The 72,089-nt window shown below is 47.5% G+C and overlaps 1 protein-coding gene and 1 long non-coding RNA gene across 2 annotated transcripts in view; both read left to right on the top strand.

The window, feature by feature from the left end:
* LOC144165067 (uncharacterized) overlaps window positions 1-14,763 on the top strand; it is a 19,414-nt gene extending 4,651 nt beyond the window's left edge. Inside the window, exons 3-6 of the long non-coding RNA XR_013321332.1 lie at window positions 231-317; window positions 3,143-3,241; window positions 10,160-10,353; window positions 14,697-14,763. This is a non-coding gene — a long non-coding RNA (uncharacterized LOC144165067). The remainder of the gene's footprint in view (window positions 1-230; window positions 318-3,142; window positions 3,242-10,159; window positions 10,354-14,696) is intronic.
* A 20,735-nt stretch (window positions 14,764-35,498) lies between these two features.
* LOC144164878 (uncharacterized) lies at window positions 35,499-62,119 on the top strand. Its single transcript, XM_077695120.1, has 4 exons — window positions 35,499-35,849; window positions 36,090-36,312; window positions 60,304-60,935; window positions 61,682-62,119. Exons 1-4 carry the CDS (start codon window positions 35,499-35,501, stop codon window positions 62,117-62,119), a joined length of 1,644 nt encoding a protein of 547 aa, XP_077551246.1.
* Window positions 62,120-72,089: the final 9,970 nt, after the last annotated feature.

Raw genomic sequence — 72,089 nt, 5'->3', positions numbered from 1 at the left:
ACAGAGAGTGAAAATACATGGTGTGCATACACTTGAAGTTACAGAAAATTCCGTGATTCGTTACATCGAGGGTTTCGTTACATTAAAGTTTGTTTGAAGTTCGTTACATCGAGGTTTAACTTTATTAGATAATGCAGTTTCCTTTTTCCCTTAAAATTGAAGAATGGGCTGTTAGTAAAAACAGAATTCCTCTCTTTAAGGTACTCAGATATTTCTTTCAAAACTTATAGGACCATGGCAAGGTCCGGATCAGCAGCAGCAGCAGCTGCCACTCGTTCCTACAGTGCGCCAAGACTGGTGTGCTCCCAATGATTTAGGTGAGTATTAACTATATTACTTTCTTTTGGTTGCTACTGTGCTCGCAAAACTGCAGTCCAATTTATGAAGTGAAAAAATATTGCCGAAAAAAAAGGGCCTGGCTCTTGTTCTACGGTGTAGATTGCAAAGCCTACACAATGATAAGAGGTTTTTTAGATCAGGAAATGTTGAGAAAATGCCAGGCAGCCTTTACGAGGTGCATCACGTGTACTATTCGTGCCAGTGCCAAAGACACGTACACGCATATTCATAAGTGCATACCGCAGCCTGGCAGATCACACCGAATGCACCAAACTACAATGTGAAGCTGGAAGTGCGAATTTATTCCTCCATGTAACTGTTGCAGTGCACAAAGCAAATTTCAAATTTGTTATTATTAACTGCATGCAGTTTGGTGCATCCAGGAACATCATTGAGGCTAAATGCACCTGCAAAGCTGGCATAGACAGCCCATTCAAGCAGGCTATGGCCCTAACATTCATCATTGATAAAGAGAAATCAGCATTGTGCACACTCGTACTATTATATTTACAGGTGTGCAAATACTTGAATATTCGAATACAAATCGAATACCTAGTACCTCCGTGAAATATTTGATGGGTGAATCAAATATCCACTATTCGATTTTTCGAGTCGTGCGAAAGCAGGAGATGTTGGCACATGCTGACACACTGCTGCTACACCATCTGCTCAGCAAGTTTAATTCAAATTGTGCTTTTGGTGAGCGCACCTTGCAGAGGCCGTAAATTTCATCCTGCAGCATGGAGTAATTTGTGATTGCATCAAGATATTTCCTTCATGCTGTCGCCATCAACTCTGGCCACAATTTTGAATTCTGCGAGCGGATGTTCACATGTTAGGATAGCTTCTGGTAAAGAAATCACTGCCGCTTTTGTTGTGTTTTTGGCATCTCCATTATTTAAAATCAGAAGAGGTTCTGGCTTCTTTTATTGCAGTTGGTGTATGCTTATTCATTTTTTTTTGCTTGTTTCTTTAGAACACAGAGTATAGCGCAGGCTCGTGCAGGGTGACTTTAGTTTGAGCTTTCCTTCTGCAACCTGATGTTCACGCTTCATGTTCCCCATGTCGTTCCAAAGAAGGACCCTATTGTGGTCCGTGATTGTGGTTGTGCTATGCTTTCGTGCCATTATTGTTAATGGCTGCAAAGTGCTTGCTTCGGAGTTACGAGGCACTGTCTAGTTGTTGCCTACGATTGCAGTACAGCAAATATGGTGCAAGCCGTTCTTCAAATGTGTATCATGCCCGCTCCAGATTCCTGGACTACCTACCACCTCATAGTGGTTCAGCAACTAGACTTGCGAATGATTGGAAAAGTGCAATCTTCGGGTTGATAAACAACGTCAGGACTCCCAAACATGCGAAGTACTAGCTTGTTCTTGCACAAAAACCTATGAAATATCGAGGCCTGTAAAAAAATTGATTTTCAATATTTGGCTCAATATTTGTTTCCTAATTCGATCCGATATTCGGCTCACAGGTTACTATTCAGTATTCCCTAATTATAATGACTAGATGGCTTAACAAGGGTGTACAATTCACGTTGCGGTACAATTGCCAAAGAATTTTTTTTGCATGAAGGCGTTTTTTCCCACAGGTCGTCGTTCATTTTTTCGCTGCTCGTACATTTTAGTGCGGAAGCACTTTGGTGGCTGCTACTGCGTTTTGTAGCGGCAATGGTGGCACCGTCGTAACCGAGTGAGCTAAGGCAGAAAGAAAATGGCTGAGAAAAGTGTGGCAAAAGGGTGAGGAGAGGGCAGTATGCTGAGCTCGCACGAGACGCTTGTTGGAGCGTGTGGCAAAGGTGTTAGGGGGAAAGTTAAGGGGAAAATGGCACGCGCTACTATGATATCTCTCTCACTGCCTCCCCTGCCAGACACTACTCCGTTTATGACTCAATTGAACCACGTGGCATTTGGGCTGGAGGTTCAAACACGATTTGCAACAACACTGTCACCGGGTGCAGCAACACTTTGAGATAATGGCTGAGCAGCACACGCCGCCGTGCGTTCTGATCACGTAATCACTTCATGAGGCGCAGCAGGTAGGCACCATGACCAAGAAGACTGACCAAGAAGACTGCAGTTTGTGCTGTGCACAAATTTCACATGTATAGTAATTGTCAGTGCATTTTTAATGCACTTGGCAGTCTATCATATCGGTGCCACTTTTGTTTTTCAAAGTGGGTTAAGTGTGGTTGTAGCTTAGGCTGTTTGATTCCTCCCATTGTCGATAAAACGGGAGAGACAGACGTGCATGTGCAGCGTCTGCTCCCAGGCTCTTGTGTTGTCACTACTGGAAAGCAGAATGCAGAAGGCTTTCGGTTGCAGGAAAAAAGAAAAGAATTGCAAACTGCCCAAGTGTTTTTACAACCACACATTACTCAAACGCTTTTGTCCCTCTCGTCGAACCAATCATATGGAGGTGTCGTGCCATGGATGCTGGTGTGGAAACTGTTGTGACGGAAACCAATATAAATGAATCTGCTTAGAAGAGCTTGGCAAGTTTCCATAGCTGTTAGTGCCGCCAAAAACAACACATTAGAATAGACTTCGTTTACCTGGTTATATTTAATCAGAACAAAGTGCACATTCTAATCCACTGCAACATTTCAGTCCAAGGGGTGGTGCTGCGCATCTAGCTGCCCGGTCCCTATAGCTTAGGCTTCTGAATACACAAAAATTAGAACTGTTGGCAACTGGATTGTGAGTGCTCCATTTGTTTTTTGCAATATTTGTATAACAGCTGTTTATACTGTGAGTGGCATAAATATGTCATAACCATTGTATTCACAATGCAATCGCAGCTGGCCCAAGCAATGTAAAGCAACAGGTAATGGAAGCCTGCCGGGAGATCATGATGCAACAAACAGAAGCGTGCCAGGTCATGCTGGACCAACAAGCAGGTAAGCAAACTCAATAAACATTAACCCTTTGTAGGGCAGGATGTGTTTAAAAAAAAACTAGAAAAAGGTTGTCTTATTTTACTAACCAAGCCAACAGAAGTAGTTTGCAAGAAATTTCAAGGCTGAACAATGAGTACTTTATTAAAAAAAACTGGGACGCATTCGTCCCACTGAAGCTAAATTGAAATTCAAAAAGTGGGACGCATTTGTCCCAATGCTCCTTGGGGGCTCCTGGGTTACATTCGGCCGGCATGAAAAGCTCCAAACACGTTGAACAAAGGGGCACATTGCACACAGAACACAGAAGGTTGCTGCGGGCTTCTTTCTTTCCTCCTTTTTTTTCCTTCTTTCCCCTTTTTGCAATCTTCTGAGGGTAATGTCCAGCTCCCAGAAATCGGACTTCATCAGCAACCCCTACCATTTTCTGGCCATGTTTGGCACCTTTTTTGTTGACTCGATAAGGGCGATTGCTGGACCCTTTGAATGTTTGGCCGTTTATCAGCTGGCGACCGAGGACGAGCCAGAACCAAAGGTAGCTCATTTCACTGACTGCTTTCATTTGAAGAAAAGCATTTACTATTGCTGCGTCCAGCAGAAAGTAAAAAATTCGGTACCATGACTTCTTAGATCGTCGATCCACCGGGTATGCGTTCCGTCTTTGGTCAAACTTGTCGACTCCACCCATCCAGGTATTGTAGTCGGAGACTGCTTTTGGGCACTGGACGGATATGGATGAGCCATTGGAAAGCTTTCGAACAATGTCCTCAGTGTCGCTGGGGTGATGAAATTTGGACAGCACGTGTACGTTTTTCGTGTCCCGCCACTGATAAGCTGTGATGCTCCCTTTCGCCCGCCAGATATACTCTCGCTTCTGTAGCTTGTTATCCCGTTTGATTTCGTCAGGTAAGTCCTTGCGGTTTGGGCGAACCGTTCCTGCGGCCAAAATGTTCTTTTCTTTCAAGGCCTCCATTAGGCGTGTGGACGTGAAAAAGTTATCGAAATATAGCTGCGTGCCAGCCTCTACTCCGTCAATGAGGGAGAGCACAACATGCTCGCCGAGACCTACGTTCGCAGGTCGGTCTGCACCTTTGCCTTCGTACACCTGAAATTCAATCAGGTAACCTGTCTGGGAGTCGGCTCTGCACCACACCTTGTATCCCCGCTTGATAGGTTTCATGGGAAGGTACTGCTTCAGTGAGGACCGGCCTTTGAATCGTATCATACTCTCATCAATGGCTTGGTGCGCTGATGGAGTGTATTGTCTCTTGAAACTTTCATTCAGTGCAAGGATGAGAGGACGCACTCTTGCTAATCTGTCATACCCGTCTTCACCTTTCTTTTTTTCCGTGGTGAGGTCGGTGAGGTGCAAACAGTTCATAATGGCTTGAAAACGACGGAACGACATGACCTTTGATATTTCAGGACAATTGAAAAAGTGTCACTGCTCCAGTACAGGTACATTTGATGCCTGGGGTTTGTGCTCATCAGCAGAAGTATGCCGCAGTATGCACGGAGTTCGTCAATTGTAAGCTCTTTCCAAAGTTGTCGGCCTTTCTGTTTGGCAAAGCGGTTTGTCTCAGTCACCAGTGTCTGCATGATACCTTCGTCAAAATAAAGAGCAAAAGCTTCACACGGCGTCGTCGAGAGGTTTGCACTGCATTGTGGGTCCCAAATTTTCGGAACATGAATGACAGCATCCGGTTCACTGCTATTCCATGCCCCAACCTCCTCCTCTTCGACTTCTGCTTCGTCGCAAATTCTAGGCACTTTCTTCTGCTTCATTCTCTTTCTTGCATAGGTAGCCTTTCGCTTTTGTGGTTTGCTCGTTGATGCCGCCGCTTCGGCTTCACTGGTTTTCTCATCTGAATCGGGCGGAGCGAGCTCGGGTACGAAGTCTTCATCCGTATCTCTGTCGGAATCACTCGACGTAGGGTCGTCAGGAAGGCTAAAATATAATTCCAGCGCTTCCTCTCGCGTCAGCAATCGTTTACCTGCGTTTTTACGAGCAAACAGAAAACAAAAGAGTCGGTGAAATGTTTCACTACACATCGAATGCAGGCAGTGGTGGCCCAAGGCTTAGCCCCTCGTCATGCAGTTTTTGCCCTGGCACCATTCGAAAACGCTTTTAGAAGTAAGTATTGCTTCTATTGTTGAGAACACCCGATTATTACAAGCTGGAACTACTTCTTTCAAAGCACAGAAAAGGGTACACTCACTTGTCATCTTGAATTATTTCTTTCCGGAGACTCACAATGCGGAAATTTGTGCCGCCGGTGAAACGGGAAACACAATTTTCAAAATAATGTACACCTAACGCCACCTATTGTACAGCTTCTGAACCAGATTCAACGGAAGTGTAAAAACCTCAATGTAGATGGCAGCACAGAAAAAATGGGCTTGATGCGTCCCATTGCCTCTCACGAGCAATTTTGTAAGGAACAAAAAATGGTACAGATATTTCCCGTTTCCCTACAAGGGGTTAACATGATTGGTGTAGAAGGGTTACAAAAGTTTAAAGGCCATCCTTGCAAGGTTCTGATGGGTTGGTGGAAGGACATAGCTGTGGGCACAACTTCCTGAGCAGAAGTAGAAGAACCATCTGTGCAGGCTCTTTCACCGCCGACATTGTGTATATACGCCTCGAGCTTCGCGATCGCTGCTCCGCCCGCCGCCGCTTCTCTGCGGCGCATACGGGATGACGGGTTGTGCAGCTGGTAGTGGCTCATGCAGTGTTTTGGTTCTCTTTCGCTTCTTTTTGCTTTTCTGCGCCCTAAACAACTTCTTACGGCCACGTCTCTAAGAAAACAGTACGTTCAGGGCACTTCAAAAACCACCGCGTCCTGATAGAGTGCTCGAACACCAACAAGAGCTATGCAGGGACGCGGTACTGCGCGCTTCTTGGCCGCTCTTTCGGGCGTCGGCGATGGCAGCAGCATATATCCACTGTCACCTACGAATACGTCAGGCACAAGTGAATTCTATTGTCGCCTCATTTGGACCTGATACTGGCACAATGAGAGGTTGGTTTCGTTTTGCAGCGCGGTCAACGAATGCGGCTTTGTTTCGAATATATACGTCGTAGAAAATATGATTCAGGGATGTTATTACCTAATACCTGACAATGACTTGAGCCTTTTGAAGGAATAGAGGTCACACGAACATGTTAAGTATACTCGAAGTCTGCGGGTCGTTAAATATGTGCCCACGCCTGCCTGATAGAAAGACCAAAAAGAGGTAATGAAACCACGGAAAAATGAGTGGTCTGCCATGTCCGGAAGCAATATAATAGCTCTTACGGGAATGAAAGAAACCCAGTGCAGCTTCGGAAATGCTAGAGACGTTCGTCTTAACTTGAGCAAGGTAGGACTCACTAGACAAACGAGATGCGAAATGCAATAATATTTTACAAGAGGGGGGGGGGCAGACGGGGCGCTTAACTATCGTTTTGTACAAATGCGGAGCGAAATCAAGGAATGGCTGCTTTAGTAATCACACACACAAGCTGCGCATTCACTTTTACTTTGTTTTTCGACTTCAACGAACAGCTGATCACTCGGCGGTGAGTGGGCGGGAGACTCCCGCGACTGCTTTCGAAACAGGCCGCTAGGGGGATTTCAGTGGCGCCCCTACAGGCAGCGCTCGAGGCGTATAGTGTAAATACATTGCTCGCATCTTCTATGGTTCATTTCTTGTGTCCTGCACCAACGTAACAATATGCTTTCATAGTTCTGGCAGGGAAGGTGGAGCAATCTCTCTTGTAGTTGCAATTTATCAAGTAGATCATTTTCTTTCACTCACGTCAGCTCCGTACCATATTGCACATGATAAGAAAGTGACAAGTTTGACTTGCATATCATGCAGGGGGAAGGTACCGTAAAAACCCGCGTATAATACGAGGTGCAATTCGGGGACAGCAAAATCAGAAAAAAAGTTTTCATCCGCATATAATGCGAGGTAAAGAGCACAGAAAAGATTTATTTGCACTGCAGTTACCGTTCAGTCATTGTCAGTTTTTGCTGGCACTGTCTCCCGACGTCCGTTCAGTCATCGTCAGGTTCGCTGCCGCTGTCTACTGAAGTCGCCTTGCAAAAATGTCTTCCCACAGAAAGTGGTCCTCAGTGCCAACAAGGGCGTTCGAGATGCCGCATTTCTTAAAAGAGCGACTGACGAGCTCCTCTGGGATGCTGGCCCACGCATCCGCGATCCACCCACAAAGCACCACTGGAGAAACCCGCGTCAGCCATCTGGTAGCTGTCACTTACGGGTCTCCTGACCTCATCCACTCTTGGTAGCAGGACCTGATGCAGTCTTTGAAAGGCTTGTTGATGCAAACGTCTAGTGGTTGCAGCTGTTGGGATGTCATTCCTCCTGGCATGACAATGAGTTCGGGGTGGGGTTCGCGCAACAACTTCACGGAATCGGCCAGGTGGCAGCGGAAGGCGTCCAACACGAGCACTGACGGGAATCCCCAACAATGCTCCAGGCCGCCGACACCACACAGACTTTATCCAGTCAAGCTGCAGTTGCTTCCTCCACCACAAATGCTGCCTTCGGTGACGCCGAACTGCCGTCCTGCGGCGCAATTCCAGATGATCTCGGCACATGAAATAACTTTTCTTTTAATTGCAGCCGAATATTTTTTTCGTGCAACCGACATCGTGATAGACTTGCAGTGAACGTGCCAAGATCCTTCGCGTAGTCAAACCAATCAAAATGGCACCGGCTGAGAGAAGCAGCAGCTAAGGTTACTAACAGCAGCCAGCTAACGCCACCGCAAGAAGGGGGAACTTTCCAGCTGAAACTAAAAGTGAAAATATTCGGCTGAAAACAGGCACAAATTTTACATAGTAAAATTTGGAAAAAAAAGCGTATTATGTGCGGGTTTTTACGGTATGTTGTTTAGCATGTGTGATATTTTATAAAATGTCATCTTAACTGGTTGCTAGTTGGGGCGTGCGAATATTCATGACTTGAATGTCAAAGTAAATAATGCGACATTCGATTTGGTTTTTAATTAGAAAACTTTGAAGTTTTTTAGTGTTTCAATAATAATTTAAAAAGGGGGCAGTTGTTTCATTGAACATAGATAAATGAAATTATGTCTTGTTTAAAACAAGAAAGGCGGGGCAAAAATGCATGACCTTTATGGTGCCGGCTTCCTCTGTTAGCAGAGACATGCTTTCCCGCAATGCGCCAGTGACGTGATGTTAAAGTGCCACTCGCCACTCACAACTGAAAGCATACTGAAAAAAAAATGCAATGGCATCCCTCAATAGCAAAATTAACAGGAAGGATTTACGAATACAGTACGGAATTCTTTGCAAAACAGAATTGAAAATTCACATGAAAAATTTGCTTATAAGTAATTACTTGATTCTAATATGTCGTTATTATTGCACACCTGACCTTCATGAGAAAAAAAGTAAAAATGAAGCATGAAATTTTTTTGTAGACACCTGAACTTAACTTATTGTAGTGGGACATCTCTTGTCGCTACTAAATCACACCATACAGAGCTTTCTTATACTGCACCGCCAACACAGGCCCACAAATTTTGGGAGGAAGATGAGGAGGAGGGCATTCATGTGCATAAAGGGGTGTGATTATGTTCACTGCTTTATATGTGCCAAGGCAAATCATTTTGTTATTTTAGGAGCACTCAGGTAGCTAACCTGGAAATGCAGGTCTTTGCACACATGCTTGCAGTTTGTCACCCTTACAGAACGTGCAGTTATTGTGCAGTTATTGAAAATAATTGAAGTGTTAAAGTGTTGAATTGCTTGCTGTGGCTGCCATTTTTGTGCACTGCAGAAAGCTTTCTTTCCTGTGGGGGGGGGGGGGGTTGTGGCATGCAGTGCAAAACTCTGCAGGAGCTGCCTTTGTTCCACTGGTTATGACGACTCCTTTTGTTTGCATGTTTCAATCATTGTGTTGGCGCCATGGACTGTGCACTATGGTGGCTCTGCAGTTCCAGTATCAATAAGCACTCACTTAATTCCATGGTTTGGTCAATTAATAAATAGAGAAATATAGCTAGTACAGTAGACTCTCGATAAACGGATGCACTAGAAGGTGAATGTGCTCATAGGTTTTCAGAAAGCAAGAAAACTACAAGAGGTTTAGGCACAGTATTCACAAAGTTGATTTGGCAACAATGAGTCGCTGTGCACTACAAAATGCATCAATTTTTTTTGTTTGAGTCTTTGCAATTGCATCTTCACGGAGGCTAGAGGACTCGACTTTGCGAGTGCTTACGAGCCACCGATTTTGAAAGATGGCAAGGCGGTAATGAAGCGCGAATAGAACGATGGCATGAACGAGGCGGCAGGAGCTGAGACCTGTAACATCGGGAGTCTTGAATTGAGACCAAACGACTGGAACAGAAACTGCGATGTTGCTTTTGTTGCGCTAACACTGCTGACCACGAACGAGGTGAGGCTTACGAGGCCAACGAGGCTAAAAAAAACATGGAGGAAGAAAACAAAAAAACGAAAGGGAAGGAACTGTTAAAATCTGATTCTCATGACAATGGGTTTCACAGGAGCTTTATTTCTGGTTCCGTTTACACGGTGAGGCTAAAATTTTAGTTCCGATTACCGAGTTTTTTTTACGCTATCTGAATACAAAACCAACCAACTTACAGGCTCCTGTTCCGTTTAAGCGATTTCTGTTTATCGAGATTCTACTGTAGTTTCTATCCGATCCAACCAGTTTTGCGTTCTGCCACAAATCATCTCAGAGTAACTTATGCCAAAAGTTGAAACGAACGTGAAGAAAGATACACAAATGACAAGTAGCAGCAACTTCTTTTTTTCCTTTTTTGATATTTGTGGCAGCTGCTTTTTATTTTGATTGGAAATGCTCAGTGTCATTTTCAGTTCTGTCTTGAGAACTAGACTAATTTTTGTACTTATGCAGCTCTCTGGGAAAAGGTTCTCCGGAACCAGGCAGAAATATTAGCCAAGCTTGGTTCTCTCAGCCGACAACGTGTTGGAGGAATGGCAGGCACCCCTACCCTGCCAGAGGACTGCCCCCCCCTGCCGGTCCAGACAGCCGAGGAGTTGAAGGAACTTAACTCCTACCTCGGGAACCGAGAGAAGCTGGAGATGATGGTATTTTTGTGCATGCGCGCACTTTGTGCTTACCGTATTTGCCCGAATCTAACGCACCGTCGATTGTAATGTGCACCCGTTTTTTCGCGGTCCGAAGAAGAAAACAACGATTGTTGTCTTTGATTGTCCTCGATTGTAATGCGCACTAGACTTTACTTGACTTTCATTACTTAATACAAAAATTCAACTTTTTCTCACTTGGAACAAGCAAGGTTTATTCCAAAGGTGGCACGAAAGGAAATGTGCCAGTTTTTGCTGGCAAGACAGCCACCACGACGACGGTCCGGGGCAGCGCCGTTCTGTCGTTATGGGTCTGTGAGCCGCTCGCTACTGCTGCATGTACTCTGCCAGCGTGTCTTCTATTTCTCTTTCTGTTTGTACCAGTCCCACATACAAGTGTCCGGAACACTGAGCATGTGACACGGCATCCATCGCTTTCAACGCACAAGTTTACTTCATTCTTAAATGTAGCATTGGGGTGAACCCGCCGTGTCTTCGCAGTGGGAAATTCCACAGCAGAAAGAACAGAGGAATTCAAAAAGACTATTCAGACAACAAAGGCAAACATGCGCCAACTGCGAAGTGCTGGCTACGTGTTCAGTTGTCAAGCAGCCATCTTGAAACGCCGATGGTGATATGGCGCCAGAGTTTTGAGTCGTACTCCATTTTAATGCGCATGTGGTTTTGGGACCTATTTTTCCAAAAAAAGGGTGCGCGTTAGATTCGAGTAAATACAGTACATGTTTATTTTAAGGGGGGACACTGGTCTTGAGGACATTTTTGTTATTTTTTAACCTATGGGCTTGAGATTTACAAATTGAGTGTATTTCAACATCCTGAGCACAAATATGCAGTCAGTTTTCATCTATGGGGTGTAAGTTTAGAGTTGTGCAACATGTTATGTCACTCCGTTTTGGGCAATTTTTTCATTATGTACCTATGAAATACTCAAATAGCTTTTATCCCTTTGTGCTCTAGAAGGACCAGGGAGTGCAACTATACCCCTTCAGTAATTTTAGCATGGTTTCTGCGAACGGTGTAAAATTCGTAAATGTCAGGTCATCAATTTACAGTGTTTTTGTAAAATTAACTGCGTAAAATTTTGTGCCAGCAAAAATAAAATTCTGTACTTTTGTGGGTTTATTGCACTGTTCAGTTCATAAGCTTTCTAATGCAGCAAAAATGATGTAAATCGAACCAGTACATCCCAAGATATTGTACGGGACAGCTGACCATGTGGGAAAAAAATTGGTTCCCAGAAAACGGCATAAAATTTGCAAACAGGCAAAAATGGTCATTTAGGTGACTTCAAAGGGTGACAGCTTTGTGAATACTTATGATACAGCTATGATATTTTACAGGTACATTCTTTGGGACCTGTAGACTGCAAATAAAATTAATACAGGAAATTGATTTTTTGGCAAATTTTCGGTCCCCCCTTGCATGTCCCAGACGGAAGAAGAGAATTGTAATGCTAGATCAGTGGTTCCCAAATGGGGGTCCACATACCCCAGGGGGTCTGCAAAGCCCTTCCAGACATCCCTTTGTCCTTTCTGCCAAACCTTGTTGGCAACACAAAAGGCGCCTCACTGTTTGACTTCCGTTTTTAATTTTTACATTGGCTTTTTTCGCAACCAGCTAGCAATGCAGGAAAGGCACACACACAAAAGGCAGTGTATAGTGTTTTTGTATCAGCAAGAGGGAATGGTTTGGCAATACACCAGTCACCAGCATAAAAGTCAGACACAAAAAGCGGGCATTGATATTGAATAAGTATGTGGGCAACTTCAGCTGCAAGAGTATTGTTTGACATTATGACGTGATGAACACAAATCATTGCGTGGTCCCGCGTTGCTTTTGCAAGCCCAAAAGGGCTCCCCACCCCCTCTTCCCCGGCAACTCATGGTTAGGAACCAGTGTTGTAGATTAATGGGCATTCTTGATTTACCAGTCGAGGATGCTCCGCAGAGTCTGGAACTGGTAGTCCAGGAGGCCCATTGATGACCGTAACAGTTGGTTGCCAAATGTAAAAGAGTTGTCATAAACCACAGATGGTAGGTGGCTACTGAGGAAATCGCAAGGATTTTTCATTGCAAAATCATTGTCACATGTGAGTTTGTTGTAAACACTGTACTTTGAAAAAAGTCTTATTGAAGGGTACATGTGAAAACCACACAGCCAAACCCGGTTATCAAAAAAAAAACCAACAATTCGATACAGGGGTCATTTGATACAAGCATGCTAAGGGATTCGGCATGATAAAAGCAGATGTTGTTTATAAACACATTTTACTGATGAAACTGCCCTACCTTCACATGAAATAGTCTTGTATCTTCTGCTTGAACAAGCTTCACTGCCTGAGACAGTATGCACTTTTTCATACTGTTTGAAGAGTCATGCAGCTAAGGCTGCAACGTTTCACATTTGGAAAGAAGCACTGGACTGGTGCTAGTGCACAAATCACCTCAGACATTTTGAGCAAGGGATCATAGTGGCTTTCCTCATAACCCACTTTTACTTGCGCTTGGTATGGTACAATGTTGGCAAAGTAAGACCTTACAATCTCTCCCATGGTCACAACAGTATCATCCACGAACTCGCTGGATGATCCGGCAATGGTGTCTGGAATTTTCCATAGCTCGCTCCACAGTTTGGCAACACAGGCGATGGCTTTGTCGCACCCAGGATTTTCAAAGTCATCACTGGCACGCACAAGCAGCAGATTCGAAGCGATTTCAGGAGGTCTCTTCAGTAACATCTGCCCAGAACCTACTTCGAGAAGGTTCAAAGCTCCCTGCTGATCGTGCCAAGAGGAATCAACCCTTGTGCACTGTGGGGATTTGTGAATTCTCACCATATTTGACTTGATTTATGATTGCCAGCTTCACAACGAAATGCAAGTTCAGCAGCTTTGCGCTAGCTAGAGCTGTCAAATGAGTGTTTCTAGTGCTAACCACCACAACTACACTTCGAAAAAAAAAACCCCATAAAGAACGAACAACTCAAACAAAAAGAATGGAAAAAAAACATGGTGGACAGGCCAAGATTATTTCTTTAATGGGGGGGGGCAACAGCTCAGACGGGACTGGGGCGTCACAATAGGGAAGGAGAGCGAGAAGGAAGGGAAAGAGTGGCCCACTGTCCATGAGTGGCTGGGCTAAAGAACTGGTAGGGGTGTGCCGGTGGAATTTCTCCTCCACCTTGAGGGAAAACCAACTTGGGGGGGCACACCTGCGCCATTTGCCGTTCAATATATCGGCTGTCACTGGTATTTTTGTTTGATACAGGCGTAATTTTCGCTATATATTTTAACTGCGAATATGCCGTGACCAGAAATAGTTCAATATACAGGGTAATTTGATGGAAACGGATCGGTTTGTAGTTGGCTAGTTCGTTAGGTGGATTACTCTGCCTATAAACCCACTATGAGCTAACTTTTGTTACAGCTAAGGTGCAAAGTTCTCTGCATGGGCAGTTATTTTCATCAGAAGCTCACCCTTTTAGGATGCCTTCGGAAAGTTGTGTGAGCAAAGTTAGAAGCCCCCAACAGGATGCATAAGTGCCATGTATCCTGTTAAAAGTATGAAGTAATTTTGGGAGTTCCTTTAAACTTCTGTAGCCAGGTTTAAATCAACTGTATTGCAGTGAGCTGGCCCAGTGGCTAAAGCATTGTTCTGCTGATCCCAAGAATGTCGGTTCGATTTTCGGCCGCGGTTATTTGGTGTGAGGAACAGATGGCTCAGTGTGGGTGCTACACACGAGCCTATACTGATTCAGTTTCTTTGCAAGTATGGCATGCCGTCCCATTCAATAAAGGTGGAGATAAGGTAAAAATATAAGAGCTTTCTGGAAAGTCAGGGCTCACAATACATGCCTTTCTGGGAAGGAACCAGTTTGTGTGTGGGCCGCACTCAGAATGGTGGCTTTCATGTTTTTTAACTGCTGAACATGTGGGTGCCATATCCTGCTTTCAAGAAGTGCGTTTTATCACAGTCAAGTTGTGGGCAAAATTATCGAGGCTAAATTAATTTCTGATCCACATTTAGCTGACCAGCACTAAACTATCTGTAGTTCTGAGAGGCAAAGAACTTGATTACGTGATCTTATATCTGGTTGCCGACCTGTTTTTTTTTTATGTAACCTTTTTTTGCAACTGTGATAGTTTTATTTCATTTCAGTGGTTTTTATCCAAGTTCTGTTCAATTATTTACGTTTGGATGTATTCTTAACAAGGACAAACCTATGGCATGTTACCGTATTTGAATTTCAGCCTGTGTAGTCAGAGTTAGACTGGAACCTGCGACCACTGCCCCCCCCCCCATTGCTTTTTTTTTTTTTACCAGGCCGACTACTTTCGCCAAAATGGTGGTCCAGATTAAAAAGTGGCTGGAAGGACTATCATGAGCATGCTTGTCAGCAATTCTCTGGCGAAGGTGTGCAGCTGGACCGGGTCGAAGGGCTCGAAGGAGGCATTTGCTGATCATCATAACATCTTGGCGCTTGTTCTTGGTAGGTGGCCTTAATTGGTTTGGTGAATTAAATATGAAGATTTGGCTTTCATGACCCGCCGGAGTGGCTCAGTTGTGCTGCTGAGCAGGAGGACGCGGGTTCGATTCCCGGCCGCGGCGGTTGCTTTTCTGATGGAGGCAAAAAGCTGAAACGCCCGTGTGTATGAGATTTCGCCGCACGTTAAAGATCCCCAGGTGGTCAAAATTAATCCGGAGCCCTCCACTACGGCGCGCCTCATCGCCTGCGTTGCGTCGGCGCGTTAAATTCTACAATCAGTCAATCAATCAATCAATTTGGTTTTCATACTTTCTACTTTTCCAGATATGTCAGTTTGTTTTTTGTTTGGGCATAAGTTCTGTAGTGAGCAATTAGGGAGGTTTTGCTTTTAATTTCTTCATTTTTTGTTATTTTGCTGTCCCGCTCGTGCAATTCACGTAGTATAAAAGATTTTTCTACTAACCTGTTTGGTTTTCACATCGCTCAGTATTATTTTATTATTGTCATAACTAATAGTTTCTTTACATTCTTGTGAAATTTGGGGTTTCTTTGGTGATCATAATGCTACAGACATAGACCTTTAGACGTGTGTATCTCTAAACGCAGGTATATACTGAAAATTGAAAGTTCAAATTTGAACAACTAGAAAATTGAAAGTCGAACAAGTTCAAGTTTCTAGCACTTGAAACATTTAATACCTTATTTACCATTATAGCTAGAACGCAAGACTTGGGGATGCAATAAAAGTCAGATAATTGTGACACAGTTACATGCACTCTTGTGTGTATCTGTGGATTTTCAGTTTTACAGCATCTCTGGCCTCGTAACCGAGTGAACAAAAGAGACACCAAAGACAGAAGAAAAACGGAAGAGGAAAGTGTAGCAAAACTGTGAGGGAGAGGGCAGTATGCTGAGGTGGCACAAGACGTTCCCCGGGGTGATGCACTACGAGATAACCGAGGGAATGGATCACCGAGTATGAGCCAGCGCGAAAGCAGAGAATGAAAGTATTGCAAAAATGTGTAGGGGAGGGCAGTATGCCAAGGCTGCACCACAGATACCCAGCACATGCTGCGTGCTACAAGTACATCGGTTCTTTGGCGTCCTCCTCGTTGATTGGCTCATCCAAACCACGTGCCGTTTGCATGGGAGGTTCAAACACGATTTACAACAACATGCTTGGCGGAAGTGACACGCTGCAAGATAATGGGAGGGCAGCACATGCCATCGTGCGTTCGCTGATCACGCAATCACTTCCCGAGACGCAGCAGCTATGTGCCATTACCGAGAAGACTGCAGCTTGTGCTGTGCACAAATTTCGCATTAGGGGGTGTAGGAACGGTCAGCCTTTTCTCGTTTTTGCTTGCAGTACTCCATCATTTTAGTGCTCCCTAAAATTCCAAAACATTCATGTTTTGGAATTTTAAGGAGCACTAAAATGATGCAGTTTAAGGTTAGGCGGGCTAAATAGGTGGCTCTAAGATTTTCAGGAGGACTGCCTTAAATGAATCATAGTTAAAAAGTGGCACAGTACATGTGAAAAGTACACACTGCCTAATTATTTCCCCTCCACCCCTTTTTATGCAGCTGCACTGCGCCCGAAGTTTCCCGACCTTGACAAGACCACTGTTGCTGCTGTTGTGAAGAGATGGATCTATTCAGCATCGGACCGTGAAGGCGGCCGCAACCAGCGAAGGGCCGACAAAGCCAACAGCATTGAATAAAGAAATTTTGCTCTCAACAGAGACTGATCAATAAGCAGGGCTGTGGGTTCAATGGCCCCGCGGCTGGGGGCCGCACGGTGGCCGCACAGTGGCTGCCGGTCACAGGCCACGTTCCAATAACCATAATCCTGCCGCAATCCGGCGGCCATTAGCAGGCCGTGCTTGGGTGGCCGTAATTCGGCCTTTTTTCGGTGGCCGTAAGCTAGCCGTTCTCCGGTGAACGTATTCCAGCCGCATTCTGGTTGCCGTCGTACGTCCGGAGCCCTACGGCCGAAATGAGGCCGTATGAACGGAAGCCGGTCTAACGGCTAACGGAGACTGGCCGTTGGATAGCTACAGGAATACGGCCGTGTACGGCCAAAAGGCCCACATTTGAACACGGGCCGTGAACGTATGCCGGAAAATGGCCGTATAGAAATTCATTGGCTAAAGTACTTCGGCCTACGTTCGGCCGGGCAGTCCTGTGCTGCCTGGGAAGGGCGGCCGTATTAATCTTCACAAAAACCACAGATCAGATTGACATTACCCCTCTTTCCCTCGTTAATTCCACTGCGCCGGACGATGCGGTTCCAGCAGAACGGTCACTGCAGCCACCGCTGTTTTCCAGTGGTCTTTCAAGTTCCACCTACTATGTGTGAAAGCCCAATTATTTATGATATGCGACTACGCAATTTCATCAACTAATATTGCAACCGGTCACGCACTGATGGCAAATGCAAGGTGCTGAACTGCAATGTGTCTATCAGCTGAGCTGTGGTGTAACGTTCATTACTTTAGCGGCGTTCTTATATGGCCAACGTTTTTGTCACGCTCAGGTTGTTTTATTACTAAAGAGGAAAGGGCCGATCTGCAAGCTACCACGCGCTACGCAGCGCGAAGTTTCAAGTTTCACGGCGCAACCGCGACAAGTTCTGCCTCGCTGATGTTTGCCTAGTCCTGCTGTGTTCCTAATTGGGGGCCTAGAAAGGCGCCAGGAAGGCGCCGCTTCTTTCTTTCTCTCCATTAGTGCAAGAGATACTATCGCGGTGCTAGGAAAGGAGCCCAGGCCAACAGGCAATAGGGTGGGTCTCATTGGTCGCTGGCGTGGGTTAACCGAGGCCATCAATACTTTTTTAGACAACAGTAGCCTTGAACAGGGGACCAAGTTGGCACATATTTTAGCGCTTTCGAGGCACATCGTGTTGCTAAACATTCGTCAGCATGTGTTTTTTTTTCTCCTATTGCCGTTGTTTGCATTCGATTTCAATATCGTGTAGAAAGTTCCTTTTAGTGAGAATAAGTTTTGGTCTCTCTTGTAAGGTTAAATTAAGTCAAGATGCACTCTGTAGGGAATGCGTGTAGTAGGACCCGATTTTTCCGATGAGCCACATCGGCTAGATCCAACCAATAGCCTCAGTTATGCTCAACTGAAGGTTTCATCATGTGAAGTGGTATAGCTGACGCAATGTTGCATCATGCCATGTTTCGTCATCTTCGGTAGCTCTTCGCAACAACTGCTAGTCAAGTAGTCCTTATGAGTGACTGATTGGTGAGCACTATTTTTGCGACTTCAAAATTACTCCACTGACAATCTGTAGAATCTTACCACTGCCTTTCAATGGCATTACTGACGCCGCAAAACTAATAATGATCATTGTACGATTAAGTGGGTGTTGTGTTTTATTTCTTGTTCTTCTTTTGCGCGGGAGGAGTAGACGGAAGAAATTTCCGGAGGAGGAGTGGGAGCAAAAAAAGTAATGAGCGGTCACCATGGTATAAAAGGCCTAAAATTCGAGGTTGCGCAGAGTGCGGATACGGACGGTGCAGGTCAGTGAAAAGGTGTTTCTCTGAGGAGTGTAAGCCCAGCTATGGCTACCTGCAACACGCACTCAGCGGATGACCTAGTTATAGCAAAGCAAGCTTTTGGAATGCTAGAGAGTTTGAAGGAACACTATAATTACATCGGCACTAGCAAGGATTTTGCAACTTGACCTAACGCTGCAAGTACTGCAAGAAAAAACGTAAAGGGCAGGAAGCTCCCATGTATACAGCGGGGCGATATAAGTTGCAGTAATAAATAATCTTTATGACATACACTGAGAAGCAGACAGAAAGACAGGGCAACATTGTCGCGCTCGAGTAGCAAAAGAAAGACAATCGTCTTTACAATTAGCTGCAGAAAGACGGTGCCGCCCCGGTTACGCATGCTGCGAACATTGCGCAACCTCACCCCTCGCTGCCACCGCCAGCGCACAAAATAAGAGGTAAACACAAACACGAAAACTGGCTACCGCGCAAAAAAGCCAAGAGGGTGGTCTCGCCTCGAGAATGAGACAGGCCAGTGGTGCTACCCGTCGTTATGCTTATTTCCGTGAAGAGCCTGGGCAAAACCCACACGGGTCTGGATTTAATTACGCATTTTTCTACGCGTGTGTTTGTTGTGCCTGAGCGGCCGACACAAATTTGCTGCACTTGGTGACGTGCCAACACTGGGGTTGATTCGCGCCGAGGTCAAACCGCCCGCAGCAGACGTGCCGCAACTTGGTGGGAAAGGCGCCGCCGAGTCTACTCTCCCTTTCCAATCACGACGGCTGGACGTACTCATGCCTGACAAAAACGACCCCCGGCCGACACGAAGCGAGTAGCGCCTGGAGACTGCGCCACTGAGTCGCCTTCCATTTCCCTGTTTATGCGGCTCGGCTGGCGCAATCGCTTCGCTGCCATTCGCCGGAATCAAACTGCGGCCAGTGATAGTGCCAACTGGAGGCATTCGAACTTCAAGCGGCTGCAACAGAACCCCTGGGGTATAAAACAAGCTCGGAAGCAGCGGTGGTGCGGCGGCATCTCACCAGAGGCACTGCGTTGAGAAGTTCTCTGGCCTTTGTTCGACCCATGTAACACTCTTGCTAGCTTTCAAGATATTGTATATAAAAGAAGCATCAAAATCACTGTCGGCTCGACTACTTCGTCGCTCGGCTCGGAGCCGCATCGATAGCGGACTGAGCAGGGCAACATTGCCCCAGAAGTGACTGAGCTTGGATGGCTCAGTCCCAACTGTGTGTGTGTCGCGCACGTGTGCGTGCGTGTGTGTGTTTGTGTGTGTGTGTTTGTGTGTGTGTGTGTTTGTGTGTGTGTGTGTGTGTGTGTGTGTGTGTGTGTGTGTGTGTGTGTGTGTGTGTGTGTGTGTGTGTGTGTGTGTGTGTGTGTGTGTGTGTGTGTGTGTGTGTGTGTGTGTGTGTGTGTGTGTGTGTGTGTGTGTGTGTGTGTGTGTGTGTGTGTGTGTTTACTGGGGGGTGGGGGGCGTGGAGCGGGTATTGCTAGCAGTTGAAGGCCGCAGTGCACCCATTTGCTAACGGTGCTTGGCAACCGTTACAGCACTGTCCAACTGCTCTGCCGTGCTTTGTGAACTAGAAAACAAAGTGTGCAGACGGGTATTTAGGGGCCGTCATAGCTTGCACAGTGGTCACTGTATTGCCGTGTTGGTGCGCTGGTTTCACTTTGGAAATCTGCAGCTCTTGCCTCGAGCAGCGCCGATGAAGCTGACAGCCATCGATGAAAAAGTGCGGTGGCGTTGTTACGGGAAAGCAACATGTTTTACGAGTCATTCACAGACGCGAGCCTAAAGTAAAAACCCAACGTGTGGCGTTGGCGTTCATCATATAAAACGGCCCTTCACGAGGCCTTCCACAGTGCGAGCTTAAACTCGGAGTAGTTGCTAGCGAGGGGCGCCGCCCCGCCAGTAAACAGCAGATGAAGGTAGGGAAGAACAACCACCGCAACTCACCGTCGTCGTCAGCTTCCTCATTGCACGGTGCATAAACAAAGAGGGGCGCATCGGGTTGCCATTCCAAGGCAAAGCCTTTTGAAATCAAAATTCTCCTCCAGCGGCAAGATGCCAGAGCTTTTCGACAAAATATGCGAGGCGAAACAAGGCGTCGCACGTGTTGAACTGGGCATTATGATGTGCTATTAACAACCCACAACCTGCATGGTGTGGCCATATGCTTCTTTTAAATGGACTGCATAAGACCATAGTCCTAGCGAACATGAACAAAAAGTTTCAACACGGGGGTCTAATAAAACCTTATGGGCGCACGTACATCTGCCAAACTGTCGCTTTAATGCTCGAAGCGGAATGGTGCGGATATTTTTGGTGACAGAAACCATTCAGTCGAGTTCATGCAAATAACGAACATTTACTGCGACTGTTTAAACGAGTGGTTCGGCTCCCGAAACGACTACAGAGTGTGACATGCGTGCAAGGAAACTGCTGAAGACCAGAGATAAGCGACTTCGGTGCGCGTAGTGCATGCATTGATTGCACCTCCATCGCCTCCCCTTAAATAACTTGAACGGAGCAAGCCGAACGAAACCGCTACGCGTTCCCAGGCCGCGTATTGGTAAACAAAAATAGGCGCACAAATCAACACGTGTCATAGAAACAGAGAAACTGCGGCCGCTCTTCCCGCTGGGATCTCACCCCTCGTTTCTCCCTTTTCACTACGACCCCTTATCGAGCGACCGCCGGAAAACTCTAGCACCGCCGAACAGTGACCGCTAAAGGAGGGAGGCACTGTTTTTGTTGTCTGAATTTACCTGCCTTGAGAGTTAAGCTGCACAGCGGCACCACTAAATGCTTGCGACTCCTACACGTGCGCCCAAATTCGAGTTCGTGATAGAACTTGTTTGCACTACTGTACTCACGAGTGCATGCACTCATGAGTGCAACCACTCCAAAAAACAGTATGTATGAGTATTGTACTCATCAGTACTTTATACATGAGGACTATGTACTCATAAGGACTGTGTACTCTAGAGTACTGTATACTCACGAGTACAGTACTCATGAGTACTCATACTCGTATGTACTGTGTACTCATTAGTACTCATACTCGTAAGTACTGTGAACTCATTAGTACTCATACTCATGAGTACTGTACTCACGAGTAGTGGATTACCCCTGTACTAAATCGTGAATGTACTCACTTTAGTCTGGTTGCGGGCTCATGAGTGTACTCACGAGTGAGTACGCCGACGAATGATTCAGAATTGGAGCCGGCATTGCCGGCACTTATTGTTGCTGTTAAGAGAACAAAACTGGCGTATTGATTTCGTATGTATGTGCACATCAACCCAAAACCTATAAAAAAGGTACGTCTCAACTCACTGCGCCCTGACAACGGTTGCCTCTACGTTGTTCTATGAACTTGAGAGAGATCGCAAGAAGGACGCAAACAACGGAATGATTTTACGCTAAGAGAAATGTTGGTTATTTACAGGTGCTCTACATTTAAAACGCCTGCTTTAAAGTTTCAGAGTGCAGAAATATTGACCTTTTTTGTTAAATCCCGTACGCTTAGATCAGTTGAAAAAGAGGGCTGTATAGGCAGTGATTTCTCACACGGAAGTAATCTCATTGCAGCTGATAGGTCAGAGGGAATATTTTGATACTTCAAATGGTGTTTTAACCTCAGCATAGATGTGAATAGTTCTTTTAGAATTATCTTAGATGCGTAGATAAATGGCTATACACGCCATTATACTAATCCATAAATACCCAAAACAAAATACTGCAAACAAATGCGTTTCCACAATCTTTGGATGCCAATAAACACTCATAACGTTACTGATGAAGCCATGCTTAAGTAAGCTGTGCTGTAGGGCTGATGACATCGCAATTTTCTGTAAAGACCTTCCTGGGTTCCCCAAAACGTAGACATGTCGATGCAGGAAAGACGAAAATACTTTGAGCCCCCTACATCTACCCCTTCTATTACCGAGCGTCCTTAACAGCGGTGCCTTGAGTCCAACGTCGGTGGCCTAGCTCAAAATCGTGTCGTGTAAATTGCTTTGAATACGCAATTACATTGCCAATAAATTTGAAACAGACTTCGGGAGTTTTGCAAATTTACCTCGGTTTTCCGTACTCTTATAGGCCTCGTGTCTTCAGAGGTAGCCCTCTTGTAAAGCATTTTCCTGCGTGTATACGAACAGCTAAATCGCACGATTATTCTGCTTTTTGCTAGTTGTCTGTGGAGTAGCTTATCATAATTAGTTGTACGGTCTTTCAAGACAGCGAAATCAAGCTAAGCAATATTTTAAAAACTAAAAATGCAGTGTTCAGCTTGACTTACTCGACGTGAAGGGACGGCATGTACTTCTACATAGTGATCCGGAATAACAATTTCTTTCTTCAGTGTATTGCCTGCATCAAGCCTAAACTGCGACGACCAGGTGAGTTTTTTTGAACATTTCAGTAGGGAAGATTGCTAGGAAATCAGACCAAAAACGTCTTTACAAACCGACAAATTCTGTTGAGGTCTTTTCAATTATGTTTTCTTGGTATTCTTGCAATAAATACCTCAAAGCAATAATAAAAATCCACAATCACTTCTGCCAGAACTTAAAGCTCAGGAAATAACAATCATTTTGATTGTAACTATAAACACATAAAGACACATAAATAAAAACAAAGCAGACCATCAGTGATTACAGAGGTTGAAAATAAATAGAGATGTGAGGCAAACCATATACCTTCGAAACCTTATAGCAGTAAGTGTAGGACAGTTTGCATTTACGTGCAAACAAGTTTTTCCATCAATGTCACAGATTTCAAAGGCAAAAATATTGTCAAAGGAAAAATTCAGTCCCCATTGTGCCGATAAAGTCATTCTACTAAATGTGAAAGCTGTCCGAAGTGCAGAGCAGTGATGAGCCGTAAGGGGTGTAGCGCAGTTATGCGCTCCCTCCTACGACCGATCAGGCTCTTTGCTGCCTTATCTCACCCCTCCCTTGATTAGTGGAAGGGACGTTTGTCCTATGCAATTCAAATCTCCCGCCTTTGCAGTATTCGCGCATCCCTGCCTGAAACAGCCCAGCAGGAGTTCTGTTCTTTTTGTGCTAGCTTATCCTCCCCCCCCGTGCTGGTGTCCCACTGCTACTTTCATATTCACCGATAGTTCATCATCATTCAAAGCTCTTCTTCTAATCTATAAATACAACAAACTGGTAAAATGGTTTTTATTTGGTCTGGAGCAACAAATATATTTGACAGGTGCTGAGATCTATGCTCTGAAGGAGGCCATCGTTTACACCCTGTGCCATGTGCCGCACTAATGGACTTCACAGACTATACGGCAGCTCTGCAAATCCTATCTAGGAGAAGTAGATCCCCCCCCCCAAATTGAAGCCTGTGCGTTATCATACCTTCACCATCTTGCCTGGTCGGCTGGACAGAACCTTAAAATGAAATGGATACCTTCACAAAGCGGGAGTAAAGGTAACCAAAAAGCCGACGAAGCGGCTCGTAAAGGCCTTATTTGGCTGAAATACCGCAAGGTGTATTTCACAAAAACAGAAGCTTCTGCCATGGCTCACCACTTTGCGGTCAACGAAAGAAGCCGTATATGGAGCAACTTACTAATAACTCTGTCTTTTTTGCACACTAAAGACACAGAAATAAAGTCGAGAATTGAGACATACCTTTCCTGTAACATCGAAACGCTGTATCATTGTCTACGACTGAACTGTGCATACATAAAAAGCTACCTATTTTGCCTTAGAGCGACGCCAAGTCCGCACTGTGATAATTGTGCTTGTGTTGAAACCATTGAACACATTTTATTAGGATGTGTGGCCTACACAAAACCTAGATCCCACTTGCTTGAATACATTACATGTCTAGAACGGGGACCAATTACTGTCAGGAATACTTTAAGACCATAGATTCTGCCCTCGTAGCAGCGCCGAGCTCTACGGAGCTTGTTTTCTTATTTGGATGAAATCGGTCTAATTTGACAATTGTAAATAATGTGGCCCAAGCTCAGAACAAAATATTGCATGTAAGTCTGTGTTCCCGCGAAGTCCAATACAGTTTTTTTCTTTTCTACCCAGTTCTTTCTTGGGCCTTTTCTTCACCCATCCCCAACCCACACTAGAGAAGCATGTGGGTGACTGTAAAGCCGACAAACATCTCTGCGTTTCTAATAAAGGACCTCCTCGCAAACCTCTTATACTCACTTTTGAACGCTGCACAGTCAACGAGCATATCAATACAGTATATCAATGGTTCCGAAATCGCACGTTTGGGCTAGTCGCCTTATCACCGCCACATACGCTGATATCGCTTCGCCTTCTTTCTGCGGTGTGCGGTGAAATTTTACGCCTTCCGCAATCACAGATGGCTTGAGGGAAAGTTCATTCCGAAGTAGTTCCAGAGAGCCTCAGATGATTTTGTTAAAGGCTTCTCAGCGCCGCTCCAAGATTTCGAATGTGCGTACGTCTTCGGGCTGAATACGCTAACGAAAGCGTCAACTCGCAAACCCTCGGCCACCTTGTTAACGCGCAAGTATGCTACCAAATGCCCTTCTTACGAAGGCCAGTCGTTGGTAGACTCGCGAAAGTGCTGTATTTGCTCAAAAACCGAAAACCATAATGACGGTTTCAGATGCGGAAGGCGTCGTCATTTCCACAGTTTATTTATTTATTTATTTATTAGTAATACCCTCAGGGCCAACGGCATTATAGAGGGGAGTGGTTACATTCATAAGTATAACAAAAAAGCAGCGAGAGAAATAAATATCAAACAAGAATCTTGTACAAAATTAGCAAAACGAAAAGAAAAGCAGCAAGCAAGCATAAGTGCACACAACAAGCATGAATTACACAATGTTGACTACGGCATTTTTGAAAAAAATTGTGATTTACAATGATTGCTATAGGAGAGGGAAGGCGATTCCATTCAAATAATGTACGAGGAATAACGACTGAGAAAAAGCGTCGTTCGGATTGATGCTATACCGACTTTGTGAGCATGATCAAGGCGAGGAGAAACGTACAATGGAGGCAAAATGAGTTGTTCATGCAGATGTTGGTGGTAAAATATTTTCTGGAACAACAAAAGTCGGAAATTGTACGTCGAACTGCTAGAGTTGAAGGTTAATGGTAGATATTATTGTTGTTATGCTGGTGGTTCGGTTATAGTTAGACAGGATGAAACGAGCAGAATTGTTTTGTACCATTTCAAGTGAGTTTATGAGATTGTTAAAAGAAAGATCCCAAATAGACGAGGCGTATTCTAATTTAAACCGAATAAGTATTTTGTACAACAGTATTTTAAGGGAAAGTATGTGCCTTAGCAAAATTACGCCTCAGGTAACCCAGCATGCGATTTGCATTGCTAATAATATGTTCAATGTGAACGTTCCAGGTGAGGTTGCCTGTGATGTTAGCACCGAGGTATTTATAAGAACAAACAGAGTCTAGGGCGATGGTATCAAGGTAGTAAACAGGTAATGTGTTATTTTTTCTAGATACACGCATAAATGTACACTTGCTGACATTGAGTTCCATGCGCCACTTTAGGCATCAAGCCGTTATAGCATTCAGGTCAGTTTGAAGGGTGGTAAGGTCATCGTCACAGAATATTTCTCGGAACACTACGAAATCTTCAGCTAATAAATCTATATCAGATCAGACGCACGACGTTAAATCGTTAATAAATATCAGGAAAAGCAGAGGGCCAAGAACAGAACCTTGTGGCACACCGGAGTGAACGGAGGTATTAATATAATTTTGGTTGTTGATCGAAACAAACTGCGAGCGAGTAGTAAGAAAAATCTCAAGCCATGCAAGAAGTTTCGGTTCAATATTAAGCTGACGTACCTTGTGTAGCAGTAGTTTATGACACACCTCCTGAAATGCTTTTGGAAAGTCTAGATATATGCAATCAGCAGATGATGATCGATCAAGTATGGCATGAAGCTTATGTGTGAAAGATACCAACTGTGTTTCACATAAGTAACTTTTGCGAAAACCATGCTGTGATCGCGTAAAAAATGAATTCGATTCTAAGAAATAAGAACGTGTGAAAAAAAAACATGTTCGAGTATTTTACAAGGAATGCTAATAAGTGAAATTGGTCGGTAATTAAGCGGCGAGTTTTTGTTTCCTGATTTACGAAGCGGAATCACCTTCCCCACCGTCCAGTCGGCAGGCAAACAACCGTCATCAAGTGATTGCTGAAAAACCTTCCTTAAAATAATGGATGAATGGGCGCAAGTTCTCTGCAAGAATTTAGGAATGATGTCGTCACAACCAGGAGTGGAAGAAACTTTGAGTGATTTAATTACTTTAGCAACACCACTTGGTTCAATAATTATTGGAAACATGTCAATGAAGTTAAATGTTTCAAGAGGTGGCAAGCTGACGTTTTCGGAAAAAGAAAAATTGCGCACAAAGGTTTCATTAAAAGTCCTAGCGCAATATCCTGGAGGAATTTCAGCACCATCGGTGTTGGTTAAATGAACTATATTGTTATCACAAGGATTGATGGTGCACCAAAACTTCTTAGTGTCAGTAACTAGCATAGGGGGTAATATGCTACGAAAAAAGTTCTCTTTGGCTCACCTTAGTGCCGCAACATAGTTATCATTAGCCAGTTTGTTAGCCGCTCAACGCGCATTATTCCTAGAAAGTTTTTCTGATCGGTACAAGCGCTTTTTTTTTGTTAGATAAGTGTTTAAGGTTACTGGGATACCATAGAGCATTGCGGCTGGAAGAGATAGAGTGAACAGGAATGAATTTCTCCGTGAGCTCCCTAACTTTTTTAGTAAACATGTTCCAGTTTTTTTCCACAGTTCGATTATCAAAATTGTATAAAAAAGGGTCAAGAAATTCACCGAGCTCGTTGTTAACTGCTTCGAAATTAGCACGGTTATAGTTGCGGACAGGTTTACTTAGTTTTATTGTTTTTGGACGCAATAAATTTAGAACAAATGTGAGTAAAGAATGATCGCTCAGACCTGGTAGGTGTACGAGGTTAGAAACAAAATCAGGCATGGTTGTAAGTACTAGATCAAGAGTGTTAGCTGTACCGTTCATTATTCTTGTCGGTTCTTTGACTAACTGAGTTAGCAAAAAAAGAGAGCATAGGTCAGGCATAATTGAGCAAACGTAAAGAAGGGAAATATAGTAGGATGTTCATCAGCCCATTCTATATTCGGCATATTAAAATCACCCAATAAAAACAGGTGGGACGTAGGATAACGACAAACAAGTATGTTTAACACATCGTGTAGCTCACTTACAAAACTAGACGGGTCAGTAGGGGGGACAACAGGCGCAAATTGTCAACTTTCGGCCCCTATTTCAACAAGGGCGCACACAACTTCGAGGTTAGTGATACATGGAGGCGCTGGGATGACAAATCTTTCCGTTAGGTCACATCGGTAGAACAAAAAACGAGTATAATGTGGAGCTTCGTGATCTTGAAAGTTTGAGTGCAACCAAGTTTTAGTTAGTACGATGATGTCAACGTTACATGTGTCAATGACATATGTTAAAGAATCTTATTTGTTAATAATACTCCGAAAATTCGTGAAAAGCACGGATACATTAGACGACTTAGTTTCACTGCCCCTCGCGTGTCCCTGTGTTAAAGCACGTGTTGGCGTAGGATGGGAGAGTACTAGAATATCTTTTTGCTGCAGCTTTAGTTCGTTTACGCTATCAGTGAAAGGGTCGTACGTGTAGTGCCTTTTCCCTATTGTTAGCTTGGTATGGTGCAGCTTGAATTGCGGTGATCCGGGTTTGCTTTTGGCAAAGGCCATGAGCTTTCCCCGAGCCTGACGCGTAGCTGGTCGAAAATCTTCGGTTACGGCGACGTTTAGTTGTTTTAATTTTGCACGAGCTGAAAGAGTTTTGTCTTTTGTTTTCTAGTTTGAAGACCTAACTATAATAGGTCGGAATTTGCTTTCTTTGTAAGCGCCTAAGCGATGGGCGCGCTCGAAGTCATGATCTGCTAGGTTAATAGTTGCATCAGACAGTACTTGTGTTATACGCTGTTCCGATTGTTCCCACGGTTCGTTTGTGTCTGGTAGACCGTGAAGAATTAAGTTGTTGCTTCGGGACCGGTCCTCAAGTTCGTCGAGACGAGCTTGTATTGATTTGTGTTGGGCGCCCAGTGTTTCGACGGAAGCTTGGATAGTTGTCATATCCTGCTCAAGGTGATCCACTATGTTTTTTTCTTCGACTGTGTCTAAGCGTTTTTTGATTGAGCCAATATTGCCCTCCACTTTTTCTGACTCGTTTTGATTTCCTTAAGGTCGGCGGCTAGATCAGCCTGGATTTTCGATGACTCAACTGAGCGCACCTGAATATCTTTGAGGATGTGAACTACTGCTTGCATTTGCTCTGAAGGGTCTGCCGGCAAGTACTGAGGAACCAGAGAGCTGCTGGAGCGAGTGTTGGGTCCTGGATTACTTTCAATATCCCCGGCGCGTAAAAGTAAAAACAGCATTGATACACAATCACTCGCGATGTCAAAAAGAACTCCGGGGCATGGGAGCAGAAATAGGCAACGATTGTCACTTTTTCTACTGAAGAGCGAAAACGCGTTACAAACCTGTAACGGGCAAAGGCGCGACATGTCAGATGAGCTGTCGAAGCTGCTTCCATGCCCACTAAAGCGGTAACCGCTCTGCGAGGCTCTTAAGTCCAACTCAGCAACCGACGTCACCGATAACGTCGATGCGCAGACTGTGGCTGGCGCAACCGCAAGCAGATGCAAGAAGAGGGCTTGTTGTAGATGACTGGCTGGTTGGTGTCCGGTTTCCTCGGTAATCAGTGCTGCTGGTTTGACAGTAGCTTGCGCTGGAGGCCATAGCACGCACCGCGAAAGGAAAGCCTCTAACGGGCAAAGGCGCGACATCTTAGATGAGCTGTCGAAGCTGCTCCCATGCCCACTCACAGTTGCACCGGTTGTAGCGTCGTCATTGTTGCAGCGGTCGTGTCACTGTCATTTGTTCAAGGGGGCGTAATCCCGACGCAGGCTTGTTGTACTCGTAGCCATTATGTTGTGTTCATGCCCGGACGACAGTCGGGGCGGCACATGAACGTTGCAAGTATGGAATTGGTTTATTCCATCGCTACAAGGGGTGATACAATACGAGGGCTCGCTAGTGGCGAGCTGTATTTATAACTCCTGAGAGAGGGAGAGCAGAGGGCGAGAGTGTGGTGACGATTTTTCACGTGGCGCAAAGGCGCGCAATACAACAAATATTTTCTTAGACCCGATGGCTCTGTTGGAGGACATTGCCGCCTTCAATTCCTTTGTCTATGTATGTACAACATGTCCAGATATGTTTTCAATCATGAAATATGTGCATCTGCGAACGTCAAGTCCAGGTTGACGTCAAAAAGCTTTCCGGCTGGGCAGAAAAGATTGGTTTTAAAGTTATTCCAGAAAGGAGTTTTTTCGTGGTGTTCTCTAGCAAGGGTGGTATCCATCCCCACCCCCAGACATTACGCTTATTGGCGACTCGATTGCTGTGACCAAGGAGCACAAGTTTTTCGGTGTGTTTCACGACGCTCTTGCATTATTCATCACATCAAGCAACCTAAGCACAAAGGACTTAAAACAATGAATACCCTGAAGGTCCTCTCGCATTACTCCTAAGCAGCAGTCAAATACTCCTCCGTATTTTCACCAGCCTTGGTGGTTCACGGTTGGAATATGGCCGTGTCTTCTATGGGTCCGCCTGTAAAACCACATTGAACATTTTGGGCCAAGTGCTGCACTTGGGGCTACGAGTTGCATCTGGAGCTTCCCGGACAAGCCCCATTGAAAGTCTATAAGCAGCGTGCGATAAGAGAAGCCTTGAACACCATCGCACTTTCATATCACTGCTCAATGCAATTAGCGTGACCACCATGAAACATCGCCCTTTATTTTATTCTTAACGACATTTTATCCGATAATTGGTACACAGCACGTCCACCTTCACCTGCTCGATTCGTCTTGACAATAAGAACCCAAGGGGGGTAACTGAGAATTTCATTTCTGGAGAGCAAGAAGTCCTCTATTACTGACATTGTCCGCCTTGAGGCACATCAGCAATCTTTTGTGAGAAGCCATTTAAGTGTATTGACAAGCAACACGCGCCCAGAGAGGTAATATCGCAACATGTTTTTACAACTCCACGACAAATACACCTACACCGTCTTTTACACTGATGCATCCAAATCTTTTTCTGCTGTGTCACCTGCTGCATATGGTCCCCGTTTTTCCAGCACAAGAGCATTAGATATAAACAGTAGTATATTCACAGCAGAAAAGGGTAGCATTTTAATTGCAGTACACCCCACCATACAAACCATAAACCAACACTCCATAATCTTTCAGACTCTTTAGGTGTGGTTAGAGCCTGACAATCCTTGAAACAAACATAAACTATGTCTTCAAGTGAATAATTAGCTCTTTAATGTCTAGCTATAAATCCAAAGTAAAAGTATTTGTTTACATGGTTCCGGGACACATGGGCATTCTGAGAAACCAAATCGCTGACGAGAGTGCCGCTGTAGCCGCTCTCCGCACCATCGTCGATATACCCTATGGCCTCTCTCTCGACTTGAAACCATTGGTACTAATGGCTCTCCATAAATATTGGCACAAAAATGGGATATACAATCCCACAACAAGCTACACACTGTAAAACCACGTTTAAGCAAATACATAACCGATAGACCAGACACATAAAAAATAGTTTAGTTAGGCTGCGGATAGGCCACATGTATGTGACCCACTCACACCGGCTCAGGGAGTAGTCAAGAGCCCTTTATAGAAGGTGTGGAGAGGACCGATTCGTGGTTGACATACTAATTATATGTAGGGTGCTCGGCACAACACGACACAGACACTTCCCAGAAATTCTGCAGACAGCAAATTTCACTCCATCCTCCATTTTTTTATAGGACGAACCTATGTTCTCTGTCAAACACATTTTAATGCATCTCTCACAGACGTTGTTTTTACACTGGACCTCTACCATCCATAATCTTATCCAGGGACCGGTCACTGCTCAGAGGGTACGACGACGATTATGATGATGATGATGCTTAGTGGCTTCACCTTTGTAACGGGGTGGTGTTGCACAGCGGCCTTAGTCGCAACGCCGCTGTACAATCACCTCGCCAAAAATTACAAACAAAATAAATAAAAAAAGTAATAATATCAAAATAAAAATAAAATACTTGTACAAAATTTTTGTGCTAGTCTGACTTTTTTGTTCACATTTCTTCCCAGATTTTTCTCTGCTCTTTTCCCACCAATATTCTAACCTTCTTTTACTAAGCTCTACTGCTGTTCAATTTACCTTTCCGCCAACCTTCAACCTGAGGGCTTCCGAAAGCCGGATGGCTCCATCACCGATAACTGAACGGATACTTTTGCACTCCGTTACAATATGTCGCATGGTTTCTGGCTCATTTCCGCAGCCTGCGCATAGTTCTTCCTGTACCGCCTCGCGAATAAGCATTTTTGTCCGTAGTCAACCCGCCCGGGCTTCAAAAAGCAATGCACCCATTTTGGTATTATCGAATAATTTTTCCCTTGTGATCTCCTGCTTCCCGATCCTCTAGATATTTAAGGACTTCTTCGCATCCATCCTCCTTTTGCAGGTTATTGTCTCTGTTTGTTTCACTTCATTTTTTATTGCCTTGGTCGTTTCCCCTGTACTTCCTGGTTTCAGATAAATTGTCCTGAGCCTTCTGGTTCTTTTCCTCCACTGTGGTTCACGCTTTTCATGTAGAGATACCGTAACACTTTGGCCGCCCATCTCTGATCATCCATATGTCTAAGTTATTCTTCAAAACATATTTTACTCTGTGCTTCACTCACTTCGAAGGATGCCCAACCCATGTCTCCCTGCACTGCCTCATTTGTTGGTTTACTGTGTGCTCCTAATGCCAATCGACCTACGGTCATCTGAGTTACTTCTAGCGATGACTGAATCTCTGATTTGACACACACTACTGCGTTTGAAAAGGTGAGTGCTGGTACCATTACTTTCTTCCAGATTTCTCTCACTACTTCATATCTGTTGTATCGCCACAGTGCTCTGTGCTTCATAATAGATGCCTTTCTTCTTCCTTTTATTCTTTAATGCTCCTCGTGAGTTTTTAATACGCCTGTCCTTATTTGTATTCCGTTTCCCACGGTATTGTTGCTTTTTGAACGAATACCAATTCGTTACGGGCGTTGTCATTAAAAACTAGAACTCCCGACTTTGCTGTGTTCAGCGGCTCCTTCTCCGCAGATATCGGTGAGCTGTTGCAGACACTGTTTGCTATCTGCTAGTGTTACTATGTGATCTGCATATACCAGTCCCGGGAATGTTGTTCCACTTCCTGTCCTTTGCGGCTATAACATAGATTGAAACCTATTTTACGGCCTTCAACCTTTTTTCTAGTCTAGCCATGTACAGCAGGAACAGCAATGGCGAGAGAGGACAACCCTGCTTTAAACCTCTATTTGTGACTGCCGGTTCTATGCACTTTTGGTCCTCCCAGGTAATGTACACCTCGCTCTCATTGTAAATTCCCTGTAACAGCGGTATAAAGTCCTGGCCTAATCCCTCTCGCTCCAGTATGCTCCATAGAAGTTCTCCATCTACATTGTCGTAGGCTCCCTTTATATCGAGAAATGCTATCCATAGTGGTCGCTCCTGAGCCATTCACACCTCTATGCATTGGGGTAGGACAATGAAATTGCCCTCTAAACGTCTGTCTCGTCTGAAACCATTTTGTAGTTCTCCCAGTATGGCGTTCCCCTCTATCCACGCCTGTAGTTCTGCTTTTATGGCTTGCATTGCCAGCGTGTATGTCACTGTAATGGGCCTGTATAAATTGCATCAACCCTGTCTCATTTACCTTTATATATCATCTTCATCCTGCTCTTGCGCCAATTGTCCGGTCCTTGCTTAGTTTTTATCACTGTATCGATTGCTCGAATCAGTTGTGCCTTACTTGTTGCACCTAGTAGGTTGACCAGCCATGTAGGAATTTCATCCGTCCCTGTTGCCGTATTCGCTGGAACATTTTCTTTGGGTATTTTTCAGTTTAGATTCTCAAACTTTAGCTCTCTATCTGTACGCACCTCAGTTGCCCCCTCTCTAAACGCTGTAGTCCTCTCTCCGTTCTTCTGAACTTCTCTTCTATCATTGAGCGTATGTGAAATACCGCTTCTTCCCCTTTTAGTACCTGACCTTCAGCGTTTATGACATTACGTTGTACTTCTTCGGTCTTTTCCTTAGCTCTTTTACATGATTCCAAATCTTTCTCGGTGCGCCTTTATCCTTTGCCCCTATATTCGAGACCAATCGCTCACTTTCTCATTGAAGTTTTTGCTGTACAAGTTTTCGTACTGCCAGCTTCTTAAGGCGGTAGCAATTCCACTTAAAACTTATTTCCTCTGTTTGCATTCCCACTCGCTGGGCCTCCCTGTGCTCTCTCGGTGCTTGCTGCCTTTGTGATATAGCTTCGTCGACTTTCTTTTTCCATCAGCTTCTAAGTTTTCTTTTTTCTTTCCCGTAGTTGCGCTCTTTCGCGTTCCTTATTTTTCCTTGAATGAAATATTAGCCATTTGCTGTTCGTTTAATTTTAATTTGTGTACCAGCGTTTTCCGGTTTTGATCTTCCATTTTTCAAAAATTCAAAGTTATCCGTTTATGGTCAATTCCTAAGCTGTGGGCACCTATTTCATCCATTTCCATTAGAGTCAACCTTCCATACACTCCTTCCCAAAGGAGGCTGTAGTCTATACTGGACTGCTTTTCCCCTCGTTCCCAAGTAATTTGTCCCTCACATTTATTCTCTCTGTTTACTACAATGAGATTATGTTCTTCACACATATCTAGTGCCAGTTTGCCGTGGCGGTCTGTGTATCCGGCCAGGTCCTCAGTGTGGGCATTTTTGTCTCCTACCATAATCACTTCTCCCTACTGTATCAACCGATCCAGGTCCCGCTTAATGCTGCCTACCAGTTTTTCATCCTTTCCTCTAACCTCCCTGTCATACCCTGACCACAGATAGGCGACTCCCAACAGCGTTTCTCTTCCGGCTACCGCGCCCTTAACCCACATTTGTTCTTCGCAGTTTTCGTTTACTCTGTGCCAATCGGATCTCTGTTAAATAGGCATGCCGACCCCTCCCCCTTTTCTAGTACCTACGATTCGGTTACAGCCTTGCCATATATATTCATGCATTGCTGGGGGCTCTTCTAAATCTCGAAGAAAAGTTTCTGTAAAGGCGTATACTTCAGTTTTTTTTTCTTTTTCTAGTTGACCTCAAACCTCTAACCATATTTCCTGTGATCTACCATCGTGCATGGTATGCAGTTAATGTTAGTCACCCCACGCTTTTTCTTTCGGTTAATTCATTTACGATGTTTGGGATAAGAGTCGGTCACCTGAGGGACGACGCTTACTGCTTCTCTTGCCTGCATAGCTAATTCATTCTCCTTTCTAAGCTTTTGTGCGCCCTGTGCGCTAACTTCGGTACTTTCCTCTGCGCTGTACAATCGACTTCGATCGCAATCACTTGTCCCTGTCGCATTTTTACTCTGCCTGTTATTTAGTCCTGCTTCCGGAATGCTCTTGGCCCCCCTAAAAAAGCTACCGCCCGCGCCGCTAGTCCCCTACCCACCGGCTCCGCTACGCCCTGAGTGAAATGTTCTCCGTCCCTAACAAACTCCCGGCCCCGCCCCGCACGGTGCACTTCCCGGTTGAGGTCAACCACTTCAAAATTTATTGCTTTAGCGAGCGTCCAAATTTTCCTATTGGCTTCTACCACTGCCCTTGCTACGTGGCCTCCTCTACCCTCAACTTCAGCCACCGTGCAGACCGCGATCTGTACGTCGTCCGAAATCACCCGGTGTTCATTGACCCCCTTCTCCACCTGCTTCGCTATGCCTCGTCCTAGTCCCTGAAGCACGTCGTTTAAGCCCCCCATTATCACCACTAGGTGCTTCTCTGTCATTGTGTCCCACACCTGCTCTTTCGACTTTTCCATCACCTTGCTAACCACCTTTCCAGGAAGCCTGCTAGCCTTAACACTGTTGTCCTCCCCTACCCTTTTTGTAATCACCTACTCCTCCCTGCGCATGTTCGACACGTCAACGGTCCGGGACACCAACCCGGACCTCTCGTTCGTGCTCCTGCCCGGCCGAAGCACCGCGCGTTGGAGGAACACGGGCCACAACCTGGGGAGCGACCACAATATTATCGAGGTCACAGTGCCGCTCCGCTCCGGCGACGGCGGCGATGGAGGAGCCGGGCACATCAAGCACCGCCTCACGGACTGGCACCAGTTTCGCGCCGTGGATCTGGGCGAGATCGACGACATCGAGAAGTGGACCGAAAGCCTCGTAGCGGCTACCGAGAGCGCGGCGACGGAGATCGAGACGTCGGAGGACACCACACGCATGGACCCCCGCCTGGCGCACATGCTGGAGGCGAGAAGATCACTACAGCAGCGCTGGAAGCGCCAGCGCCACAACCGCACCCTCCGCAAGCGGATCGCGGCGCTCGGCCGCGAGATCGAAAAATGCAGCCGCCAGATGTGCGCCCAGCAGTGGTTCGAGCTATGCAGCGAGGCCGACGGGCAGCTCCACCGGGGAGGCACGTGGAAACTCCTTCGCCACCTGATGGACGAAAGCAAGAGTAAGGAGTTCCAGCGCCACCGGCTCGCCCAGATCATGTACACCGCCACCAAGAGGCTGGGGGAAGAGGGGGTGCACAAACGCCTGAACGAGCGCTACCTTCCCGACACCCCGAGCGAGACGCACGCCGAGTACGCCGGGCCGCTCAACGCCACCCTCGACAAGGCCATCGAGGAGTGGGAGGTTCGCCAGGCGACCCAGGCCCTAAACTGCCGATCGGCAGCGGGTCCGGACCGACTGAGCAACAAGGCGCTGCGTAACCTGAGCGACGCAGCCATAACAGCCCTGACGAAATTTTTTAACAAATGCTGGCAATCGGGCAGCCTCCCCAAGCAGTGGAAGACTGCCAAAACGATCCTGCTTCCCAAGCCCAACAAGCCGCCGGGCGTCGAGAGCCTGCGCCCCATTTCCCTCACCTCGTGTGTAGGCAAGGTGCTGGAGCACGTTCTCAACGCCCGGTGGCAACGTTACCTGGAAGACAACGGGCTGTATCCCGATTCGATGCTGGGCTTCCGCGCGAAGCTCGGTACGCAGGACGCCATGTTGCTCCTCCAACACGAGGTGCTGGCACTCCCACCCGTGCCCACCGCGGACAACCGCGCCATCCTGGGTCTGGACCTGCAGAGCGCCTTCGACAAGGTGAAACACTCTGCTATCCTGGCCCAGGTCTCTCGCCTCGGCCTGGGGCGGAGGTCCTACGACTACATCCGAGCCTTCCTGTCGCGGCGCACCGCCCGGCTGGAGATCGGCCGAACGCAGCTCGACGAGCGAGAACTCGGCAGCACCGGCACCCCGCAGGGCTCCGTCATCTCGCCGCTCCTGTTAAATCTGGTGATTATCGGGGTCGCCCGGCGCCTGGACGCGCTCCCCGACGTCAAGTACGCGATCTACGCGGATGACATCACCCTGTGGGTTCCGGGTGGCAGTGACGGCCACATCGAGTCGGCGCTGCAAGAGGCGGTGAACAGCATCGAGGCCAGCCTGACCGGCACGGGTCTCCGGTGCTCCCCACAGAAGTCCCAACTGCTGATCCTGCCCCCACCGGGCCGGTACCGCAAGCGCGCCGCCGCCGAGGCGGAGCGCAACATCGTCGTGCGAGCGGGGGACGGCACGGCCATCCCGAAGGTTCCGAGCATCCGGGTCCTCGGCATGCACGTGGACGCCAGCCGCACCAACAGCACCACGATCGAGCGAATGACAACGAAGATGGGCATCGCCACGCGCCTCGTCAAGAGAGTCTCCACGCGCGTGCGGGGGATGCGGGAAGCCAGCCTCCTCCGTCTGCTGCAGGCTTTCGTGGTGAGCCACGTGGCGTACGTGGGCGCCTTTCACCAGTGGAGGACCCAAGAGCGGGCCCGGATCGACGCGGCCATCCGCAAGTCGTACCGGGCGGCCCTGGGCCTCCTCAACGGCACCAGCAACGCGGCCCTCCTGTCCCTAGGCGTGCACAACACCCTGGCGGAAATCAGCGAGGCGCAGCGCGTGTCACAACTCGAACGCCTGAGCACCACCAGATCGGGCCGGGAGATACTACAGAGGGTGGGCCTGAGCCCGCCCCTCGGACCCACGGCGGAGGACGAGCTCGTTCCGCTGCGGGACGACATCGCCCGCCGCGTGATCGTGCCGCCGCTCCCGAGGAACGTCGACCCGGAGCGGAACGTCGAGCGCAGGTCGGCGCGAGCGTGCGCGCTCGCCAAGGAGTACAACGAGCGCGAAGGCGCAGTGTTCGTGGACGCGGCCAAGTACCGCGAGCGGGCCGACACCTTTGTGGCGGTGGTCGTGAAGGCCACCACGGGAGAACTGCTCAGCGCCGGGAGCGTGCGGGCCACGACCGCCCGCCAGGCCGAAGAGGCGGCGATCGCTCTCGCCCTGGTCCGGCCGGGCACGACGACCATCCTCAGCGACTCCAAGTCGGCGATAGCGAACTTCGCCCGGAGCACGGTGTGCAAGAGCACCGCGCGGCTCCTCTCCAGCATCGGGGAGGGAGCCCGCGCGAACAGCACGAGCATCCGCTGGTTCCCCGCCCACGCGGGCCGGGAGCTGCGCAACGGCCACCGCAACCGCAACGAAGAGGCGGACGCCGCGGCTCGAGACCTCGCCACGTGCCGAGCCGCGCCCCCCCCCCCTCGCCCGACCCCCCTCCGAGCACGGAGAAAAACAGCAAGACGACGACGACGACGCGGAGCCCCTAACCGCTTACGGCGCCACGCTCCGGTGGTACAGGCACGGGAGACGAGCCTTCCCGCCCCCCCATCCGGGGCTTACGAGAGGGGAGGCCGTGCTCCTGCGGCAACTGCAGACAGAAATGGTTCTCACGCCGGCGCTCGCGCGCCATGTGTGCCCGGACCTCTACGAACGAAGTGAGTGCAGTGTGTGTGCGCGAGTGCCCGCGGACCTTGCCCATCTCATGTGGGGCTGCGAAGAACACTGTGCGCGTGACGGAGGCCGCGGCCTCCCACCGGACGTTCGCGACATGATCGGCTCTACGGAGCACGGACTCCAGCTCAGGGCCGTCCAGCGGCTCGAGGCTGCTCTGGCGCGGCAACGGCGAAAGGAGGACCCGCGCTCCCCCCCGGTTGCTTCCCTCGGGAACGGTGACAGGAGGCGGGGCGGGGACACCCCTAGTAGCCCGAGCCGCAGGCCAGGCCCATTGCTTCGAGGTCAGCCCGATACCTAGAATAGGTAGATAGACAGGGGTGACGGCGAAGCCCTGCGTGGCCTAACCCGCACCCCCCGCCGGACAACGCAATAAAGGTCATTTCTCTCTCTCTCTCGAGTCGCCCACAATGGTGACTCGCCGCTCGGTTCTTTTGGCTGCGCAGGTGTTTTTACCGCGGAGGCTTTCGCGCTGATTGCCTCTGTGTAGCTCTTGCTCGGCGGCGACCCCTCCCCTTCTTCCATGACAGCGTTAGGCCCCTCTCTGTGACCGGCGCTGTCATGTCCGCCCGCTGCCTCATGCTCGGCGGCCCTAGCCTCCCCTTGTCGTAGCGCCTCGGAGCCAGGCACCCTCGGTGCGCTTGCCCAGTGGCGTACGCCATTGCTTTCCGGAATGGCATCCCTCGGCACACACACGCTTTCTAGCGGGGCTAGCTTCCCTTCCAGCACCTTCCGCGGTTGCCTTTCGGCTTTCAGCTCCTCCCCTAACCCGCCAACCTGTACCTTCAGTAGCTCCTTCTCCTGCTCTAGCCCGTCGAGGTGCGACTCCATTACACACATTCTTCACATGAAGTCCTGCCCTTCCGCATCCTCAACTGTCTCGAACCTTGTATCCTGGAGTGGATACTCCCGCCTCCACATCATGCACACAACGCCCGGCTTCTTCTTCGCCGGCATGTTTCAGAGCTACCTGACTGCCGTCCACAAAATTATTACTCCCGCTTTCTCCCGCACGTGCTACGCTAGAAAAAAAGGACAAACACCGTGGGATGCTTGCCTAGAGCATCTTCCTTTGTTGGTGCACTCTCAAAAAGGTGCTTAATCACACTACTAACACTAAACGTTAGTTCTGCTTGCTCTACAGCATTACCTCCCTAAGAAAAAAAAACAGACTTATCGCATTCGCCGTCTGGGCTGTCGTCGCTGCGCTGGGAACACACGTCCGTCGTCCGCTGCGTCCGCCGTCAAGACGAATAAGCACACCCAGCGCCTCCCCATGGAAGCTTAGGCAAACTGTGGATGGGTGAGCGCCAGCCGGCGGCCGCGCGTTCGTATGTTCGACAGCTTTTGGCTCTTTATGTTTGCGATGCTGCAATTGTTTTTGAAAGGTGTCTTGGGCTCGAAAACTGTTCTGGCGAAGAGTTTCCCCATGTCTCAATTGCTTCTGTCTGGCTTCCGGACAATTAAAGGCTGGGCTACTATAGTGTCGGCCTCCCGTGTGCTAGAAGGGATAGAAATTGTACGTTGCCAGGCACGCGTACGCCATGAAAGAAATTGACACGGTACACATCGTTGCGAAGTGCCATTCTCAGCAAGAGAACCGTATCTACAGCACTTCTGTCCAATTCAGTAGCAATTGTTTTGTGCATCATGGCCTAATAAAGCGACTCCAGCGCATACAACGCCACTCCACGACAGGGACGTGTTCGTATTCTTTTCCCTGTCCGCGCGCCACCACTCTACAGTTACTTTCTCTGCGGCCCTTCTTCAACTTGGTTGGTGCTGTCACTGATTAACAACGCATTCAAAATGTCATTAACTGATGACAAAATAACCAAAACCAACTTCCACCCAGTGTGAATTCTGCCGATACAGCGGATCGAGCTGCGGGTTGTTTACGAAGATTCCGTTTAGTTTCGGCTTCTTTCTTGTGAGTAATGTTAGAGACGTCTTACCGCCTAATTGCGGTACAATATGTTCGTGCCGTTCAGCATTATCCATAAAGGTATTTCCTCCTCCACCATCTGCTCTGGGTAAAAAATATTAACGTAAATTTTCAGAGTACGCAAAATGTATTAAAGCAGTCAAATTATGCGTGCCTTTTTGCTTGTGATATCATGCTACGCTCTCGTTTAGAATTCGTGGCTGAACTCTGTATACTTCGGAAAACAAGGTAAGGCAGCAGGCTGAATGTGTCTTGACATTGTATTTGGCACCACCCGTGAAGTGCTGTCAGCATATTATTGTGCCGCCCTTTGGCGTCCATTCGGTGCCATGAATGTCGCTGAAAAAATTTACTGATTATAAAACAATAGTCCCGGAAACCTAATTACCTTGTGTTCAGCAAAAACTACAGCATGAGATTCACAAATATCGCAGTCTGCGATGTGTATGAAACACTGAAAGCAAGCGTTTTAGTTTTACGGCCCTTGGCGTCTGCGCTGCACATGAATGGTAATCGTACTCACAATTTTACTCCATCCACTGAAAAAAAAAATGTTATGGCTTTTTTACTTGCTTGAGTATTCGTACTGTAGAAGTCAATTTCTTGTGAAGCGCCTTCTCCCATGGCTGCCCGGGAAATCTGTACAAAACTATGCCATCCTGCCCTTCGCGATTGTGGCAGTCCTTCACGCAGCAGTAGCGGCGCTGCCATGAATTCTTTCATGCAGCCTTTTGACCCTTTCGCACACTGCACATTCCGAATATAACTATGGTTCTTAAAAAAAATTGGGCCCATCTCCCCACGAGGGGGATAAGGAGGGGGTGGGTGTATTACACCCACCTCGCGTAGGGGGTGGGTGTATTGCGTTAACGTTAGTGTTTGGGGGGTGGTGGTGGGGTGGTAGGGAATGTGTTAACTAATATTGCTTATTACTTATAATTATTATTATTTCTTTCATATATTAATTATTACTTTGGTGATTTCGCGACTCGAGTCCCCCCTCGCGGAGCGATGGGCCCAACTTTTCTTTTTTTTGTGACGCAAGAAGTGAAGGCAAAGATTAGGTTATTGTAAGTCGTTATTTATTTATTTGTTGCTGTTGTTGTAATAGACGCTGAGAACGACGGCTTCGTGGTCGCTCAAGTGTACTGTTAAGGGGTCTTTAAGCAGTGCTCGTGCGTTGCAGCAACTGGTGAAGACGAGATCGATGCAACTGCTGCCGTGTATTAGCAGCTTCTTGACGTAGTTTGAATGAGTCAAGGATATAAGGCGCGTTCGTACCCTTTGATTCTGTGTCGCTTTTGTGGCGCAGTGGGAAGAGCACCATGTACCTTGCGTTCCGCACACAGGGTCGTGGGATCAAAACCAGGCGCCGATAACTATTATTTTTTATATATAATGTAGGGGGAGGGCTGCGGACCTGTTGTTGAGAGCGAGGAGGGTAGCCTGATGCGGGAGAGGAGGAGTGGGGGAGAGGGCGCACCAGCGCGCTGAGCTGTTGCGGACGGACGGCGGACACTACACGTGAGTTAAAGAAATGCTCTGCATTTAAAACTTCCGCCACACAGCGTCGAACGGCACGCAGCGCGCGTGTTTTCACGTGCGTGGAACGCACGGTAAGACATCCGCCGACCCGAAGTTTGAAAGTAGCAGAGAGAGGTGGCACTGCAGTCGCGGGCAAACTTCAGTGTCGGGTGCCTATACACCAGCTATGTTTCGTTCCTTTATTCCACTTCACCTTTGCATTTTACTTCTGCAGCTTTTAAGCACGAAAGTGTTTCATGCCCGGGTACACAAAGGTCTTTCTTACGTAATATCTGTCACGGAGGTGAACGCGGCGGCGCGCAGTTGCGAGCCCACGACTCTATGGCCGCCACGGCGGCTGCGTAGCGCTCTTCCCGCTGCGCTACGAACCAAGACGCGAGCAACCCTACGAACGCTCCTGATGTCTTTTCCCATGACTCATTCAGATGGTTCGCCCCGTCTAGGAAGGGCGAAGCGAAGTAGAGCATCATGACGCTAATGAGCGCCGACAGTTGGCGCATCGATGCCAGCGCCTTCGTGTACGGGGGTCGCGCGTAAATTGAGGCATTGTTGCTTGTTTTTTTGTTGTTGTTGTTGTTTCTTGCGTCTCGGCATCACTTCGTCTGGCGGGGTCAGGCTCGCGAACCCTTCGCACAAGAAGGAGGTTCCTTTAACATTCAACTGCTCCTGTGAAGGCCCCTTTCACTTTCGTGTTTTGCTAATTCGTATGGAAGAGGGATCAAGCAGAATTTTTTCGTTGCTGTTTTGCTTCATCCCACTACTCTTCATAAATAGCAATTGTTTTGGCGCTGTTCTTCAATTGCGGGCTTTGCGCCAAAAAGAAACTGTTCTGTAGATTTGTTTTCTTTGAAAACCGTATGGACTCTCCGGGATAAAGTTATGCTCGTTAATGATTATTGACAGTGTGTCAAAAATATTTGCGTTAAAATTTCTGCAGTCAGGATTCATATTTCCTGATAGTTTTACGTGTCATCTAATGCTCCATTCTTGTTGATGGGTGTCACATGTGCATGCTTGAGCTGGTCGGGGAAACATGCTGTAAAAGTACAAATGTGTGGCCAGCACATCACTGATTTCATTGGCCACGTACCTAATTTTGCACTTCTTTATTGCCAATAGGTCCTGCAGTAGAATCATTCTTTAGCTTACTTATCAGAGAGCGCCCCTTTGCTGCATCGGTGGGCTGAAGAAGAATAGTACTTGCCACTACCGGATTGTCTGTGGTGACCAGACAGCTTTTACTATCTCATACACAAACTGTTCATTCATTAACACCAGTTTCTTTTGATCAATATTCACATCCTGCAATTGCTTCGCCTGTGTTTTGTTCGTTATTTCGTTATCGGTCTTTCAGATGGGCTTGGGGCTGGTTTGTATACTAGAAAAGATATGCTCATAAAGGCGTATTTTAGCTTGTTCTAATACGCTTTGAATGTTGTTTCTGAATTTTTCAGGGAATTGAGAAGTTTTTTGTAACGTGTTGTACAATATGTTTTTCTTTTTGGTGCATTGGTACAAAAGAGATGTTGTCTATGTTTTCTGCACCTCCTTAATGTTTGGTCGTTGTATTGGCAGAGCTAAATAATGGCATATATTTTTCTCAATGAACAGATTGAAGGCTTTGTTGCCGTCACTTTCGTTGTAAACATGCTACCAGCGTAGTCCTCCTTACCACTCGTAGGAAGTGTTCTAGTGCTTAACTGTTCAGAAGAACTTCTTTTTGGGTGAGTTGGTGCATCTTGGTGAATGAACACGGGCCTTGCGCGAAAAAGACACCGCACACAGGACGGACGGGACGATCGCAAACTCTCAACTAAATTTTACTTTTAAATTTTATTGAACACATGCGCATTCCTTCAATCAATACAATCTTTAGAGGCGGCTCTATCACACTACTACAGACACATGTCAAGAAACCTAATCTCTGGTTTATGAAGCAACACCGATGTATCACTCACGCATCCCTCTCGCTTCTTTCTTATATGATAGGCCTCCAAAATTTCCCTTGCCTTCTGCGAGGCTGTTCAAGTCCAGGGGCTTTTGACGTCTGCCCACACCAATTTTTCCGAAGCGAAATACCGGTAGATGGTCACTAATATCTGATAGAAGAATGTCTGCAGATACGACATTTTGAATTAGGTTCGAGATACAATTGTTGATTAAGGTTGCAGTACTCGCGGTGCGCCTTGTGGGAAGCCTAACATAGTTTGTGCACTTATGACAGGCACGTATGTAATCTAGTTGCGATGACCATGCATCATCTGCGCTAAAGCTTATATACACATCCCCCATCATATTAAGGCGGTCATAGTGGCAGCAAACTGACGTGAAGAGGTTTTATAACAAACTGCACAAAGTTCTCTTGTCTCGAGCGGGAAGTCATTAAACAGCCGTCACTGTCAAATTTCTTGAACGCATTGCTCGCACTCAATATCTTTAGCAATTAAGGAAGATTCTTATGCAGCAGTAAACCTTTGTTTATCCACGTACATTGCTACACCTTGGCTTCTTTCGCCATTTCGTATGTGACTGTCCTCATCTCCCCTGTGCTAAGCCTCCCCTTAGTAATGTACCAACTAGCCAAATTATGTTTTATTATTTACCGTCCGGCTGTTATTTTTTTTTATATCAGAGGGCGACAAACGTACTAACTAAGAAAGGCAGGCCTTCTTGCTCGGTTTACCACGTTTCAGTGACGAATAGAGCATAATATTGAGCGTCAGCGGAAGTCAACAGAAGCTCTAAGTGGTCTACTCTGTTTTTTATTCCTTTTGGAATAATGTGGAATGCCAAAAAAGCTTTTGAACCAGAAATGCGTTCTGTGTGTCACAGAAAAATGTAATATGCAGCATTTTCGTCCCTACACTTTGTGAAAAAGCAGCAACTGTTTCCATGAAACTACGTGTTCAAGTCAGTTGAAGGCATCTAGATGAGTTTTGAGAGGTCATCCCAAGATGCAATTTCGATAACTGGCGACCCTTTACCTTTCCCCGCAGGAACCTACCCGTTTCTTGACCACACTACCTTTTTCTTTCTCTTCAAACCGCTTCTGGTGGGCACCTGCAAACAAATTTTGCTCGTTAAACCAAGCAGCTTGTATTTAAAGAATGCATGAATGTGTGAAATTATAAACAAAAAGGCGCCCCTCCGTCTAGCGACGACGATAATTGAACGGAACGAAGGACGTGGAATTGCCGTGTCAGGTCAGCACTTGAGAGCAGAACCGAAGTGCAGTAAACCGTCGCGATAAAAAATACTTTATGTGCATGGTAATCGGGTGTGATGTGGACACACTCGCTTCTGTGTTGGTTCGTATAGGATTTGACTAGATTTTAACAGCTTCGCGTTTTCATTTTGAAGCTGATTCGGCTAAAGGGTAGCTGATACTTTTCCTTAATAAACCGATGTAAAATTCTAGTGCGTGCAATTACAAAACATAACGAGCGTACATTTCCAAACCTGCGGCTTCTACCTGACCGTACAACTGCTACATTATACACAATTTTTTACTTCCTGGAAATACTTTTATAACCCTCCTCCCGTCTTCACTTTTTTCCTATCCCCATGTTTCTCTATTGCTCCTGCCGACTTTGTCTTCAGCTTAAAACCTGAAACAACACGAACCTTGACAACAAGTATTCCCGAAATGATAAAACTACAGGTAGCTCAATGGAGTGTTTTTAAGCTATGAAGAGGAAAAATGCCTCACACTGCGAGAACTTCGCTAGTGACTTACTGAAACTTTCAAAAAAAGAAGGAATGGTATTATTGCCATTCATGCTAGGGCATCAAAAAATGTCTTAAAATGGTACAAACATATCGATCAATTTTAGGTCACTACTGAGCTGCGCCATATCTTCTCGTTTTATGCTTGGAGACGTTTTGCCGAGTATGCCTTTCCTGAGTTCCGCGATACCGTTAAATCTATTTTGTGGTTTTATCTAGTATCACGAATCAGCGTGCGAAGACGGATGACAACAAAGAAGGGGAGATAAAAAAGCAAGACATTTCTGGAAACTGAGTGAGAAAAGAAGAGGAACAAGGAGAAGGAAGACGAAGGGCAGATGGAAGTAGAGATCGTGGTTCGAGGCGACCGAAGGAGGCGGGACCCGAGGTATGGGAGCCCGCAGGGCACCAGTGGCACTTCCTCGTTGGCCTCCTCAAGCAGTTGACGCGTGTGCGCCTGGACAACAGCGGCTCCGCTCCGCTGGCTTCAGCACCGGCTTGAATGGGCACACACGCACCCGTGGCTTCGCCAACTGGCTCCGTCACCATCTTCACGGCGCTGCGCTCAGAGAGCAACCTTGGCGACACTTCACACCCGACTGCCGTAATTATATGGTGCAACAGAACAACAAAAATTGGGGTAGGAAAATGGCCTTTAAGAACCTATAGGCGCCAAATAATAGAACGTGAGGACACTATTGTAGTTTAAGGACTGAAAGCCGTTTGGGATCTTTTTTGTAAGTATTTTATTTCCAACTACCGTAAATACTCTATTCTAACGCGCCCAGGAATCTAAGGCGCACCCGATTTTCCTGGCAAAAAATAAGAAAAAATTTGCACCTCCCATTATAACGCGCACGGAACTTTGCGAGCAAGAAAAACGAATGCGAGAGAAACGGGCGATTTATTTCTCGAAATAATCTCACTCATTTCACTCCTCGTCGCTCTCCGCTGACCACAAAGTCTCGTCCTTGGTGCCGTCAAGCGCGTTCGCGATGCCACACTTCATAACTAACGTTCAACCATGATCGATGGGATCGTGGCCCATGCCTCGCACGCCCATCCTGCGAGCTTCTTCGCACGCTTCACCCGACCGCTCGTTTTGTACGCGTGACAGCCACTGCCGCCATTGCTGCTATCAAGCGCGCAAGTGGAACAATTTGACTATTTGTGTGAACGCCGTCAGAAAAGCCTAGGCGTCTACGCTATAGTGCCTAGAATATTCTAGGCACTATACTTATGCTGCGTCTGTAAAATCGTTGCTAAAAGCTTTGGTGCCATTGTGAGATGGCGATGGCGATGGGCGGGACATAATTTCTGTTGTTTCGGCAGTTTCGGTTTTGTATCCGATTGTAAGGCGCATGCAATTTTTTGACCTATTTTGCCGCAAAAAAAGTGCGCGTTAGAATCGGGTAATTACGGTATATTATTCTCTATTTTTTTACCTTCCCACTACATGTACCTACCTTAAAGTCTCGTCTCAACTTGATATGTGTGAAATTCATTCTTTTACCGAGGTTACGCGTGACAAAAATATCTAGTTAAAATCTAGTGAAATGCAGTCTACTTTGCTACATATAAATTTTAACAGTAACATTGAAACCTTTCAGCCGGTCCTTCCGATTTATCGAAAGGGCCTCGCCGCAAGAGATTTGTGGGTTTGTGAAAGGCTTGTCTTTACAAAAAAGTTCACATAGTCTCTGGTACACCACTTTTTGCCTTGTTTTGTACAGGTCATTCCAAAACCTTTTAATAACTGTAGACTACAGGCCTCAAAGTTGCGCTCTTGTTCTTTTGAAAAGGCCTCAAATTGTACAAGGTGATATAAACATTGTTTTTGCAAAAAATACACTATGAATTCCGGTCAGTTATTTGCAGCATAAATAAAATGGCACCCCTAATTGTAGAATTATTGATATCAATACGATGTTTTGGAAAGCGAGCTGTGCTGCTGCCTGGTACCTGCTTGTCTCCAAGCAGTGACTTGCACAACAGCGTCTTCTGGCTTCATCTACTAACCTAAAAAATACCAGACATTGCCTCGCTGAAATGTCTAGGACATCTCAAGGATAAATCGCGCAAAACATATCAAGCATCTGATCAACATTTTTCGCTATATTGGCGGAGTTATGGGCTGCTCAGACCCTCTTTGAAACATTTTCCATCTTGAATGCACATGTTCTATAGCGCGGTCGCACATGCACTTCTCCCTCTGTTCTTGTGTGTCGGAGCGAAGAGAATCATCACGATTGTGCTTGTATTTGCCCTTTAGTGTACACAAAATCTCCGTGCTCTTGTTGCTCAGAAAAGGTCTCTGTCTCTTTTATTGCTCTCCTTCTTTGTATATATATACCCATATAATTGTACTGTTATTTCCCTTTTCATATTATTTCCCTTTTCTTTTGTATGCCTTATATGTCTGTATTCTATGCATCACCCGAGAAGGCCATTGCGCTGTTGGTGAGAATTTCAAATAAATAAAATAAATAAATAAATAAATATTCACCAGAGAATGTATGCTGGGTGAGCAGATCGTATCGGTGTAAACGTCTGACATTTTTGTTTTTGCTTTGCGCAGTGTGACATAGATAGCAGTGCAACTTCCTGTCCGGTGGACTGCCCCTATGTTCGAGAACAGAATGGAGGATACTTCTGCACAAACTATACTCGACAATGAAGTAGCTGTTTGCCAAAGGTGTGTAAAATACACAAAATGTACAGTGGGGTACAAGAAGATTGCACGCTTGAAAATAAGATAAGATGTATAACCATATTGCAAACTTCCTTGCATCCGATGTCCTAATAAAGTACGTAAACAAGACATCGGATATAGATGTAAAAGTGGTGTGTCTCATTTAAAAAGAAAAGGGTTGCGTTCTCGAGATTTTATGGAAATATTTTTTTTTTATTTACAGGTACCCTCAGGGCTGAAGAAATATAGGGGGAGTGGGTTTTAGGATACACGAACAAGTACGGCTTACAGTGCATATCAAGCAAACATACAAAAAGGAGGAGTTGCGCGAGCACACACAATAACAAAAAGCTCACAAGTTCTGTGCACAAAGGGTCAATAACTACAAGAAGAAGCCAACTTTGCTTTTGCAAGAATGATCGAACCAACACAAGAGAAAATAATCAGTCATAGTTATTGGAGTGGTTTTGATTGGTGATGACTGATCGGAAAGCGCCATTGCTTACGACGGTAACAGTTGCTGCCGGAAGGCCGTTCCAGTCGCGTGATGTTCGTGGAATGAATGAACATGCGTACGAACGCGTGTGACTCATAGGGATGGCAACTTTGTTGACATAATCGCAACGTGATTATATGTAGTTTGGTGGTGAAATTAGGTTGTTTCTTAATGTGGGATAATAAAATATTTTGTGGAATAAGCAAAGTAGTTTTATTTTGCGACGGGTTACTAAATCAGGCAAATCGAGGCTAGCTTTTATAGATGATATTCTGGCGGTGCGATAGAAGTTGGAGAGAATAAAACGAGCAGAGTTATTCTGAACCATTTCAAGTCTATTGATTAAGTATGTTTGGTCTGGGTCCCATATCGCGGCTCCGTATTCAAGTTTGGTTCTAAATAGTGTTTTATAAAGAAGTAACTTTAAGGAGGAGGTGGCCAAAGCGAAGTTTCGCCTAATGTATCCTAAGGTCCGGTTAGCGTTATTAATATTGTGATCAATGTGGGCATTCCAATTTAAATTGTCTGATATGTGGACTCCAAGATATCTATCATTGTTTACTACTCCCAATTGTAGTCCTTTAATGAAGTAAGAAGGTATGGTGCTCGATGTACGTGTTATCCTCATTGCCTTACACTTCGCGATATTTAAGGTCATGAGCCAGTTTTCGGACCAAGTGGAAATGTTATCTAGGTCTGATTGTAGTGCATGCATGTCACTGTTATTGGTAAATTCTCTAAAAAGAACGCAGTCATCAGCGCACAAGTGAATATTGGATTTAACGCAATTGGGAAGGTCGTTAACATATTGCCGCGAACCATACATTGGGTTTGTTTATTTGTGTTTTGCTTTTACCGCCCGGCTGCGCCGGTCTGCGTTATCTCTGCGCCAAGGGAAGCGCGTGTTCCATTCTTTCTTTCTGTGCTGTATGTGTTATCTGTTGTGATAGGGAGAGCATTCCGATCTAACGTGAACAGCCCAGAATAATCTTCTTGGATCTACTATGTTCTCGATGCGAATCGACGTTTCGAGAACCACGCGCGCCGAAAGATAAAAAGCTTGCAGTGCGGACGCCGGGGCATTCGATTCGACGACACTCGCCTGTGCAAGTCACTTTGTTGACCGCTGCTTCGCCGCCTCTGTATTCTTTTGAGTTGTTAGGGGAGCACAAGTTCGCTCCAATAAACGTATTTCTCATTCAAGACAACTGCTTCGTCCTTGTCTTCGTGACATCTGGTGGAGGTGCTGCTCCTGACGTTGGCGCTATCGTGGAGAGTGACCAAAGGTTGCTTCTCGACCGCGGTGTGTCTGTCGCAAGAGGCATTGCGCGCTTCAAGGAACACCAATCCCACATTTTGGTTACTAATTTCACCGAGGGGTACCAGCATTTAAACAAGGGCGCGGCAATTGCATTCCTTGAAGAAACGCAAGAAGCAAGTGACGTGATCGCGGTCGCCGACTTTGAACGCACCCCCGTAGAAACCTTCGAGCTCCCGCAGCCCTTCGACGTGAATCCGGCGCTACCGCAAGAACAACGGAACAAATTATTGGCTTTGCTGCGTCGCTATAGCGAATGTTTTTCGTCGAGCGCAAAACTACGTCAGACCCCTCTAGCGAAGCACCGAATAATAACCGAAGATGGAGCCCGACCTACCCGACAGTCACCGTACCGCGTCTCTTCACACGAACGGGAAGCCATCCGGACTCAAGTCGACGACATGCTCAGCGACGACATTATACAGCCATCGAAAAGCCCCTGGGCTGCGCCCGTCGTACTCGTAAAGAAAAAAGACGGCACATTAAGGTTTTGTGTTGACTACCGGCGACTGAACAAAATCACGAAATAGGACGTGTACCCCCTCCCCCGAATCGACGACGCCCTCGACCACCTCTGCCACGCGAAGTACTTCTCATCGATGGACCTGAAGACCGGCTACTGGCAAATTGAAGTGGACGAGAGAGACCGAGAGAAGACTGCATTTATAACCCCAGACGGTCTATAGGCCTCCTGCGCTGGAGTTTTGGCGACATGCAGCGCCCCTAGCGGCCGACGCCTCTGGGTAGTACAAAAGCAGACGACCCTCGCCGCCCTCAATGTGCTTTCAATTACAAGCCAGAGTGAAAGTTGGTAGTGGCGCTTTGTGGCGTGTTTAAATGACTGCATACTGTATGAAATAGCCGTTAAAGTAGTTGCAGAGGCTAAACAAAATAATATCCGCTAAAAGAAGCCAATTTGTCGGCTTTCTTTTGAGCGCTGTCGCGGTGGTCGCGGCGTGGGACAGTATCGACAGGTCGGGTGGTTTAACTGTTTGACGACAGATAGTTTTTTCTTCTTGCGTGCGGTCGAACAAAGGAAAGTTAACGAGTAGCATAAACACGGAGCGCTGCTCATCCTATATCCTGAGGTAACTGCAAAAGGTTGCTTCAGCGGGAGCATGCAAGCGAACGCAAGAATTGCGCAGCCGACTCAGCTGACACTGTTGGCCTGACACCGCGTTTGAAACGAGTGGAAATTTTGTTTCGTATTTTCGCAAACTAAATGATTCTTGCGTAACGTTTTACGCCGCACGATTTACGAATGGCAGGACACATGTATACTAGCGAGTAGGTGGGGCAATAGCGCCAAATAAACAAATTAAGCGCTATATAAAGGATACAAAACAAGCACAAAATCGCACGCCCGCTGCCTGCAGAGATGTGTAGTTCTATATTTGCATAACATAACAGCCGCGTAGGCCCCAATAGTTACATACGATCATATTATGTTGGTTATCGTCTAGTGCAGGGGTCGTCGCGCTAACAATTTGAACGCCGACACGCCAGTTTTGTCCTCAAATGGAGTTAGGCAGCGAGACAAGAACAGAGAATTGGTCGCTTCCAGTTGAATTGCCCCCCAGATTGTTGTCAAATATTATTGGCAATTCGCTATTTTCTTTGCGTTCAAAGCCAAAGCCCCCCCTCCCCCTCCCACCCAATTTGCCGTCCAGCCCTCCGCCGGGTCGGCTGCATGCAACTCGGCCCTACAATTCTAAACGTTGCTGACCCTCATTCTAGCCTATTAAGTGCGAACTTGGAATATATAATGCAAGAGCGTAATTAAGTAAATTTAGAGCAAACAAGGAAAGCGAGCGGCTTCTCAGTTCGCCCGACCACTTTGTTTCACGGCCACTCATTTCGGAATCGCAAAACAGATTTCACGCTTCTGACGGTCGCGGCATTTTGTCACTGAGACACGCAACAAAACGGCAAGCTAACGCTGCACCATGTATTCGTAACGGCGTCGCAAACGAGCACTGTTTAATGAACGTGCACGCATAGTGTGCAGGTACGCAAAAGAGCGGCGCACCGCAGCAGGCGAGCCTGCGGTCCGCCGGGCTCGCTGGCTTTTTAAGCGCGATCATCGCCGATTGCGTCACTCTTCGTTTTTGATCGGCTGTTTCTGAGAAGTATTTGTCACCTAGAGTATTAGTTTAAACTAGAAATTTCACTTAAAATTTACTTCGTACGACCATCGATCGGTGAACCTGCGAGTAGCAGACGCCGTCATGGTCCCGGCACTTTCGTCGGCGTTGTAAACGTGTTTAGCGCTGCAAAGCTCTTTCCCCTAATGCCAAGTTGATCGCTGAAATAGATCGGACGCGTCGGGGATGAGCTGGTGACCACGTCGCAAAATAATCGTGAGCGTCGAGCTCATTTTGCTTCTGTCAACACGGGATCCTATGGGACCCGCGCAGCTTTGTACTACCCGGAAGTACTGCCCGGAAGCCGCTTGCGCAGCGCCCCCTGGGCAGCGCAGGAGGCCTATACGAGTTCAAGGTGATGCCGTTTGGGCTGTGCACAGCACCAGCGACGTTTCAAAGAGTCATGGACACTGTGCTAGCTGGCCTTAAGTGGCACACCTGCCTCGTATACCTCGACGACGTAGTGGTATTCGCCCGGACTTTCGACGAACACCTTGCAAGGTTGGAGTCTGTACTCGAGGCCATTCGTACGTCGGGGTTGACGCTGAAGCCTGAAAAGTGCCGTTTCGCATACGAGGAACTCAAGTTCTTGGGCCACGTCGTCAACGCCGCGGGAGTCCTACCTGACCCGGCAAAAACTTCAGCTATCGCGAACTTCCTTAGGCCGAAAGACAAGAAGGGCGTGCGAAGATTTCTCGGGTTGTGCGCATACTACCGGCGCTTCGTCGCAAACTTCGCACGCATTGCAGAGCCACTCACGCGCTTGACGAAAGACAGCACCCCTTTCAGCTGGGAAAACGACAAAGAAAAAGCATTCTGCGAGCTGCAACAACGCCTGCAAAGCCCGCCCGTGCTCGCTCATTTCGACGAAAATGCCGAAACGGAAATGCACACGGACGCCAGTGATATAGGCTTGGGTGCCGTCCTTGTCCAAAAGCAAAGCGGCTGCGAAAGGGTAATCGCCTATGCCAGCCGTGGTCTGTCGAAGGAGGAGAAAAACTATTCTGCCTCTGAGAAAGAGTGCCTGGCTATTATATGGGCGATTTCAAAATTTCGCCCATACGTGTATGGAAGGCCATTCAAGGTTGTAACAGACCACCATGCGCTGTGTTGGCTCGCCAATTTGAAGGACCCCTCTGGCCGTCTTGGGCGGTGGAGCTTGCGCCTGCAGGTGTTCGACGTTACAGTCGTTTATAAATCCGGCAGGAAACACTCCGACGCCGACTGCCTGTCCCGCGCCCCCGTCGACCCACCACCACAAGACTCTGATGAAGACAGCGCGTTCTTCGGGATCGTGACGGAGAGCGACCTAGCCGCCCAGCAGCGTGCCGACCCCGACTTACGCGTCATAATCGAGTACCTCGAGGGATGCAACGTTGCCGTTCCTAGGACCTTCAAACGCAGCTTACCAGCATTCAGCCTGAGAAACTCCGTCCTCGTGAAGAAGAATTTCAGCCCCGGAACAAGAGCGAATTACCTTCTCGTCATCCCCGCGGACCTTCGTGACGAAATTTTGGAAGCGTGCCACGACGACCCGTCTTCCGGACATCTCGGCACAGCCCGAACTATTGGAAAAATCAAGGCGAGGTACTACTGGCCCGGCCTTACCTCTGACGTCACCCACTACGTCCGGAGCTGCCGTGACTGCCAACGACGAAAAACGCCGCCGACAAGACCCGCCGGACTTCTACAACCGATCGCCGTCCCATCGAGACCATTTCAACAGATTGGAATGGATCTTTTAGGCCCGTTCCCTACGTCACGATCACAGAACAAGTGGATTGTCGTAGCGACAGACTACATGACACGCTACGCAGAGACCGCCGCTCTTCCGAGGGGGACTGCACAAGAAGTGGCAAAGTTCTTTATAAGCCAAGTTGTGCTGCGACATGGAGCCCCGGAAGTCCTAATCACAGACCGCGGAACGGCATTTACTGCGGAGCTGATGCAAGGAGTATTACGCTACAGCAACACGGATCACCGAAGAACGACGGCGTACCACCCCCAAACGAACGGACTAACAGAACGTCTGAACAAGACAATCGCAGATATGCTGTCAATGTACGTTGACGTTGAACACAAGACTTGGGACGAAGTGCTTCCGTATGCCACGTTTGCGTACAACACGGCTATCCAGGAGACGACGCAGCTGACGCCGTTCGAGCTTGTCTACGGTAGAAGGCCGACTACGATGCTCGACGCCATGCTTCCGCACGTAGAAGACGACGACCTCAACGCCGACGTCCACGGATATCTTCAACGTGCGGAGGAGGCCCGCCAGCTCGCTCGAGTTCGTATAACGGACCAGCAGCTGGTGGATGCGGGCCGCTACAACCTCCGACGCCGAGACGCCGAGTAACAACCAGGGGATCCTGTGTGGGTTTGGACTCCCATCCGACGACGCGGACTCAGTGAGAAGCTCCTACGACGGTATTTCGGACCCTACCAGATTCTACGACGTGTTGGCCAACTTACCTACGAAGTGATCCCTGATGGTGACTCCGGCACATCACGACAACGCAGGCGGCCTGAAGTCGTCCACGTGGTTCGCCTAAAACCTTTCTACGGACGATGACGAACTTTTATTTTCATTTGTTCGGACTGTCGCTTATGTTAGCATCGGGTCGATGCACTCTTAGAGGGGGGGTAATGCCGCGAACCATACATTGGGTTTGTTTATTTGTGTTTTGCTTTTACCGCCCGGCTGCGCCGGTCTGCGTTACCTCTGCGCCAAGGGAAGCGCGTGCTCCATTCTATCTTTCTGTGCTGTATGTGTTAGCTGTTGTGATAGGGAGAGCATTCCGATCTAACGTAAACAGCCCAGAATAATCTTCTTGGATCTACTATGTTCTCGATGCGAATCGACGTTTCGAGAACCACGCGCGCCGAAAGATAAAAAGCCTGCAGTGCGGACGCCGGGGCATTCGATTCGACGACACTCGCCTGTGCAAGTCACTTTGTTGACCGCTGCTTCGCCGCCTCTGTATTCTTTTGAGTTGTTAGGGGAGCACAAGTTCGCTCCAATAAACGTATTTCTCATTCAAGACAACTGCTTCGTCCTTGTCTTCGTGACAATATATAAGCAATAATCATGGGCCAAGCACGGAGCCTTGGGGAACTCCAGAAGTGACAGTAATTGGGGGTGAGTCATAGTTGTTAACGGCAACAAACTGCTGTCGATTAAGTAAGAAGCATTCGATCCATTTTAAAAGGTGGTGATTTATATTACGGCAACTGAGTTTGTGGAGTAGTAATTAATGACGAACTTTGTCGAACTCCTTAGAGGAGTCCAAAAAATGCAATCTACAGTGGAATGGTTGTCAAGAATGGCGTGTATTTTGTGTGTAAAAGATACAAGCTGCGTATCACAGGAGTAGTGCTTACGATATCCGTGTTGTGCTTCAGTAAAAAAATGAGTTTGAATCAAGAAAATTAACGAGGTTAGAGAATATGACATCTTCAAATATTTTACAAGGAATACTTGTGATGGATATAGGTGGGTAATTAGGAGGAGACTGTTTGTTACCAGATTTAAATACTGGAACGACCTTCCCAATTATCCAATCGTCGTTAAGAACTCCTGACTGCAAAGACTGTTGAAAAATTTTTGAAAGAATTATTGACGAGTAGGTGCAAGTTCTTTTCAAAAATGTCGCGTTAATTCCATCGACACCAGCAGCAGAATAAGTCTTTAAGGAGCCTATAATTTTCCCAACGCCAAATGACTCAACTGTGGTGGGAAGCATGTTCGTGTAATCATAAGCATTAAACAATGAAATATCGGAAGAATCGGAACAAGAAAAGTTCAATTAAAACGAGGTTCTCTTCGTAAATCATCGAGTTTCTTAGTAACAATGGGTAAACCTTGCGCACACCGCGACAGAGCTTTTGTGAGCATGCTGAATTAAGGAAACCAAGGCTTTATGACTTTACCCTATCGGTCATAACCTATCTGTTTACAAGTGTTTTAGGCAAAATAAAAAAAAATTAAGCAATACGCCCTAGGTGCTACGGAGTTTAATGTTAGGTCGACTGCTTTTTAAAGCAAAGCTTTCGAGCTGTACCGGCCAACGGTTCTTTGGTGGCGTGCGGGATAAAAAACTCAAAATGCGTCGGAGGCAGTGGTGTGGGGAAATGAGGGTGAAACGGAGTGTTTCACTCACAGAGCACACTTGACGTGGATGGCACGGCGAATTGGCCCAGCGTTCACGAGCTGGAGTGTCTGCTCGCCGGTGGCAACGTCGGTGGTACAACTTTGTCGTTTGCTTCAGCGGCGGTTGTTTTGGCCTGTTTTAGTGTTGCTCCGCGTCAATTGCGCGACGCCTTAGCCGGGCTTAACTTATTCGACAGCACCTTCAGGGTAACCAGCAGCAGAAAAGATGAAATGGCCTTACGGCAAATATGCTGCAGCAGTGGGGTAGCGCGTCCACCTGGCGTGCAGGAGGACCGTGGTTCGAATCCCGCTGCCGGACAATTCCCACCGGATTAAAAAGCAGCTTGTTGATGCAATTGCAGAAGGGGGCTTGGAGTGCGGCCTGACCCCGTTGATTATTGCCAGTAACGAAATCCTTCACCAGAGCAGGATTGGCCACCCTGCTTTAGTAATGGCCGCAACCTCACAAGACTACGACAATTAACCTAAGACCTTCAGTCTCCAGTGGCTGCGAAGCAACTGACCACGGTGGTGGTAAGACCTGTGACGGCGCAGAGGGTACTAAGAATCCCTGGAGCCGGATAGGCCACCATTACAATCTGAATTGGGAACATGTACATGAGGACCTCATCTAGCGAAGTGCGTCTGGAAGTGTTGGTCGAGGAATTACAGGCCTTATATGGGATGTCATAGTTCTTAGTGAGGCTAGGAGGACACGTGAAGCCTTCACGGTGCTGAAAAATGGACACGTCGTAGGCACACAGTCGCAGACACGTCGTAGGCACACAGCGGGTAACATAGAAGAACACCATAGCACTAATGAAAGGGAAGCAGGTCTTGTAATTAGGCACAATAAGAGGTACAAACTCAAGTTTTTACATGGCTACGCCCCCATTTATAGCCAGAACGGCCAGTTAGTTCTTCTATGTTAGTCACGCTTCTATGAAGGCGTGAGGTCAGCAATGGCGAAAGTAAAAAAAATTACACCATCTTCCCGTTGGGAACCCTGATGAGGATGCGAAGCATCGTGGCGGTACCGTGTGGTTCCATTGTGTTGCCGTTATGTTGAGTGATCTGGTGTTTACTAGCGCCAGAGGGAAGTCCGCGTTCCGGTCCACACCGGTGGCAAAGGCATGCAAGTACTGTTGTGTTACGGTGAGTAGGCGGTGCTTCTCGAGGCGCCGAAACTCGTTCATCACGTTCTTGTCGATGTTGTCGTCTCTGTGGTAGAATCGGTAGTCTCCGTCAGCGTTGGTGAGGCAAAGGTTGATGACATCACCGGCTGAAAGCAATTTACACGCCCTCCTTTTCCCAGCTTTGTCTTCTCCTTCTTCTTCTTCGGCGGTTCCCTTACGGGAAGATGACGGTGGTCGAACGCGAAGCTATCTCGTGATAGATGTTTTGGTTGGCCAATTCCTATGGGCGTCCTGCCACAATTATCATCAGAGGCGCTGTGGACGGGGCACGAACGCAGGACACCCCCCAGACCAAGAGACGCTAACATCCTCCTCTAAAGTTTTCAGTTCGTCGTTTCTATTGACGTTCAGCTTCGCGTGCCTTCGTTGGATCAGTAGCTTCTTGACGTAGTTTGAATGAATCAAGGACATAAGGCACATTCGTCGCACTTGCTTCTGTCTCGCGTTTGTAGCGCAGTAGGAAGAGCGCCGCGTACTTCCCGTTGCGGCTGGAGAGTCGTGGGATCAAAACCGGGCGCCGTATTTCTTTTTCGTTTATAGTGTAGGGCTGGAGACAAGGACGTTTGAAACTATGGTCTCGGCTGTAGAAATAGCAGGGGGACCTACTGTCGATATCGCAGAACGGCATAATCTATGCATGAGCTAGAAGTCGAGATGGAGGAGCCAGAATACGGAGCATAAAAATGAATTAGACTTCATATTATGCGATTACCCTGGTATCGTGCAGAATGTGGATGTGCTCAGAAGGGTAAGGTGTAGTGACCACCACGAGGTAAGATCTCAGATTAGGCTGTAGCAGCATCAACGCAGCGAAAACGACGAAGCACCACTCTGGTGCTCACTGTGCGAGCCTCGTGGCGCGAGCAGTCAGTGCTCCCGGGAACTATGAGCGTTCGTCCAGGCACAGCTGCCGCTGGCCTTTCAGCTGCTGACTTGTTCATAATGTATGTGTTCTGTTGCTCGGCGTTTTTATTTCCTCTTGTTGCCAAAGAATTGGTGACTACGGACATCGGACATGGCAGCCGACAATCAACCGCTTTGAATGCCCAGCTAGGAGCCACTGCTGCAGATGACAGCCATCGAACATCCTCCGCCGCTCAGGGGGACGTGGCTGCACTTTCGCTGAAGCTTCCCCAGTACTGGGCTGAGCACCCACAGCTCTGGCTCACCCATCGAACAGCCGGTTCGCCGTTGCTCGCATCACATCGCATAGCCAGAAATTCAATCACCTCGTGTCTGCGCAGCCGCATAAGATCGCAACCAAGCTTCGCGACCTGATTCTTTCACCACCGGCGACCGCCCCGCTTGACACCCTGACGAGTCAACTCATCCAGCGGACGACAACGTCGGAACAGTGACGGTTGCAGCTTCTGCAATCTAAAGAACTCTGTGATCGCAAACCGTCACAGCTACTGCGCAGCTTTCAACAGCTCCTTGGAGAAAAGGAAGCCACGTTTGATCAAGCTTTGCTTCGAGAGCTTTTTCTTCAACGCCTGCCCACCTCCGTTCGCATGGTGCTGGCCACCGCTAGATGTTTATCCATTTGTCAGCTGGCCCACCTTGCCCAGTCCGTCATGCACGTTTCCACTCCTGTCGAACGTCTCGTGTTCAAATTATCACTCCCCCAACGTTGCGGGCCCACTAAAGCAGCACCCACAACGCCGTCTCCACCTGCGCTGCAGAGCGTGCGTGAGAAATTCCGTTGGGACATCACCAAGCTGTCAGATCAGATCGCTGCTCTCTCAGCCCAGCGCCAACACTCTCCATCGTGCGGCCGCTCCTTCTCGGGCCGCCGTTCGCCGTCGCCTTCAAGGCAAGGCTTATGCTGGTATCATCGCAATTTTGGAAAAGCAGCGCAAAGTGCACAACCCCCTGCACTTTTCAGGTAAACTCCCCGGCGCACCACTAGAGGCGGTGAGTGGTGTCCGTTTCAAAGTAAGCCGCTTGTTTTTTGTGACGGACAAAACCAACGGACTGGGTTTCCTTGTCGTCACAGGCGCTGAGATCAGCGTAATACCGTCCTCAGCTGTGTTTCGCAAGCGTAGGCAAACCACAAGCTGCTTCCAATCCGCCAAGACTCCCATTGCTACCTACGGCGAACAATCGCTGTCACTCAGCATTGGCCTTCAGGGAACATTTCGATGAATTTTTCTTATCGCTGAAGTGGCCTACCCCATTCTTGGGGCAGACTTCTTGCGTCACTACAACTTGTTAGTTCACATGCACCGCACGCACCTCATTGATGCTACAACGCACCTCTCTGTATTTGGTATGGCATCGATGGAACCGCTCTTGGTGGTCGCAAGCACCTCGTCGAAGTAGGTCTATGACAAGCTCCTTGAGGAATTCCTGTTCCTTCTGCGACCTGCCAACTTCCTCCCTCCCGTCCGGCATGAAGTCACTCATCACATTGTCACTACGGGCCCACCCATTCACGCTCGAGCTCGACGCTTACCGCCTGATCACTACAAGATCGCACGTGACGAGTTCGAACACATGCTTGAGCTCGGAATAGTTCGACCGTCGTCGAGCCCTTACGCATCTCCGCAGCACATGGTTCCAAAGCCGTCACCTGGAGACTGGCGTCCCTGCGGAGACTACCGGTTGCTCAACAACGCCACTGTTCCTGATTGTTACCCCCTTCCGCACATTGCAGACTTCTCAGCACCACTGCATGGGGCAACGCTTTTCTCTAAGATCGACCTTGTTAAGGCCTACCATCAGATTCCTGTGGAGCCGGCAGATATTCCGAAGACGGCAATCATCACGCCGTTTGGACTTTTTGAGTACGTGCGCATGCCTTTCGGCCTTCGCAACGCTGCACAAACTTTCCAACCATTCATTGACACCGTGACCCGAGGATTACCTTTCTGCTTTGCTTACATCGATGAATTGCTTGTGTTCAGTAGCGACGCAGAACAACACATTCAGCACCTTCGCCAACTCTTCAGTCGCCGTGCCGAATACGGCCTTATCGTCAATAGAGCCAAGTGCGAGTTCGGTGCTCACGAGCTAGACTTCATCGGCCACCGTGTAGACAAGAATGGCATTCGCCCCTTGCTTTCAAAAGTACAGGCCATCGAAGACTTTCCGCAGCCATATTCTATGCGCGAACCCCACGAGTTCCTTGGCCTCCTAAACGTTTACCGCAGTTTCATCCCGAACTGCGACGCTCTCCCCCGCCCACTAACCGACATGCTCAGGGGAAGCAAACCAAAAGCATCTCCACTCACTTGTTCTCCAGAAGCACTAACCGCTTTCAAGAATGTCAACACCAAGCTGTCCAAGGCAACCCTTTTCTTCTATCCGAGACCGGGAGTTCCCCTTTGCCTAATGACCTATGCATCTGACGCAGCAGTCGGAGCTGTCCTGCAACAGTTTGTGGACAATGCCTGGAAACCCCTTGCTTTCTTTCCCGCAAGTTGTCAGCCGTGGAGTCACGCTACAGCACTTTTTGAAGAGTACTTCTTGCAATGTACATGGCTGTACGTCACTTCAGGCACTTCTTGTAGGGTAGGGAGTTCCATATCCGGATGGACCACAAACCTCTGACCTTCGCCATCCGGTCTAACTCCAGGTATTCACCCCGTGAAACCCGCCATCTGTCTTTTGTCGCGGAATTCACAACGGACATACGGCACGTGCAAGTGCACGACAACGCTGCCGCGGATGCACTCTCACGTGTCGCCGCAATCTCCAGTTCTCACAACTCAGCTGACGTCGACTTCACCGCACTCGCATCAGCGCAACAAGATGACGCCAAAATAATAGCCCTTCGAAAAAAACCCGGCGGGCTGCACCTTTCTGAAGTACCCATCCCATCGCGTGCTGTCCCGGTGCTTTGCGATGTTTTCAGGCACACCCCGCCTCCACTCATCCCGGAGAATTTCCGACGCATTGTTTTCGATGCCTTCCATAGACTTTCGCACCCTGGAATACAAGCCACGCAACATCTGCTGACGCAGCGTTTAGTTTGGCCGGGCATAAACAAGGACGTACGCAAATGGACGCGCTGCTGTCTCGTATGCCAGCAGTCAAAGGTTAACCAGCACACCAAGGCCCCTCTCAGCTTGTTTACGGCACCAACTGAGCGTTTCGACAAGGTGCACGTAGACACTTTGGGGCCCTGGCCTACTTCAAAAGGCAACACATGCCTACTAACTTGCGTGGATCTTCTCACGCGTTGGCCCGAGGCGTCGCCTCTTCCCGACATCCGTAGTGAAACCATCGCCAACGCCTTCGTTGCCGGCTGGGTTTCCCGCTATGGTGTCTCATCAGCTATCACCACCGACCGAGGTCACCAGTTCGAGTCGGCACTCTTCAAGAACCTTCTGACACTTCTTGGCACTTCCCGCACTCGGACCACAGCGTACCACACCATTGCCAACGGGCTTGTTGAGCGTTTTCACCGCTCCCTCAAGACTGCACTAAGGCACAGCCGGACATTACCAATTGTCTTCGGGCTACTTTGAAGCAGGATCTACATTGCACGCCCGCAGAGATGGTCTTTGGTGCGTCGCTCCGCCTGCCGGGAGAGTTTTTCACTGATTCCGAATCATCACCGTGCCCTGATCCCACCTACTACGTGACCCAATTACGAGGTTCGTTTCGCTCACTCGTGCGCCCGCACCACGCAGTCAACAGAGTGCGGATGCCCATGTTCCCAGCGAGCTGACAAGGACCCTCTACGTTTTTGTCCGCCGTGACGCCGTGCGCAAACCACTTCAGCGGCCGTATGAAGGACCCTACCGCGTCATCCACCGTGATTGATTGTAGGGTTTAACGCGCCGACGCAACGCAGGTGATGAGGCGCGCCGTAGTGGAGGACTCCAGATTAATTTTGACCATCTGGGGATCTTTAAGGTGCGCCGAAATCTTGTACACACGGGCGTTTCTGCTTTTCGCCTCCATCAGAAAAGCGGCCGCCGCGGCCGGGAATGGAGCCCGCGACCTGGTGCTCAGCAGCGCGACGCCTTAGTCACTGAGCCACCGTGGCGGGTCGCGTCATCCACCGTGATGATAAGCATTTCACCGTGGATTTGGATGGCAGACACGACACTATTGCGGTGGATCGCCTCAAACCAGCCTTCATTGAAGAGCCGCTCTCTACACAACAAGACGAATCCACATTACTAAGTGCGAATCACCATCCCCAGCCACCCCAGTCGCAACAGACAACAAAACCCACACGACGACCTCCAAAAGTATCCTTCCGGCTTATCCCAGATTTGCTGATGATATTGCCTCGTTAAGTACCTCGGGGGAGGAATTGCAAAGCATGCTTACTGCACTCCACAAACAGAGTAGAACCATGGGTGTGAAAATTAATATGCAGAAAACTATAGTAATGATAAATAACCTCTGGACAGCACAGCGGCTTCAGATAGGTGGCGAGGCCGTGGACGTGGTAAGCGAATATATCTACTTAGGCGAAGGTATGACCCGGATCCGAACTATGATCAGAGATAATTCGAAGGATAAGAATGAGGTGGAGTGCATTCGGCAGGCATTCTCAGATAATGACTGGAAGCCTAACATTGTCCCTGAAGAAAAAGTGTATGACAATTGCATCTTACCGGTACTCACCTACGGGAAGAAACTTGGAGGCTCACTAAGAGGGTTCAACTTAAATTGAGGACGGCTCAGCGCGCAATGGACCGGAAGATGATAGGTGTAACGTTAAGCGACAAGAAGAGAGCGGAGTGCGTCAGGGAACAAATGGGCGTTAAAGAGATATTAGTAGAAATTGAAAAGAAAAAAGGGACGCGGGCAAGGCATATATAGCGAAGGGAACCATATAATGAACAATATATAGGGAACCATATATAATGAACCGTTGGTCATTAGGGGTAACAGAGTGGATCCGTAGAGAATGCAAGCGCAGCAGGTGGCGGAAGAAAGTTAGATGGGCCGATGAGATCAAGGAGGTTGCGGGTATAAATTCGTCGCAGTTAGGGCATGGCCGGGGTAATTGGAGATAGATGGTAGAGGCCTTGGCCCTGATGTGGCCGCATATAGGCTGATGATGATTATGATGATGATGATGATCATTAGGAGAAGGAGGAAGACGAGAAAGAGAAGGAGGAGAAGGAGAGGAGGCGGAGGAGGAGAAGGAGGAGGAGGAGGGCCCTATGAAGCTAGTACGAACAAATCCGATTAATAACCTAACAGTAAGCCGTAAAGTTGAAGAATTCAGGATAGCGCTGCAGAACCGATATTAGATACGGAGCGTTTTATGCTCGGGGGTATGTTCCGCGGCGTCGGCGGTGGTCCGGCGTCCGCACACCACCGTTTCTTGGCGAATCCCCCAACAACAACAACAACAACTCCGGGTTGTGCTTGCGCTTGGCTCCGCGATTCTTCAGATGAAGTAGGATGGAAGCAACAGTCCCATCAGTGAGTGTGCGGACGCAATTAAGTGAGAGCATCAGCGCAAACACTAACAGCAATTACACCCAACTACAATCCACGGAACGTGTATCGATCTCGTCTTTACCAACTGCAACGGCGACGACTGCATACAACCGCTGATACTAGATCCACTGACTGTGCACTTCAGCGACCATAAGGCCGTCATACTCAAAGTATGAAGACGTGCAAACGTAAATAAAGACCTTTAGATAACACTTCAATCTCGTCTCACTCGCGTATATACGCATACAATAATGAAACTTACACCCATCTCCCCGAAGGGAACCATGAGTAGGATATATGAGCATTACGGGGTTCACCATATTTTCATGAAATTTGACTAACAAACATAACGGAAACGCAAATGGAACCCCCATGACGCTAGGCATCCTACTCATGGTTCCCTTTGGGGAAATGGGTCCAATTTTTTTTTCAGCTCTTACCGAGGAAGCAGAGTTTACGACACAGGAAGAGAGAAACAATCTTACACGCATTATCGCGGAGTGTGCAGTAGAAGTAGGGGGCGCGATGACTAGACACGAATCTGATAAACGTTCCCTGGAGAAGAAAGATCTACTTAGAAAATGGCGAACCATGACAATCTCCACCCCAGCTGACAGAATAGAACTGACGGAGCTTTCTAAGTTAATCAAAAGGTGTAAGAGAGCTGGCATACGGAGGTATATTATGGAGAGGAGCGAATACGCTGTAAAGAACGGAGGTAGCCTGAAAGCAGCAAAGAGCAAGACAGTGAAGAGCAAGACAAGCAAGGCAATGTCATCACAAATATAGATAAAATAATCATAGTAGCTGAGGAGTTGTATACAGATCTGTCCAGTAGCCGGGATATCCAGGATGATAACGAACGAGAAAGCCGTTCAGATATAGGCATCTCACTAGTAACGACAAAAGTAAGGAGGGCTTTGGAAGAAATAGAAGGGGACGAAGCCCCTGGCGAAGATCAGATAACAGCAAAGGTCTTGAAGGATGACGGGCAAACTGTAATGGTGAAACTGGCAAAGCTGTACACAAATGCCTAAATCCCGCGAGTGTACCGGGATCTTGGAAGAACGCGAACATCATTCGAATTCATAAGGTGACATGAAGGACTTGAAAAATTGCAGGTTGATGAGCGAAGTGTCCATCGTCTACAAGGCACTGACGAAGGTAATCGCTAACCGAATTTCTGCCACCATAGGTTTCAGTCAACCTAAAAAACAAGCAGGGTTCCCTAAAACCTATTAAACAATAGACGATATTCACACGATCAAACAGGTGAAAGAGAAGTGCGTGGAGTATACTAAACCTTATATATATAGCCCTCATAAATTATGAGAAAGCAATTATGTCGATCGAAACCTCAGCAGCCATACTGATCAAATGTAGCCCAGCAGAAACACAGGGGATGGAAAGAATGCACACGGATGAGCGCTCTCTTTCCTTCTTTCAGTCCCGTGTGCTTCTGCTGCGCTATATTTGATTACTATGAATTACCAACTAGCCCAGTCTATAGCTTTACTCAGCAGTCATTCAGGCATTACAAAACGAGGGTGTACACTATCATTGTGTACGAATACTTGAGGATATTTACAATGCGTCCACAGCTTCCATCATGCTCCATAATGAGAGCAGTAAAACACGTATAAGCAAGGGCGTCAGGCAAGGAGACACAATCTCTCGAATGTTTTTCACAGCATGTTCAAAAGAAGTATTCAGAACATTGGATTAAGAAGAGGTGGGAGTAATAGTTAATGGAGCATATCTCACTAACCTCAGATTTGTTGATGGCGTTGCCTTGCTAAGCAACTCGGGGGACGAATTGCAATGCTTACCGCACCACGGGTCGGAAAATTATTATGCTGAAAACTGAAGTAATGATGAACAACCTCGGCAGAGCACAGTGCTTTGAGATATGTGGCGAGGCAGTGGAAGTGGTAAGCGGATATATTTACTTATGCCAAATAGTGGCCCGGTATCGAAACCATGAGGCAGAAATGATTCGAAGGATCAGAATGGGTCGGAGTGCATTCAGCAGGCATTCTCAGATATTTAATGACAGCCTACCACGGTCTCCGAATAAAAAAGTGTATGACAGCAGTATCTTACCGGTACTCACATGCTGGGCTCAAACGTGGAGGCTCACTAACGGGATTCAACTTAAATTGAGAACGACTCCGCGCGCAACGGAACAGAAGATGATAAGTGTCACGGGACAAGCAAAAAGTGCCGAGGGTAGGGAGCAAACGCGTGGGTAGGACATATTAGTAGACATTAAGAAGAAGAAATGGACATGGGCCGGGCATGAAATGCGAAGGCGAGATACCCGTTTGTCATTAAGGCTAACAGAGTGGATGCCTAGAGAGGGGAAGCATGGTAGGGGCGGCAGAAAGTTATATGGGGCAGATGAGATAAAGAAGTTTGCGGGAATAAATATGTCGCAGTTAGCAGACGACCGGGATAATGGGAGAATAATGGGAGAGGCCTTTCCCATGCAGTGGGCGTAGCTAGGCTGGCGATGATGATGACGATGATGATGACGGCAAACATGCGTAAGGATTGGTTTGCGGGGCAGGAAAATAAGATGTACATACCACATACAGACATCCGGTCGTTAGAGAAACGCTACCTCATGCGCATGGCTTGGCATGAATGCGACTCCGTCTCCTAAATTGGTGCTTACAAAATTGGCTGCATTTTTAAGAGGTGTTACAAAAGCCGAAAATACCAGCGGGTTCTGATAAATCGGAATTACGAAAGTTTCCTCAGCTAATTATAAAACTCCCTATACTGACTAGTTTAAATGGGTATATACGGGAATCACTAATCTCACATTCCCAATTGTCCCGGTGTCTGTGCTTGTGTCGCACCGTGGTGTAGCCCCAAGGTAGCACATCAGCCTTACTAGTTTCTGCTGTCTCACCCTTAGCAATAGGTTCCTCTCCGTTTTCGTTCTCCGGACTCACGGCCGGGCTACAATGGCGGCGCCCGCCGCTCTAGACGGCCGTGGACGACTCTGCTGCTAAGTTCAGAACGCCGACCTCGCGAATTCTTGTTAACGGCTGGCAGAATCTCTGGTTTCACTCTATTTAGAGCCACGTGTGTCAATTGAAGTTTTGAATTTTTTATGCGAAGCATCTCATGGTAGGGGCTATGTCCCTCCTTTGTTGTTGTTGCGCCGTCCACACCCCCACTGCGCATGCTCGGCTTGCTGAATGCCCGGTGGTGTCTTACCCTTTAATGGCTCCTGGAGCGACAGTGTTGCCGGCGTCTTCCTGGCCCCCCATGAGACGAGCACGCTTCCCCTTTAAGGGCTCCTTGAGTGGCAGTGTTGCCGGCGTCTTCCTGGGACGGCACAAGATGAGCACGCTTTACGCGCCTTCCACGCTTCATCGTCGTCGTCGTCGTCGGCGGCGGCGGCGTGCGTCGGCGAGTCTCAGCGGGCCATGATTACAAGCAGCCCACAACCATCCGAATAATGATCATCGACCTTATCTTCAGCAACTTTAGGGTTCATCTACTACAACAGCCCTTGACTTTACTTCTCACAGTTCATAAGGTGGTCATAATCAAAGCGGAACGCCAACCACAGCTCGACGTCACGTAGGTTAAGCATGATGATGATAGTGCCTAATAAAGACAAACTCCTACCACGTACAACGTCTCTCTCTCTCTTTCTTTAATGCCTCTCCACTCTTACACCCTCCGTACACTAAAATTACACCATCTTCCCGCAGGATGCTTATAGTCGAGCCTGTTCCCTCCCTTGTTGCGCCGTCCACACCTCCACTGCGCATGCGCGTCTCTCCTCCATTCTCCTCCTCACCCTACCCACGCGCCTCCTTACTCTAACACCGCACACCAACTCTACTCACACTACATACTTCAACTCTACTTGCACACCAACCAACCGCAACTGCTGCTTCGCATCATCCTCAGGATCTGCCTCCCTCGCCCCCCCCCCCCGCCCGGGCAGATGGTGAAGTTTTTTGTGAGGCCGTTTAAAGCTTTGCATTCGAAGCACCTTCACAGCGTGGGTTGGAGCCATTTTTTTCTGTTGTCCAAATATCCCCTGTGCCTAATTATTTTGCTATAAATAGCGAAATCATGATTAAAAGAGCGTAAACGTAATGTGAGGGACTGGAAAATACTGTTTAATGCGTGCACCCGAAGATACATTTTTAGCCACTCATCTGAGCAGGCGCCAATATACGCCAACCACGAAAGCGTGAAGTTCAAGCTCCGCATTTCCATCATCATTAACCTATATAAGCCTACTGAAGCACGAAGCCCTCCGTTAGTCACTTCTAAACACCCCTGCCCTGCTCTCCTCTAGTGCAGTCTTTCATCCGAAGTTCTTATTTTTTTCTATGTAATACGTCCGTTCATTCATTCAATCTCCTCTCCGCGCAGCTACTTTGTTACCCCTTCTCACTACAAGGCCAGGCGAAGTACCTTGTTTTCTTTTTTTCAACACGTAAATGCTTATTAGACTTCATTTCATAATTTAGAAAGGTTGTTTTCTGTCTCTAAGCATTAGTATTGTCCTCTTTTTTTCATGGCCCGTTGAGAGGAGCTGCATTTTTAAAGCAGCGCTCTCTTTACCTCATTGAAGCCGACCGTTCGAGTAAACGCACTGCAGAACAGTCACCTTTTCATGACGATAATGATGACTATGGGCGAAGTGAAAGACGGGTTAAACGCGAACGTTTCTCTGGTCGAAAACCAATGTCTCCAAACTCCAACATTACAGTGGCAAATTATAATTATTACCACCAAACGCACTGCCGGAAGGCCAAGTTACACAATAAGAATTCTACAAGGGCACAATGAGCGCGCGTGCCGAGTCAACACTTTATCCAAGGTCAATGCCTCGGAGTGCGTACGGGCCGAACACTTCAACCTTTTCATGATTACCAGACTAAGCTCAGACAGTCCCCAAGATATTGGAGTTGGATTCTACTGGGTTTGCGTTGGAAGGAAGCTTCGCTTTTCAACCATCTTTGTCGTTCAACGGCAGGGTTAGAATTGTTTCTGTTGTAATTACGGCACGAAGTTTACATCTCATATGAAACCACCAACAACACGAATTGGTTGCAGCAGACTGGTTTTAGTTACTGAGGTAGCTTATTTTTGTGGCTTATTTTTTATGCTGGCTGAGAAAACCGCAGGCTGGATTTCCTTCTCAGGCTTGGAGCCGCACCTGCAAGCTGCCCGAGATAATAATAGCGTTTTACTTCTTCGATAATTTTGTTAGTAGTGCAGAAACGGACGCTTCAAGCACGTTTATTTATATACTTAACCCTTCTTCATATTTGTATTTACTCCTACGGGGAAAGTTTGGTATTGTCGACCCTGAAGCTGTTTTATATTTACTTTGCGGACTCACGACAAGTTTCCGGTGCTTGCAAACCTCAAATGGCTCAAGTTTTCTTTGCCTTTACCTTTATGTCACCTTTAAGCAGCAAAAATTTCTAAATACAAGAACCACACAAGCTGTGAACGCTTTTTACCAGACGGTAAGTTATTTTCTGGCGCCATTTGTGATGGGGAATTTCTCGATGCTCTTTTCGAGGGTTATACTACCCGTACGGCATTTTACATGTGTCTGTGGTACCATACAAGTATCCTATACCCCAGATTTTTTATTGCTTCAAGAAATTGTTTCGTGCTTACTGCACTAAACCCTTTCTGGCAGTGCATGAACAATAAAAGATGAAAGTGTTTGCAATATTTATGAAATCTTTCTACTTCTTGGCTGCGTATATGCATGTCGTTGAATGTTGCGTATTTTTTAATACATCCAACTATGCGCTGCGTTGTCGGATGTTGAGGCTATCGCTTATGGAGTTAAAAATAAGCTTGTATAACAAGAGTAGGCTGACAGGTCCGTAGTCATTGAGTTGTTTAATATTTCCCCTCTTGTGAATCAGAGTTCCGCTACCTTTGCTTTTCCGGCTATGAGAACCTAAAAAGCATTTACCCATTCTTAAAATAATTCAGCAAGCGTGTGTGGTTAAATATCTCTCTCTCATATCCATCCCTTATGGTAACCGCAGTTACGCATCATTGAAGTGCAACTTTTCGTCTTTTCTTGACCTGGAGTGTCTTTTCTGCCTCTTATTTCCACTGCCATTATTATCACCAGACAAAATATTTTTCCTTCAGTGTGTTTAGTGATGCGCACAGCTTCTATCTGCGAGAAATATAAGGGCTTCGCATTAAAAGTTATAAACAATGTTATCTCTGAGGAGGAGCAGAAGGAATAGACTTTATTTAAATATTAGTTTTGTAGTAGTGGCAATGGGGGTCTTCTCAGTCCACAAGTCCCTGGGCGGTCGCTGCCAGGCGGGCCCTTTCAACCAGCCGAATCTGATCGCCGGGGTCCGGGCTGGCTAGCATGCCTTCCCACTGCTCATGGTTGGGGGAGGGAGTCGGGGGGAGGAATGGTGTGTAGGAGCACGCCCAAATCATATGATACAGTGTGCAGTGTTGGGGACAGTACTTGCAGGTGGCGGAGTAGGGGGTGGGATGAATGGCGTGGAGGAGGGTGCCGTGCGGGTAGGTGTTGGTTTGAAGGCGGCGGTGCGTGGTGGCTTCTTCCTTAGTCAACTGGTCGTGGGGTGGGGGAAAGATGCGGCGTTCGAGGCGGTAATGTTTGAGGATGTCTTTAAATTTTTCAGGCACAGAATGGTGGACTTCTGATGGTGATGCTGGTGTGTTTGAGGGGAACGCCCGGTATATATGCGCGCGGGCGGCAGCATGAGCCACCTCATTCCCCCCCAGAGACTCATGTCCCGGAGTCCACAGAATGTAGAGGTAAGAAGTGTTAGGGATGAACTGTAGAATGTGGAGGGCTAAGGGAGCTATGTGAACGGCGGCGTAGTGGCGACGGGCAGCTTGCGAATCTGTGACGATGGGGATAATGTCTTGAGATGTAGTGGCTGCGAGGGCTATTGCGATTTCTTATGCAGTTGTAGACTCGTTGCCAATTAGTGTTGCGGAAGTCAATTCAATTCCTCGGCGGTCTACTGTTGAAATTCCGAAGGCTGGTTTATCGGCATATTTGGCGGCGTCAACGTAGCGGGTGTCTCGTGGCTTGACTTGAAGCATCTTGCGAAGCATTCGAATCCGGGCATGTCGGCGGCCGTGGTTATGAAGGGGGTGCATATTTTTGGGTATTGGGGCGACGGAGATGCAATGGCGTAGTTTCAGAGGGATGTGTTGGCGGGGGTGATGGGTGGCACGTAGTTGGTAGCCGAGGCGACGGAGGAGGTGACAGCCACTGTGTGAAAGCTTGAGCCGTTCGATCTGGTTGACGTGATCTGCCTCTCGAAGTTCGTCCCGGTGTTATGAAGTCCCATCTGGAGTAATTCGGCACTGGAAGTTGTCGGCGGTAGCCCTAGTGCTAATTTATAGGCTTGCCGGATGATTATGTCGAGTTTTTATATTTCACTATTTTTGATAGCCAAATATAGAGTTCCGTATGTGAGGCGGGTAATTAGAAGGGCTTGAATTAAACGCACGACGTCATTTTCTTTCAGTCCTTGTCGCCGATTAGCAATGCGTGTGATGAGGTGCGTGATTTGTAATAGCGTTCCTTGTAATTTATGAATAGTAGAAATGCCCGCGCCGTCTGATTGGATAGTACGTCCTAGAACACGAATTGTAGGGGTGGTTGGGATGGGAGCGCCATGTAGGCTTAATTGTCGGTCTGGGAGGGCTTGTCGTTTACGGCCTTGCCTGTGTTTTTGGAGGACGAGAAGGGCAGATTTTTCTGGGGCACAATTGAGGCCGCGGGCGGCAAGGTAGTTGTCGGTGGTGTTAATGGCTTCTTGGAGGGCGTCTTGCTGTTCCCTAATCGAACCCCATGTGGTCCAAATAGTCAGATCGTCTGCATCAAGTGCGTGTTGTATGTGTGGAATTTGTTGTAGAAGTGACGGGAGTTGTAGCAGGGCAAGATTAAACAGGAGCGGCGGGGAATTGACTGACCCATGGGGGGGTACCACGCGGTCGGTCACGAAAGGAGACGGA

Source organism: Haemaphysalis longicornis, unplaced genomic scaffold (assembly GCF_048455015.1).
Source record: "Haemaphysalis longicornis isolate Haplotype H1 unplaced genomic scaffold, Haemaphysalis longicornis Haplotype H1 scaffold_14, whole genome shotgun sequence".
In the NCBI taxonomy this organism is placed as follows: Eukaryota; Metazoa; Arthropoda; class Arachnida; order Ixodida; family Ixodidae; genus Haemaphysalis; species Haemaphysalis longicornis.
This window is presented reverse-complemented; position numbering and strand designations above follow the sequence as displayed.

Excerpts from the sequence above, each read along its gene's own strand:
- LOC144164878 (XM_077695120.1), top strand. The coding sequence starts at position 35,499 with ATGTTCGACACGTCAACGGTCCGGGACACCAACCCGGACCTCTCGTTC. Across the intron at positions 35,850-36,089 it reads GCCTGGCGCACATGCTGGAG|ATCATGTACACCGCCACCAA; the intron begins GCGAGAAGATCA and ends CGGCTCGCCCAG. Across the intron at positions 60,936-61,681 it reads TCAACACCAAGCTGTCCAAG|TCAAAGGTTAACCAGCACAC; the intron begins GCAACCCTTTTC and ends GTATGCCAGCAG.